The sequence below is a fragment of the Jatropha curcas genome, chromosome 5 (assembly GCF_041381405.1).
Source record: "Jatropha curcas cultivar XTBG-Jc1 chromosome 5, XTBG_Jcur_1.0, whole genome shotgun sequence".
Classification (NCBI taxonomy): Eukaryota; Viridiplantae; Streptophyta; class Magnoliopsida; order Malpighiales; family Euphorbiaceae; genus Jatropha; species Jatropha curcas.
Window position 1 is genome coordinate 18,317,964 of NC_143155.1, and position 72,089 is coordinate 18,390,052.

The following is a 72,089-nucleotide window of genomic DNA, read 5'->3' on the forward strand; positions in this document are numbered from 1 at the left end:
TTTTACAAGGAACTCCAAGTAATTTTAAGAATTTGGATGGTGTCCATAGGTGTCTTGCTCTAGTTTTGTTCATTGAATAATAATATTCTCCAAGAATTGGATCAAAGTAAGAAAAAGATAAAATTTTAAAGGAAAAAATAACAAAATTTTTAGGTCAAATGGAAAAGTAATATCAAAGAAGTAGAGTCCATCGTGGTATGGAGTGATGTAGCAGCAACACCAATGATTATTGCTCGTAATGAATCAATCCAATTTTCGTAAGTCTAAATATAGATCGAATTGGGAAGGGCTTTCTCGAGGATTTTCTCGTACATGATCTTTTGATAGAATTTGGAGAGCACCATAACCTGGAGTAATGCTTGGTTAAAAAAAAAAAAAAGAAAGGGAAGAGAATTTCTTGGTCGATAAGTGATACGGATCAAGGAAGCAAGGTGAGGGATCCTTTAGCTCTACCTGTTGGGCCAATCACAAGAGCTCGTGCAACTAAGCTACAATCAGCCTTGGATGCATTTGTTTAAGAATAAGTCACATTGGAGCTTCAAGATCATAACATTGCAAGATGTGGGATTGAACTTGAAGAAGCACCTAAGTTTATTTTGATGCTTGAGGCGTGTAAAGAGGCTGCCCATTGATGTATTGTAGATGTTTTATACTTAGGCAAATTTAGAAGAATGTTCTTTCATTGTAAGCCTAAGTATGGGGCGTGTAAGGCCTGTGGGCCCATCTATTCTATTTTGTTTAGTTTGTTTTATAGTGGGCCTAGTTATTTAATGTAAGGTTGGTTGAACTTATATTTCAAAGTTGAACCGGCCCTAGATTAGTTAATATTTAAGTTAGGCTGTTTTAATTAGTTAGCTTGGGCTTTGTATTTAATTAAGCCCATATGGGTTATATTGGGTTAGGCCTAGACTAGTCTGATTAAAGGCTAATTAGGTTTAGTTTTAGGAGTATTAATACTTGTTGTTGCTTAATTTGAAGGCAATCAAGCATAATTAATCAAAAACGTGATTTTATTCTTTCTTTCAAAGGAAGCCGAGTTCTTCATTGAATGAACGCAAATTAACTTTCATTAGTAATTAAGATTGTAAGTTCTACAAGATTAATTGCATTAAGAATTTCAGATTTGTTTTCAAGAGTACTTGAAGGTAAGTTTCTGTTTTCTTGTTTTAAATTCATTTCTTTCTCTCTTCAAGAGTACTTAGGGGTTTAGGGATTGACGGTTACTTCCATAATTGTATGTTCTTTGCTAGATTCTCCTTATTGATTATAAGAGTACTTGTTTGATTGGCTAGGACCTCATTAATAAGTCTCTTGAAAACAAAGTGAAGCTACATACATGGTGGCCTGGAGTAATGGGTCAGTTTCATCATTGATTTTTCTCTAAACCAACCATTTCTCCTTTCATTTGAAGCACGTATTTCAATTAGGCAATGCACGATAGGTGCAGACAATGACTGTACAATACTTAATAAACATATATTACAGTTCTTCTAGTCACAAACTAGATGGTCTCAAGATTCAGAGGTTTCACACTTTGCCATTCTTTGGTCACTATAGTGTTCCAATACCGATTGCACGTTGCTGACATATAAATTACATGATAGTTGCTTAATTTTGTCAAAAATCACAAATCACAAATCACAAAAGATACATGATATTCGATATAATAATTAACAATAATTGGCCTATTTTGAAATTGTATATATTCTAATGCTTTCACATTTTAAAACATACTCTTTCTATTGATCTTTTCCCATTCTTCTCCTTGATTTAGGTCAATCTCTATTCCAACAAACACATTTCTCAAATATCCTCTTAACCAAGATGACAGTAATTGCACATCACTTTTACATTTCTTTATGTTTTTTCATTATTTTTTCAGTCTTCTGAAATTTTTCATCTTTTAGTTGATGATGAAAAAATAGGGATAATGGATCGCTTTTCATATAGGAAAGAGAAAGTAATGGCTGGAGGAAAGAAAAATTAAGGAAGAGAGAATAGCACAGAACACATTTTCTGGGAAATAATAGACATGAGAGAGAAAAATTATAAGAGCAATTTCACACTTTTCCAGGCTTATGTAGCCTTAAAGACACAAAAAAAATAGCTACGTTGGCGCGACGCGTCAGCTTTCCAACAACTATCTCATTAGAAATTAAGTAAAAGGGAATTTCTCGTCACATAAATCGGAGTTAAGAAATTTTACTGTTATAAATTGAATTCGAGGGCTGTGATAGTGCATAATATAGTCGAGGAACCTTGGTGAAATTAAGTTGAATATAATCATTAATGGCTCAATTCATAAAATCGATGAATTAGACTCAAAACCATATTGGTTTTGCTTTTGAACCATTTAAGGAAGAAAATTGGGTTACACTGGTTAACCTATTAAACCGGTCAAACTACACAGATATGGTTGACCGGGACCATTTTATGATACCTTTAATTTTTTTTGTTATTTTGTAATTATTTTTAGATTATAATTAATTATTTAATTAATGTATATTATTAATATTTTTTATGACCTACTAATTGAACCATTGACCCAGCCAATTAAATAGTGGTTTGATTGGTCTTCTCACTTATGTGAGGAGTGAGAGGTTTCGAGTTCGAATTATCTCAATCACAGTTGAACAAAATTTGGATTATTTATTTTGCCTTTCCTCCTAGCTTTTTCTTGATTAGTTAAGCATATAGTTAGCAAGGGTACTCATATCATTTTAATTTGGAAAAATATTAACTTTGGTGTCTGAACTTTATGTTTTTTTCTATTTTAGTATATCGTTGGGAAATTTTATCAATCGAGTGCCTATATTTGTGTTAATTTGCAATCAAGTGGTTGAATGCTGAGTCAGCAAAGATAGACTTGTTTCTTAATAGCCAGTAGCTGACATGAAAATAACTAAGCGCACTTTATATAATCACATGATTTGCAGTGATTTCTTGCCATGATCCCTCTTTTTTTCATTTAATTACGACGTAAAAGAACCTTAAAGCCTCTGGACTTCAAATTTCTACTAAGTGATAGCTTCAACATACTCACCTGGTAAAGTCTGTGTATGTCCTTCCAGACTATGAATGCAAACAAAAACCAGAACAAACTAAATCCAAGCCAAACTAAACCAAAACAAGCACCATAACTAAGGCAAGATTTTTTTTTATTCGGTCCCAAATGGCAAAACAAGGAATAGATATTGCACATGAGTAATACTTGAATACCATATCACTAGCTTCTTCACCTACTCAGTGAGCAAGAAGGATCTTGGCTACATGTTTGGTGATTATTCAATGAAATTATATCATCATGAAATATAAATTGAGATCTTTCACTATATGCATCAAATTATATAAACACATAATTAAGTTCAAAGACATTTTGGAGTTGTTTAGAATTAACAACAGGGAGGAAAAAAAAATCCATTTTCTCTTTCAATTTCTATAATTTTCTAGAAAACCAAATAGCAAGGCTAGAATAAAGCGACAACGAAGGTACCTGTTTAGAATGACGAAACCTCCATTAGCCCTCTCATTTCTTGTTTACAATGAATAGAATATCCATCTTCTTCAACCTCTACAACCTCAATTCTTTCTTCTTCCTGTCCCAACATCTTTAAATTGAATCTCCAAACACCTTCGATCACCGGTATATCAATTCTCGCTAGCCTATTTCTTTAACACTATACTAGAATTAACTTCCAACCTTTTTTTCGACGAGACACCAAATGGAAAAAAAACACAAAGTTCAAGTATCAAAGTTATCATTTTCCCTTTTAATTTTAATAAGTATTTCTTCTTAAAAAATAATTTATCCTGAATCAAACCAAATAAGTCAAAGTCACATACTTCAACTTCCTCTGAAAAAAATTCCCCAAAAATTGAATTTCTTCTTAAAAAATAAATTATCCTGAATCAAACTAAGCAAAAAAATAAAAAATTCACTGGATTCTTTTTTATTTGTTTAATCTTATGTTTTTTAAAATATTATTAAATATATCTTACCGTTGAAAAATAAAAAGAATAAAAGATGGTTTTTTTTTTTTTTTTGAGTGGGTACTAGATTAAGGTTTCTCTCTTCCTCTTTTCTCTTTAGTTTATCGAACCCTTTTGTTTTGGGCTACCGTTGTTAATCAGGGGTAGCCTCCTACTTTTCTTTTATTCTCGCTCTTAATCTTTTATTTGTTTTTAATAAACTTGGTTCTATTTTCTTTTAATATATCTGTTTTTTTCTTTGTTTTTTTTTATTATTGTTTCTTTGTCTCCATATTTGGAGTTCTTTTATCCCTTCTTCTGTGAGGGGTTTAGTTTATTCTTTACGAAGGTTTGTTCTTAAAAGGTTTGATATTTGATTTTATTTTGTTGGAGAAATTGGATCTTGTTTTATTGATGGAGTCTAGTAGTGCGGCCGTTCCTCCATTGATGTTATTAATGCATAGTGGTTTGAACTCATCCATGCACATCATACGCAACAAGTTTTTGGAAAAGCAATCCAATTATAGAAGATCCAGAGAAATTATTTTGTCGTGCAAGTCAATTAAAGGATAACTGCTATTTTAAAGATTTATATCGGTCAAAGTTATTTTCAAGCGGAAAAATTCAATATCGTTTCTTTTAGTTTTGGTTTTATTATTCAAAAGAATATAAATAATTTTTTTTATTGTCGAAGGATCAACGAAAGTTCTATGTCTGGTCTAATTGAATAATTTTTATACTTGATTTTATTATTAATGAATTATATTTCTGAAAGATTTTTTTTTTTTTGTATAAATTGGGTTTAATTGAGTCCAATTAAAAATTTAGATATGGAATTGTTTTTTTATTTTTTTCTTTTAAAAAAAATAAATTAAACTAATTGGATTTTTTCCTTAAAAACCAAGTGGTATAAATTATATTTACAATTATTCAATTCAATGAAGACAAATGAACGTGGACGGAGCAGATAATAAAGTGGGAAGCCAAAGGCAATGGAGGAACGCAAGATATTTATTTGTTATAGATCCGTGTTTGGAATATGCGAGCTTCGCTACACAGCACGTGGCATGACACGAAAATCGATAAACCGTTAGTGTTCATTCCTTCAGTGCCATCAACAGCCATAGCTAACTACAGTTATAGCCAAGAGGCTTCTTCTTCTTGTTCATTCTTCCTGGCTCTCTTTCTCCTGTGTCTTGTACAGAAATGGATTCTCTGCGTGTATCGCACCTTTTGAATTCGTCTCCTAGAACCAATTTCTATAGAAAGCAATTGAAATTCCAACATTCTCTCCTCAATCCAAGGATTTCTTTTCCTCTTCGCAATCGATCAACTAGCTTTAACAGAATCATTTGCGGTGTTTCCTCTACTCAAACTAGGTATTTTGTTTATCTTCTTCTTTTTAGCTTGAGTTTGTATTATTCATTGAATAATTGGTTGCTGAGATTGAGTTCTGCAAGCAAGAAAAACTGCGTAAACAAATTGTGTTCTGATTGGTAATGCTGTCCTTTTGTTTGTCTGAATGCAATGCTAAATTTTATTTTTCTTGCTTAATCTGAATGGGGCAAGGAAATGTTGGGAAAGATTTACGAAACGATATGAATTATTAACATTGAGTTGTTTGATTGATAGAAAAAGCCATATGGTTGCACTTCTGGAAAATCCAATGGAATTTTGTTATTTTCATGGGATGAGATATTTGTCAATGTTATTTTTCTTGGCAATAAAATTGAGCCTTTGGCTGTCTACTTTTTCCCATTCAACATGAAAGCCGAATATTACTTGTTTTCTGCACAATATTTTGGGATTGAAAAATGACGAACCCATAATAATTTGAAACATTAAAAGATAAATAATGTTCCCATATTTTTTCCTTTAACATATGCAATAGTTTCCTGATTGATTTTAGCTTTTGGTAGTCAGGGAGTTTGGAGTTTTCTAAGTACAATATGTACAGAAAACAGCAAATTCTTGTGAAAGTAATGAGATGTGTGGATGTTTTATGGTTTGTTCAAGGTCTTTAATCTTTAGTAATTATCAGAAGTGGATAATGAAATTGGTTTTGTTGCAGGGAGGAAGAGAAGAAGATGAAAACAAACAAATCAAAGTCAGGGAGTGGAAAGGTGCGACTTAATTTTCGGCTAGATCACCAAGTTGAATTTGGAGACCATGTAGTAATTTTGGGGTCTACCAAAGAACTGGGTCTATGGAAGAAGAATTTGCCTATGACTTGGACAGAGTCCGGATGGGTGTGTGACTTGGTGTTAAAAGGAGGTGAGTCTATTGAGTTTAAGTTTGTTATTGCAAGGAAGGACAAGACTCTGGTGTGGGAAGGTGGGGATAACCGGACCTTGAAACTGCCAAAAGGAGGGCATTATGAGATTGTCTGTAAATGGAATGCAACTGCAGAGCATATAGACCTTCTGACTTTGGATTTGGAAGGAAATGACATGGAAGTGGGGGATATCAGTGAGAACAGATATGTCAGTGGTACCACTCCTTTGGATGTTGAGACTAGTCCTTTTGTTGGGCAATGGCAAGGGAAAGCTGCCTCATTCATGCGATCCAATGAGCACCATAACAGAGAAACTGAAAGAAAATGGGACACTTCAGGCCTTGAGGGGTTGGCTTTTGCACTAGTTGAAGGAGACCGGAATGCTAGGAACTGGTGGAGAAAGGTATTGCTGTTGAATATGCCATCTCACTTTTTAGGATTTTCAGGAATTTCCCAAGAGATGCGTTAAAAAACAAGGGAAATTGCTTCCCACATGATATATAGTATTCGTATGGTTCATTGTGACGTAGAAACTCAAATGCATGGGACTTTTGTTCCACATATTTGGTGCAACGTTTCTTTGCATCACAACACTTGCAGTAACTTCTGATTTTTTATTGGTCTTTCTTTGCTTAATTGTGTATATGCTTGTAGTTCACTACATATCTTAAGGATAGCTGCTGCATTTCTTGATGACATAATTGATACATTATAATAGCTTGAATTTGATTTGTTGAAACAACATGTTTGTCTTATGTTAATATGCCTTCCATGATGGGAACGCACAATTTTTAGCTAATAATAGGATAAGGAAATACAAGTTTTGCAGTTTTCTCACAAATATTAAGATTCTAACAGAAGAAACACAATGGTGACTAGTTTGGACCATAAGAAATGATTCCTGAGATAAAAGCCCTGGAGAATATTGGACTCAACCTTTTTTCTTTGTTGATTAATCTCAAAAATATCTCCAGGATTAAGGAATGCACAGCTATTTCATGCTCTTCTATGCTTTGGTTGATTGCAAAAAATGAAAGTCAACTGGAAATGATTTTCTGCCGTTTAAAGTGCACTTAAAAATTATTGGTTTTCTGATATGAAAATATCAGATATGTGAGTTATTTGTATATTTGATTTAACCTACTTGAGCGAAAGAGAAAACTACACAAAAATTGTGGTGTTTGGAGGTGATGATTTGGGATTAGTAATTAAGTATGTTACTTAATTTGTCATGAAAAATGAAATTTCATTTTGTTCTGTAAGAGGACTAAACTATTGATTTAGAGAAAAAAAAAAAAAAAGGAAAAATCAAGGACTAAAATTTGTGATTCTGAGAAATGGACCCAAGCATGTACTAACTAACTGTAGGCAGTTCTTTAGTTTTCCCTATGTATCAAGGTTACCTGGGTGCTCTTGACCTGGTGTTATGGATTTCATGAATATGTATGTGTGAAATGTTTATTCCAGTTTTAGGCCATAAATGTTGAAACAGCAATCCAAATAAACAATTTCAAGACTTCTCTGTTTTGCTATTAACTTTTTTTCCCTTTATTTGTTAAAGCTTGAACTTGTTCGTCAGCTATTGGTTGAAAATCTTCAAATTGCGGATCGTTTGGAAGCCCTCGTATATTCTGCAATTTATCTAAAGGTGTGTGTGTAAATTTTCTCTTTTTCTTACTGGCATTTTTGTTTCTTTTTGCATACCTCTTAGATTTTTCTCTTATGCAGTGGATAAACACAGGGCAAATTCCTTGCTTTGAAGATGGAGGTCATCACCGGCCCAACCGGCACGCTGAAATTTCCAGGCTTATATTTCGGGAGTTGGAACGAATTTCTTGTAGGAAAGATACTTCACCTAAGGTAGCCAATCATTTTGCTTGATATGATGAGGATGTCTCAAACTTAGATGGCGTTGTAAATTTGCTTGGATTTTATACAGATTTTATTTCTTCAGGCTAACATCAACAACTAAGTGACAATTGAAGTCTTGTGTTAGATTAAATGTTCTTTTTTTAAGGGAGTTTTTGGTCAAACTCCTAAATAGTTTGTCTACTTCTGAATACCAAGTCATTTAGTGATTGCACTATGCGTCTGTTGACTCTTGTGACTAAGTCTGGATTTAGACTGTACCTTCATACATTACATTTCTATCAATGATGGTAACAAATTGATTTTCCTACTAATCTGAACTAAGACTACAGTCTATGCTTTCTTTGCTAGCTTTGCAAATCCTACTAAATAGAATTTGAAACAGACCATTAGTGATGGAGATGAGGATCTTATGGTAGGCTTATCATTGTCTTGTGTTCTTCAGTCTATGGTGGTGTAATCATCTTAGTTTTTTTCTTATCTCAAACTACTAGAAATTGGACATCTAATTCTGAATGTAATTTCATCTTTGTTGTAAATGTTTTCTTTTGTTGTATTTAATTTAGTATATTATCTATTTGTCATATAGGTTTTTGCTTCTCTTTATTTACTGTCTTTTATACTTGATTTTTAGGAAATACTTGTCATCCGAAAAATCCATCCATGCTTACCATCTTTCAAGGCTGAATTTACAGCATCTGTTCCTCTAACACGAATTAGAGATATCGCCCACCGTGGTGATATCCCTCACGATCTCAAGGTCAAACATCATGGAACAGTTTGTAAGTTGACTTTGCTGTAATTGGTTAATCTGTGCTGATTAATTATACTTTGATTCCAGCAAGAAATCAAACATACTATACAAAACAAGCTTCACCGCAATGCTGGTCCAGAAGATTTAGTTGCTACAGAAGCAATGCTTGCAAGAATTACCAAGAACCCTGGAGAATATAGCGAAGCATTTGTGGAGCAATTCAAGATATTCCATCAGGAACTCAAAGATTTCTTCAATGCTGGAAGGTGCGATTTTAGTACCTCCTAAAACTTTGATCATCAATGTTTATCATCTAGTTGGCATTGTTTTTTCTCATTTACCTGCTTTGTTATTGTTTTGTGTGGTCTTCATGATTTGATTGTTTTCTCTTCTATGTTCTTCATATTGATTAGACCTGTTTGAGCAAGTGATTTTTACCTTTGGTCCACCTTGAAGGAGGCTTGATTATTACTTAAAAAAGTTTGCTTAGGCTAGAGATTTCCATGAGGCACAACTCAAATTTAACTTGTTCCAATTTCCTACCTTTTGGGCTGGTCTCAGGCCTCAGAAATAAAGGTCTGTGATTTGTGTCGTCTGCATTCTATACATTAGATATGAAGGAAAATGTTAGAATCCTTAAAAATCTTACCACTTTTATCCTTCCAACTACTGTACATTCATTTTGGATTTTCTTCTCTTGAATCCTTCCAAAATCTTAGCATAGTTCATAAATTCCCAGTCTTGTAATCCTCTATTAATAAGTTATCAATGAATCAAATTCCTGGAGTTGCCGCTTCTTGGATGTGAGCCATATACTTAAAATTATATTATATAAAAATTATAATAATATATCTTTTATGTTTCATTTCACCCATATTTTGCACAGTATTTTCCTACATTTGAATTTTTCTTTTCATTTTAAATTAAGCTTAATTTTAATTCTTTTCAATTATATTACAATGGCAATGCTAACAAAAGAATATTAAAAAATAAAAAAATGGGTGATCTAGTGCACAAAGCATCCCACACGTGTGGGTTCTTGGGAAGATTGATGTACGCAGTCTTCCTCCTACTTTTCTGTAGAGAGGTTGTTTCCATAGATAGCAAAAGAACATTGTTGTTACAAAATTTGTCTATTGATTTATGTGTCACGTACGACTACGAAATCAATTACTTCTCAATAAATGGTCTTTAGATATTAAGAGTGTAGGTTTGTTGTATATTTAGTCTAGAATAACTTAAATTGTGAAGAAGTCATTTTGCTGATCTTTTTTAAAAAAATTCGTGTAGCACCAGCCATACAGTCCAATGCTGTCCAATACTGTGTGACCATGACTGTAACTGATAGTCTGATACCATTATTTAAAACCTGGTTGAATCTAGCGTGACAGACATAACTTGCTTGACTTAGAAAGAAAGCTCTTAATTCACTTGTGAAGAATTTCCTTAAAGATGGATTGAAAATCTAAATTCCAAATTCTGTTGACTTTGAGAAGTTACTGCAATTTTAGGGTTTTTTTTTTTATCTTTTTTCATGAATGTAACTACTGATGGACTAGTTTTAAGTTTTATTATCACATCTATTTATGACTGTGCAGTCTTGCTGAACAACTTGAATCAGTTAGAGACTCCTTGGATGAAAGAGGTCTTTCAGCTCTTACATTGTTTTTGGAGTGCAAAAAGGTAAACCACTTCTTTTTAATTTTTGTTCACGTTTATGATGTATGAAAACTAAAATATGATAACCGACAACACTTCTACAATAAGCTAATTTTTATTGCTAGTATTAACACTATACTTGGAATTAGTCTCCATTTTCTTCTTCAATTGTTTGTTTTTTCTTTTAAATCTTAAACTTTTGCATTCACAGTTTGGCTACATGTGAGTGGTTTGTTCGTGCTTATTACATGTCATCCTGTAACTTCTTTTGGTGCTACTTTGTAAATTCTATTACGAGATAAATAGCCATTAGCCTTAATGTTGTGAAATACTATTTAAAAGTAAACATTATTTAATAATCTATACTATTACTTTTTCTCAATTTTGACTCTTAGAGTATTATTGCAACTAAGCTTTTGCATTAGTGTTGAATTGCTAAAAAAAGGGGACAAATTATGCACAACTGTAAGAATATTTAAAGTTTGGGGTAAATGTGCCTATAAGGCCGAAAATTTATTACATTAGATGATTTAAATTTGTTATCCATTTGAAATAATAATCATAAAAATAACAGATATGGAAAGAATCTTGAAGGATGTTTGGATTTTTTAGGTTATATGTTGACTTACGTAATCTAGAATATCTTTGTATAGCCTATTTAGGAGAAAATCTTGTTCTTTCCATCTTTGTATTTTCCTTTTTAGAGTTAGGCTCTTGTATAATTACGTAAATGTAATCACATTATTCAACACAGAAATGGAGAAAAGCTTTATCCTATACTTGTCGGTATAATTCAACAGTATAACATTGAGAGTATGATTATTATGGTATTTAACATGTTATTTGATTGCATTGATACAATAGGTAGCCCTAAATTAATTAATTTTCAATATTAAATGATAAAATGTTGAATATTAACTTGTCAAGTTATAATATATAAAATGGAATAATATGTACTTTAGTTATCAAGATCAAAGCTCAGGGGGCCAAAGGTGAAAGAAGGGGAAAATGAAAACTATGTTATACAAAATATTACAAAAGAGCTGTCATCCAACAGCTGCTTCTTCCCTTCGCCAATGTATCCATGTTCCTGATAAAGCTAGCTTTGGAGATGCTACCTCTTTAAACAAATTTTTTGGCACCTTACATTTATTTTGTGCTATTCTCTTTTAATTTTTTGAAAATATTATGATACATTTGCTGCCGAAATTATGTAAATTAAAAGAAAAAGGAAAGGGCAATAAATACCAACAGGCGAACAACTATTTTGCTCATTCTTTGTTTGAGGATTAGGATGCTTGTTTACCGTATTTACTTATTTATGAATTAATGATAAATCTTTTGTTTATTGTTATGGAAGTATTCCACTCATAGCGTTCCCTTTCTTTACCCTTTCACTTTGCCCCTTTTGTTGTTCTTTGATACAATTTAACTGCTAGTTTTATTTCAATTTCACCACATTGCTTAGTGGGATTTGTTCCAATCAACCTCATCCAATAATTAATATATATGTGCATTTCCAGAACTTGGACACTTCCAAAGAATCCAACAATGTTTTTGAACTGATGAAAACCATTCGATCTCTGGATGCTTTAAGAGATATAATTGTAAAAGGTCTTGAAAGCGGTCTAAGGAATGATGCTCCTGATGCTGCAATAGCTATGCGACAAAAGGTGAGGTTTTCACATGCTAATATTTATCATTGAGTTGTAGTTTGATGCTTCTGCTTCTGACAATCCTCTTTTCTCCTGTGATTGATTTCTATATTGCCTTATTTAATTTTTTCTGGGTTGTTGGTGGTCCTTGTTCACAGTGGCGTCTTTGTGAAATCGGCCTCGAGGATTATTCTTTTGTTCTTCTAAGCCGGTATGTCAAAGTTATGCTTGAATTATTAGTGAGACTATAATTTTATAATTTTTCCTCAAATGTAACTGGAACATTGTAACATATTAATTGTTTAAAAACTATCGGTTTGATGTATACTTGCAACTTGTTTTCCTAACAAGTCAGTACAAGAGCCCATTCTTCTTTACTTGAGCGCGCAGAAATTATATATTGTGCCTTCATAATATTAATGTATGAACAAATTTTGATAAAAAAAGTTTTAAAGCGTCATAAACTTTTGAATACAAGCAACTATATCTAAACTTATCTCGGTCATGTGTATTATATTTTACTCAGCTACAAAAATCATGGCATTGGTCACAAGAATAATAACGATCTGTGTTCAAATGGCCTAAAAGCCAAACAATGCTCTCTGGAATCTGTTCTTCTCTTTTGGCGTTAAGTTGGTTTATCACGACCTTTTTGTTTTATCTAATTTGTTTCCTATTATTTTTGGGATTCATTTGTGGTTTTAATGTTATTGGTCCAAACAGGTTGCTCAATGCACTTGAAAATGTGGGAGGAGCTAAGTGGCTTGCAGACAATGTGGAATTAAAGAACGTAAGCTCTTGGAATGACCCTCTTGGTGCCCTTATTGTTGGTGTTCGCCAGTTGGGTTTATCCGGCTGGAAGCCAGAAGAATGTTCAGCAACTGGATCTGAACTCCTTGCATGGCAAGAGAAAGGCCTCTTTGAAAAGGAAGGTATTCTTCCTGTCTTTTTTCCGCTATTAATTCTGGAAATATTTTAGATATTTAGTGAAATTGCTGTACTTCACTAATCTTGGTTTGCTCCATTGCTATAAAGGAAGTGAGGATGGCAAGAGAATTTGGGCGCTAAGGCTAAAAGCTACACTTGATAGAGCGAGAAGGCTAACAGAGGAATATTCTGAAACACTTCTTCAAATATTTCCACAAAAAGTGCAGGTATGACGATTTATTTTTGAGGTTTTTGCAGTGTTATCAGAATCTTACGATTCGATTCAATTTTCATACTAAATGATTCGAATCTTATGAATGAATCGGAATTGAGCATGAAATTTCAAATCTTACGGTTCGAGTTGATTCTCATGACTGACGATTCTCTTACCCAACAAAACAAGTGAAAAAGTCACTGCAGAGAAAAAAAAAAGCAAGAGAATGTAGTCATTTTAGAAGATGAAGATGATGAAGGGCTTGATTTTAGAAATGATAATGGATGAATATGGATTTGGATAGGAAATCTAATGGCTTGATAGTTTTACTTTGTTGTTGTTTTAAAATGTTAACTGCATTGTTGATATTTTGAACTTGGTAACCATAGAAGTAATTAGGTTCTCTTTCATTTTGTGTTTAATACATGATTTGCAATTAAATTTTTAGTATCTGTTGATAAAATTGATGGAAATATATCCATAAATGTATATGTATTTATTTTTAATTAATTTTGAAAAGTTATACTAAATTTTACGATTTGATTCGATTCATCATTTGATTCTTGATTTGACAACTATGGGTTTCTCTTTTGTATATCTTTTTTCAGGGTCAAAATTTTATCTGCTGTATGATATGCTTTGTTTTCTTGTCTTTCCTTACTTATTGGATTATGAACCATTTATGCTTATATTGTTTTCGTTCGCCATACTTGATGAATTGTTCTGATGCATAGTCTGACAAGCTAGTCTTTTGCAGTACTAAAAATATTATAGTGGTGTGATGCTGATAAACTTTGGTGCTATCATCTGCCAGAACCTATTTGAGTGATGTACAAGTACCATGGAAATATGATAAACCAATAATCTAACTCCAAATTGTATGAAAAATATATCTGGACTATTGCAGATGCTAGGAAAAGCACTGGGAATTCCTGAGAACAGTGTAAGGACTTATACAGAAGCTGAGATTCGTGCGGGGTATGTTGACATTTCTTATACCCACAATGAGTATGGTCTTCATGTTAACATTTCTGTATTTTATAATGGTACCTTCCGATATTGTGTTTTAGCATCCATTGATAATTTTACTGATTATAGAACATTATTCCTTTCTAACTGGAAACTGGAAAATCTTAGGATAATTTTTCAGGTTTCAAAACTTTGTACCTTGCTTTTGAAAGCAGTAAGAAGTACTCTTGGTTCCCAAGGTTGGGATGTTCTTGTTCCTGGAGCTGCTCAAGGAACATTGTTTCAGGTATCCTTGTTGATAAATCTTTTAATTAGAAGGACATCAAACTAACATAAGAACATCATGAATTTATCTGGATAGGCTAAATAGTCAAATTTCTTTCTTGTTTAAAAAGATAATTTTAATTGATATCCTTTATATGTTGCATCAACTAAAAGAATTGAAAAAGGAAAACAAAAATAAAGGATGTTGCAAAGTTATTATTGTTAACTTAAGAATAGGAAGTTACATTTAGATAATGCCACTGACACATTATGACGGTTTAATAAGTAATCATTTTATTTTCTCACTTTGGAGCCACATAATATATTGGATAATGGTAAAATTTTTTAATTGCACTCAGCTCTTATTTTATCCAATCAGCACTTCAATATCATTTCATTTTGTGCTGGTGAGAATGCATAAATCTACGCACTTTTTTATGCATTATATCCCAGAAAAAAGAAACGCCACATGTCAGGTATTACCTTCAGTTGCTTTGGCTTCAGGTTGAAAGTATTGTACCTGGATCATTACCATCAAGTATGAAAGGACCTGTTATCCTTGTGGTCAACAAAGCTGATGGCGATGAAGAGGTTCACATGTCTCTTTCACACGATATGTTCTTTTCTGAACCATTAGACCTTGTTAATGTGGCGGCAAAGCAGAAATGAAATTTCACGTTTAATTTATATTGCAGGTAACAGCTGCTGGTAGTAATATAGTGGGAGTTGTGCTTCTGCAGGAGCTGCCTCACTTGTCTCATCTTGGTGTTAGGGCCCGGCAAGTAAGTCCCTTTTCTAAGAGTAAAAGTCATTACATTTTCTCGCAATGACATTAATGAAGGTGAAATTCAATTGGTTTTCTGCAGGAGAAGGTTGTCTTTGTGACATGTGAAGATGATGATAAAGTCAATGATATACAAAGATTTACTGGAAAATATGTGAGGTTATTTTGCCAGCACAAGATCTAGAATCCCTTCTCTGTTTATTTTGAAATTCTGTTCCTTATTTATTCAAAATGCTGTTGTCTTTGACGAAATCATTTTCTTCTCATTATGCTTTTTAAGTTCCTTCATCTTTGATTCTTGGTAAAGTTTATACAAATAAGAATATGTTCCCATAAGAAATATAGAAAAATATATAAATAATATATATAAATAAATAAATAATAATATAGATAATAAGAAATTAAATTCTAAAAAAATTAGAATAGAAGAATAAACTAGAAAATTATCTATGATCAAAATAAAAAAATTACGTTCCATAATTTCATAATCCAATTTTTCAATTTCCATGATGCTCATTTTCTCTCTTCTTTGCGTCAGCTGGGATGTGAGTGTGGTGATGGTGGTTTTCCTATATTATTTGCAGGTTGGAAGCATCCTCGACTGCTGTAAATCTAACTTTGACTTCGCAAGATTGTGTTGATGGTGATTCTATTGTGAAAGATCTTCCAGTTAATACTACAGCTAAAGTCGACGCATCTGGATTTCACAAGCCTACTATCCAAACTTCTTACTCCAATCAGGTATGGTTTTTAGTGTATTTTTATTTGTATTATTTTTTTTTTTTTAATAATATACATCAGATGGCCGAGTCTTGTAGTTCATCAAAATTGACAAAAATTTTCTTCTCAAGGGTCTTTCTTCCGGAGGTGTCATATTGCTTGCAGATGCAGATGCACTTTCTTCAGGTGCAAAGGCTGCTGCTTGTGGTCGTTTGGCCTCTTTGGCAGCTGTATCAAATAAAGGTACACATCTTATTACATGAGACAGGAAAATTTGTGCATCACCATATATACCCGTGCAAGTAAACACTATCCCTGTTTCAAATGGTCTCATTCCGTACTCTGATCAGTTAACCATATTGCCTTCATGATTTGCAGTGTAAATTCTCTGTCGTGTTGTTGAAGTTTTGTCTGACGTTTCTGACTTTTTTCTTTAAGAATCTTAGAAATGCTTTACAGGCCATCGAGGAAAATTATCTTATAAGGTGGTATCAACAATTTTGAGTTGAATATTTCAATCTTGAAAAAATATAGTTTGAATCAAAAGAATATAAAGGTTTCATTAACGCTTTTTATACCAAAATTAGAGCCTTTGTTTGCAAGTTGCAACTTATATTCCCTGCTTCTGAAGAATTTCTACAACATTTTCAATAAGGTGACCTCTAAAGAAAAGAACATTAGGAATCGTCTCCAAAAACATTGTCCTCTGTAATGATATCTGAAACATTTCATGATTGCATGATTTAAATTCTTTTGGGCATGTACTATAGAAATTTCTGACTGTGTATCTGTTATTGACAAATACTGTTAGCAAGTGAAAGCCTTGCACACTTTCTGTACTTATTCTCTTATATATTGATATGTGTCTCCTGTTATTTTAAAGAACTCTGAGTCTTTCATCATGTTTAATCACACTTTCCTGTTTTGTTTAATGTCTAAACGTTCAAGTGCAGTTGAGTGTCATATGCTGTCATTTATTCAACCTTGTGGTCTATATACTTGATTTTGTAAAGAAATTGTGTCAATTTAGCTAAATTTATATCATTCCCAAAACAAAATTTGAAGTGATCTCATTTACCTATTGTCATTAGTGTGGAGTTTGGCATGTAAAACTAGCTTCACCTTCCCTTTACTATATTAATTATGGCTATGTTCTTTGATCCAGATTAAACCCTTTTCCAGGAAAACAAGTGTTGGGTGACCATTTTGGCCAACGGAAAAAATGAGTTATTTTGATTTTCCATTTCCAAGCAAAGCCAATTCCTAAACCATATAAATGACAAGTTAATGATAACTGAGTACAGGAAATAGCATAAAGGATTCTGAGGATTTGAAATTTTCCTTGGCTCCATGATTTCCTAATCTACTGAATTCTTGCATGTATAATGAATTGACTTTGACTCAGGTCTTCTTATGGATTGTTTTTCAAATGACAGTTTATAGTGACCAAGGTGTACCAGCCTCATTTCATGTCCCAAAGGGAGCAGTTATACCTTTTGGTTCCATGGAATTGGCACTAGAGCAAAGCAACTCCACTGAAAGATTCACGTCACTTCTGCAACAGATAGAAACAGCTAGAGTGGAAGGTGGTGAACTTGACAACTTGTGCTCTCAACTCCAGAAACTGATCTCTTCTTTGCAGCCCCCAAAAGATACAATCGATGGAATAAGCCGAATATTTCCAGGAAATGCACGATTAATTGTGCGTTCAAGTGCCAATGTTGAGGACTTGGCAGGAATGTCCGCTGCTGGACTTTATGATTCAATTCCTAATGTTAGTCCATCAAATCCAACTGTATTTGCAAATGCAGTGGGCCGGGTATGGGCTTCGCTGTACACTAGAAGAGCTGTTTTAAGTCGTCGTGCTGCTGGTGTTTCTCAGAAAGATGCCACAATGGCAGTTCTAGTACAAGAAATGCTTTCACCAGACCTGTCATTTGTGCTTCACACGCTCAGTCCAACTGACCATGACCATAATTTGGTCGAAGCAGAAATTGCCCCTGGGCTTGGTGAAACCCTAGCTTCAGGCACCAGGGGCACACCTTGGCGTCTTGCATCCGGAAAGTTTGATGGTCTCGTGCAAACGTTAGCATTTGCAAATTTCAGCGAGGAAATGCTTGTATCTGGAGCAGGTCCTGCTGATGGGGAAGTAATCCGATTAACAGTAGACTACAGCAAGAAGCCATTAACAGTTGATCCAATATTCCGTCGCCAGCTTGGTCAGAGGCTCTGTGCTGTTGGATTTTTCCTAGAGAGGAAGTTCGGGTGTCCACAGGACGTGGAAGGATGTTTGATCGGAAAAGACATCTATATTGTTCAGACACGCCCACAACCTCAATAGAAACCTACTGTTACATATAATAGTACCCTGAGACTGAAAAAACTTCAAATAATTGCACATGTGGGCGCTATCTGTCTTTGGCAACCCATGTGTTTAACCATTATAAATGCAGCATATTACTTTCATATGCTTAAGGATGCCATTGCTATGTTGATGGTGTCTTTTTTATGTGCTCTGTCGGTAACCCGAAGCCGTCGATGAAACAATAATCTATGCTAAGCTGAAAATGGTGTGGTATTCGCATATATTTTTCCATTAATTGGTCTAGCTAGCAACTTCTCACTTGTGAATTTTGTGTAGCGTTTCTAATCTAGGAATCAGATTGGACAGTCACAGAAACTTGTGCAGGCTATGTATTTTGCTGTTAATTCCAATGCTTTTAAATTGCAAGGACAACATTTTGGAGGCGAACAAACAGGTTGGTCAAATTGACCGATCCCTTGAACTGTGATTAGGCCCGGCCGATTCAATGAATTACCGGTTATGTTGCATGGAAATGGAAACGAAGAAATACGATAAAGATATGGGTGAATGGTATTTAAAATATATTTTATATGCGAAACAGTTTTTTATATGGAAAAACGAATATGTGGAAAGTTTTCAAAACTCGAAAATGCTCGTGACTAGAAATTTTTGTGTATCATATATTACCAGTTATGAATCACTGAAATATTTCAGCCCTTAATGGCTGGAATCGAAACCAGTTAGGACTTGCCAGTTAGGGATGACAAAATCAACTCGATCCGATGGCACCAAACCTTAAACCAGTCAAACTAGAATTTTAAGACTCTGAGTGGGTTTGGGTAGGTATAAGTAAAATCCTAAAATTTTATTTTGGATATAGGTGGCACCAAACCTTAAACCAGTCAAACTAGAATTTTAAGACTCTGAGTGGGTTTGGGTATGGGTTTGGGTAGGTATAAGTAAAATCCTAAAATTTTATTTTGGATATAGGTATTATTATTATAAACTCGAATCTGATTCCGTAATCCAAATTCAAATTACGTAGATTTAAAAGTTTACTATTATTTTTAAATTATAGTATGAAATTTTTAATAAATTGGATTATTTATTGTAAATTATCTATATTAATTATAATTTCTTTTAATTTAATGTAGTATGTGCAAAATGACTTCACCCTAGTTTTTATATATTAATTTGAATTGGTCAAATTTTTAAAATTTTAGATTTTAAAATTTAAAATTTAATTTCTAATATTTAATTTACACTTCAATTTTCAATAATGGAGGAAATTCATAATGATAATAGTGATTCAGAGTATTTATATAAAAATTTTTAAATTTACTGATTTAGTTATACGAGTTTTTTAGTTATATTATTAATTAATTTTTGTTACAATTACACTTAGAGAGTCTGCTACTATTATATTTAAATAAAGTATTATGATAAGAAGAATAACTTTGAAATTAAAATTTTAATTTATCATTATTCAACCATTTATTTATGTATTAATTTATTTTCATATTTTTTTACGTATTATATAACTACTTTAATTTTTTTAATTTATGAATCTAATTTTTAAAAAATACGAGTCAGTGAATAAATGAGTATCTTTAGATAATTGATATTAATAGATACCAATAGATACCTACGAATAATGAATATCAATAGACATAACCTAAATTCATTGAGTTTAGACATGAATATAACATTCCTTATCCGATAAGGTATGGGATAGTATATAGGGATTGCGGATGAAATTGAATTTGGGTATAGGTGTTACACTACCGAATCCTATCCATTGCCATCTCTATTGCCGGTTTTGTTGTAATTATAGCTGGTTCCATACTTTTTTAGCTTTTTCAATTTATTTATTTATTTTTTTTTTTTTTTTTGTCAAAATCATAAATCGGCTAGTTTCAATATCAAAAATTGGAACTAAGAATAGCCTGAAACACTTTTGGTTTGACACTGATCACCTGGGGCTGTTTCCATTGGTGATATTTACCATCTCAAAAATTTTATTTTTCACTTCACAATGTTTACATTAAAGTCTAGTCTGTTTGACCCTTGTTTTCACCGATGCACCGTAACATTCACATTCAATTGAAATCAATTTGGTATTTTTTAAATCATGAATACTTATAAATATATATGTATACACACAAATTTAATTTTATACATCATTAACTATTCAAGATACATAAATAATTATTAAAAAAAAATTGCAGTTTAAACAAAAGCTATGGTTGAATCACCTAAACTATAATTATTATTGTTATTATTATTTTGGGAATGTATGATGACATGGTTTGAAAATGGTAATAGGTGAGCTACCAACCTTTCATATTCGAATAGCTTCACCTATAAGCTAGGGAAAAGAGGTTCCATTAGGTGTTTGGTTGTAGCACTATCACCTTTCATAATTGATAATTAAATGTGTATATATATATATATATATATGCCTATCTATATAAATATAAATATTAAGTGGTCATCGATGGAGACTCGATAGTGGTCCAACCCCGCTATCGATTTATGTCAAGCCAAACCAAATAAAGAATCGATTTCTTTGCACAAATTAGACAGTTTGAAGGAATTCCACTACATGGGATTTGAAAATTCCCTTCTTTGTCTCATCGGAGACTGTGCATTTCTGGTGATGGACGTGTTGGGAAAAAATTACGCAAAATCCCAAATAAGTCAGAAAATAACACACAATTTGATAATGGAGTTCGGCCAATCTCGCCTACGTCTCCGGACTGCCACAGATCTTTTATAGGAGAAAAATAAATAAAGTGTTTACATACACTCACAACTCTCTTTCAAGAATACCCGAAAAATTAAGCTTAATTTTTCTTCTTGAAAAATCTCACTATTTTTCTCTCTCACAATTGCTCTCTCACAATTGCTCTCACTCTCTCTATCTGGTGTAAGTAAATGGAAATTCTATCCTCTATTTATAGGAGAGAAAAAATGCGTGAATGAGTGAAAGAGCTATGCAATTCAAATGCAAATTGGCCACCAATTCCAATTTGCACAAATTTAACATGTGCCACCGACCTTCATTATTTTCTTCCTGCCTTTGTTGATTAGTAGAATACAAATGCAAATTTGCCACATGTTTGTTTTATTTTCAACCTTTGCCGACATACTTTGACAATCTCCCACTTGAAGACTGATTTTAATCTGTCTTCACACATCGATCACGTGGCAGTCTTCTCTGGTCTATTATTCTAGCAGGCCAACTGAAGTTGAGCACAACTTCAGTTTGTCAATGGTCACCACTTTTGTTAACATATCAGCTGGATTCTTGTTTCCTTGAATCTTCTCTAATTTTAGCACATCATTCTCAAGCAGAGACCTGATGAAATGATATCGAAGACCAATGTGTTTTGTTCTAGAATGGAATGCTGAATTCTTTGCCAAATGTATCGCACTCTGACTATCACTGTACAAAACATTCTTTTCCTGCTTGAATCCCAACTCTGTTAACAAACCTTGAAGCCATATCATCTCTTTGCTGGCTTCTGTCACTGCGACATATTCAGCTTCTGTGGTGGATAGAGCTACAATCTTCTGTACTTGTGACATCCAACAAACAGCTGTAGTACCAACAGTGAAAATATAACCTATGGTGCTTCTTCGGTGATCAATGTCGCCTCCATAGTCTGCATCTACATAACCTTGTACTTTTAGTTCTCCTTTACCAAAGTACAAACACTTCTCAGTAGTGCCTCGTAGATACCTCAAAATCCACTTCACCGCTTCCCAATGAGCTTTCCCTGGATTTGACATATACCTGCTAACAACTCCCACTGCATGGCCAATATCTAGTCTCGTACAGACCATCGCATACATCAAACTTCCTATGGCTGAAGCATAAGGAATTTTGGCCATGTCTTTTCTCTCTTCTTCCGTCTGAGGGGACTGGTCCTTGGATAGGAGAAAATGGCTAGCCAAGGGTGTGCTGACCGGCTTAGCTTCGTTCATATTGAATCTTTGCAATACACGATTGATGTAATCCGCATGAGATAACTGCAACACCTATTTTTGCTTATCTCTCGTGATTTGCATTCCAAGAATCTTTTTCGCTAGACCCAAGTCCTTCATGTCAAATTCTTTTGACAATTGCTTCTTCAAGTTTCTGATATCATCCATATTTGAACCTGCTACTAACATATCATCAACATAAAGCAGTAAAATGATATAACTGGACCTGTATCTTTTGAAGAAGCAACAGTGGTCGGCGTTGCACTTCTGGAAGCCTTCATTGTGCATGAAACTGTCGAACTTTTTATACCACTGTCTTGGAGCTTGTTTCAGTCCATACAAGCTCTTCTTGAGTTTGCACACCATATTCTCTTTTCCTTTTTCTGAGAATCCTTCTGGCTGGTACATGTATATCTCCTTATCCAAGTCTCCGTGAAGAAACGCCGTCTTTACGTCCAACTGCTCAAGGTAGAGCCCTTCACTAGCAACAATACTCAACACAGACCTGATTGTGACATCCCAGGTTTGGGGCACAACACCTTAGGCGAATCCCACATCGGCTACGCACAAGGTGGAAGTCCTATACATAAAGGGTGGCAACCTTGAACTAGTGTGACGCGTTTTGGGCTGGCAGAGCGGAGGTTTCCCTGGCCCAGAAACAAAACCGTGAGGGTTCAGGCCAGGTTTGGCACCCAAAGCGATCAATATCACACTAGGGCTGGGATGTTACAATTTGGTATCAGAGCCAAGCCTTGTCCCTCTGGCCGGTGGTAGGGCAAACCTCAGCGAGGACGCTGAGTCCCTAAGGGGGGGTGTATGTGACATCCCAGGTTTGGGGCACAACACCTTAGGCGAATCCCACATCGGCTACGCACAAGGTGGAAGTCCTATACATAAAGGGTGGCAACCTTGAACTAGTGTGACGCGTTTTGGGCTGGCAGAGCGGAGGTTTCCCTAGCCCAGAAACAAAACCGTGAGGGTTCAGGCCAGGTTTGGCACCCAAAGCGGACAATATCACACTAGGGCTGGGCTGTTACACCGTAACTCTTTTCTTTCATGTCAAAACTTACAATCAAATCGTAAGTGAAAGAGTTCGGGCTCGAGGTGGCTGGCCAATACAGGATTTCCCCTACTTGTTTTGCCGCCCTAATGGTGTCTTCAAAAAGGAAGTTCAGAGCATAGGAGAAGGCAGGAAAGACCTGGTTAATAACTTCCCATTCACGGGATTCTAAGGAGAACATATACGAAGCATTCGTACAACTCCCAACAAAGATCTTGTACTGGGGGTCGTTCCCTGAGAAACCAAGAACACAGTCTTTCAGGTCACTAACAGGCACTTGAATTTCTTCAGAATTCCAATCATCAGCGTCCTGTCAAAGTATGTCGGCAAAGGTTGAAAATAAAACAAACATGTGGCAAATTTGCATTTGTATTCTACTAATCAACAAAGGCAGGAAGAAAATAATGAAGGTCTGTGGCACATGTTAAATTTGTGCAAATTGGAATTGGTGGCCAATTTGCATTTGAATTGCATAGCTCTTTCTCTCATTCACGCATTTTTTCTCTCCTATAAATAGAGGATAGAATTTCCATTTACTTACACCAGATAGAGAGAGTGAGAGCAATTGTGAGAGAGAAAAATAGTGAGATTTTTCAAGAAGAAAAATTAAGCTTAATTTTTCGGGTATTCTTGAAAGAGAGTTGTGAGTGTATGTAAACACTTTATTTATTTTTCTCCTATAAAAGATCTGTGGCAGTCCGGAGACGTAGGCGAGATTGGCTAAACTCCGTTATCAAATTGTGTGTTATTTTCTGACTTATTTGGGATTTTGCGTAATTTTTTTCCCAACAACTGGTATCAGAGCCGAAGGTTTCGGCAGGTCCAGCCGGTTAGATAGCGGTACCGGATTCGTGGATATATTTCAAAAATAAATATACCACGACGATGAAAAAATTACGACGAGTCTATCGGTGTTGTCTGCTCGGAAAGTCATTGCAGAATCGACTTAGTGGTGAATAGTAAAACAGTATCTCAAAGTTGGTGGTGAATAGTAATGTTGGCGTTACTGTTGCTGAACCCGTGACTATTCAGCCCAGCACTATTCACGTGTACGATTACTATTCACGTATAGTACTATTTACATGTACTATTACTATTTATATATAGTACTATTCATGTGTACTGTTACTATTTACGTATAGTACTATTCACGTGTACGGTTACTATTCACGTATACTAATAATCAAGGCGGAGTTAGACTCGAGTGGGAGCAATGGCTGCAGATGAAGGAAAGTGGAAAATTGAAAAATTCGATGGTGCAGATTTTGGCTTTTGGAAAATGCAGATAGAGGATTATCTGTATCAGAAAGGTCTTTTCCAACCTCTCTCCGGAATAAAGCCAGAGGCTATGAAGGAAGAAGATTGGAATCTTCTAGACAGACAAGCACTCGGGGTTATTCGTTTAACCCTCTCCCGCAATGTTGCCTTCAACATAGTAAAAGAAAAGACCACGGCGGGTCTTATGGCGGATCTTTCCAATATGTACGAAAAGCCATCGGCCGCAAATAAAGTTCACTTGATGAGGCGGTTATTCAATCTACGAATGACGGAAAACGCATTGGTGGCCTAACATCTCAATGAACTCAATACAGTGACAACCCAATTGAGTTTAGTTGAAATTGAATTTGATGAAGAGGTACGAGCATTAATACTTTTGTCTTCCCTACCAGAAAGTTGGAATGCTACTGTCACAGCTGTGAGTAGCTCGTCCGGAAGCAAGAAGTTAAAATTTGATGATGTTCGTGACCTAGTTCTCAGTGAAGAGATCCAACGGAGAGAGTCAAGTGAACCTTCAACTTCTTCAGTCTTGCATACAGAATCAAGAGGAAGAAATTCAACCAGAGGAAATGGACGCGGTAGATCAAACTACCGAGGCAAATCAAAGGACAGGAGGTCCAAATCCAGGAATCCCAGCAATTTCAATAACACGAAGTCCATTGAATGTTGGAATTGTGGAAAAACTGGGCACTATAAAAATCAGTGCAAGAATGCATCTAAGAACCAGGAGGGGAAGTTAGAAGCAAATGTTGCCTCCACCTCAGGAGAAGATGATGCACTTATATGCTCTTTGGAGAGCAAGCAGGAGTCTTGGGTTTTAGACTCCGGAGCGTCATTCCATGCAACTTCACAAAAAGAACTCCTTGAAAGGTATACCCCCGGAAACTTTGGAAAAGTATACCTTGGTAATGACCAACCATGTAATATTGTTGGTAAAGGAGTTGTGAAGATTAGGTTGAACGGGTCTACATGGGAATTGAAGGATGTCAGACATATTCCTGACTTGAGAAAGAACTTAATCTCAGTAGGCCAGTTGGCCAGCGAAGGCTACACAACAACCTTCCACGGTGATAAGTGGAAGATTACAAAGGGTGCAATGATGGTTGCTCATGGAAGTAAGAGTGGTACTCTTTACAGCACAGGAGGAGCAAGCTATTCCATTGCTGTTGCAGCAAACAGTGAAACTCCCAATTTATGGCATCAGAGGCTTGGCCATATGAGTATGAAAGGAATGAAGATTCTACACTCACAGGGAAAACTACTAGGTCTTCAGTCAATTGAAATTGACATGTGTGAAGACTGCATATTTGGAAAGCAGAAAAGAGTCAGCTTTCAGACAAATAGAAGAACCCCAAAGAAGGAGAAACTTGACCTTGTACACTCCGATGTGTGGGGACCAACTACTGTCTCATCCATTGGTGGGAAACACTACTTTGTGACTTTTATTGATGATCACTCTCGGAAAGTTTGGGTTTACTTTCTAAAATATAAGTCAGAAGTATTTGATGCTTTCAAAATTTGGAAAGCTATGGTTGAAAATGAGACAGGACTGAAAATAAAAAAGCTTAGAACTGACAATGGTGGTGAATATGAAGACACCAGATTCAAGAAGTTCTGCTATGAGCATGGAATCAAGATGGAGAGAACCATGCCAGGAACGCCTCAACACAATGGTGTAGCTGAGCGCATGAATCGAACGTTGACAGAAAGAGCCAGAAGCTTACGTGTACAATCAGGCTTACCAAAGCAGTTCTGGGCAGAAGCAGTCAACACAGCAGCTTACTTGATCAACCGAGGTCCATCGGTACCATTGGAGCACAAAATACCAGAAGAGGTATGGAGTGGAAAAGAAGTAAAACTCTCACACTTAAGAGTTTTCGGTTGTGTAGCATATGTGCATATAAGTGATCATGGCAGGAATAAGCTTGATCCCAAATCTAAGAAATGCATTTTCATCGGCTATGGCGGAGATGAGTTTGGATACCGCCTCTGGGATGAAGAAAACAAGAAAGTGATCCGCAGCAGAGATGTAGTCTTTAATGAAAGAATGATGTACAAGAACAGACATGACACAATTGCCAGCGACTCAGAGCAGAGTGGGCCAGTGTTTGTAGAGGTCGACGACATCTCAGAAAGTCTGCCGAATGAGTTAGTTAAAGATCCTCAATCAGAGGAATCGATTGACACACCACAAACTTCTCCTCCACAAGCGTTAAGAAGGTCTGAACGTCCTCCAAAGCCTAACAGAAAATATATGAATTATTTGTTATTAACAGATGGAGGAGAACCTGAATGCTTTGAGGAAGCATGTCAAACAGCAGATGCCAGTAAGTGGGAGCTTGCCATGAAAGACGAAATGAAGTCTTTAATCTCCAATCAAACATGGGAACTAGCTGAGTTACCCGTAGGAAAGAAGGCACTTCACAATAAATGGGTTTATCGAGTGAAAGAGGAACATGATGGTTCTAAGAGATACAAAGCTCGACTGGTAGTCAAAGGGTTCCAGCAGAAGGAAGGAGTTGACTACACTGACATATTTGCACCAGTTGTAAAACTCAATACTATCAGTGTAACACCCCTTTCCGGTCCATCCGTAAACCCGAATGAACCGGACCGAGACGTTACAAACTGGTTGACTGTATGGCCTGACATGCTGAAATCATAATGTATATTGAATATAATAGCATGCTGATACTGTTTACAAAAATAATGTAATTTATATTTACAAAACATGATACTAATGTCAAAATGAAATGGGCCCAACTGAGTGCCCTGTACATGCCATAAAAAGGGTAGACAAAGATACATATTAAAATGAGTAGCTACCCTGAAGACTGAGTCTTCTACAGATGAACTGCAGCAGTTGTAAGCTGACTCTCTACTGTCCAATCTCAAAACCTGCGAGTTAAACATGTAACTCGCTGAGCAAAGAAAGGTCAGTGGATATCTCAACATATAAAGAAACAAATAAACACATACATGTATAGAAAGAACCATGTAAACACATATGGCACACATAAGCACACACATCATGATACTTTCATGATACCTTGATTATCTTTTATACTGTTTATAATATTGTATAATTCATGAAATGTTATGTCAAGATATCTGTATGGCTCCATAAGGTTATAGTGAAACCGAAGTGATAAGAAAAACTGTATGAAACTGGATGAATACTGTATGCTTGGCTGCTATGGCCCATATATAATCATATCCACTCAACGGCCTGTAGCCGGAGTATCAAACTGTATGAGGTGCAGATCTGCTATCCTATGTCGCGACATAGCCTTATCTACATGGTTTCTACCTAACCTCAATGGAGCATAATGTTGGTATGTCAATAATATCACACAACATCATATTAATAGTTCATAACTTCATAATTCATAATGTTTATTTGATCTCACATCATTTGCATGCTTGAATGTTGTTTTGATACATGTTCAAATGTTGTATTTGATGTTAAAATGATTGGAGGCATATAAGTGAAGCAAAGGAATACAATTGTATTGAAAAAGAAGTCCAAAAGTGCATGAAAACACAAGTCGCGAGCGCGTACTTCAAAGTCGCGAGCGCGTAGAATGCAAAATGAGAGACAGTGAGTTATCGGGCACAAGTCGCGAGCGCGTACTTGAAAGTCGCGAGCGCGAGAAGTGCCAAATGAGAGACAGTGAGTTCTCAGGCTAAATTCGGGAGCGCGCGATGAAGGTCGCGAACGCTTACAGGCTAAGGGCCAAGTACGCGAGCGCGCACTTCAAAGTCCCGAGCGCGAGATGTGCCAAATGAGAGTCAGAGAGTTTGCGAGCACAAGTCGCGAGCGCGCACTTGAAAGTCGCGAGCGCGAGATGTGCCAAATGAGAGTCAGAGAGTTTCAGGTGAAAGTCGCGAGCGCGTAGTTCAAATTCGCGAGCGCGAGAAGGCAACGCGAACTCGTCATGCAATTCGCGCGCGCGCTTCCAGCCTGCACTATCTGTACTCTTTTAGTCATATCTCTCAATATACAACTCCAATTTGAATGATTCAAAAACCCATGTAAAGCTAACACATAGAGGAACAAATAACTCTTCTATGACACTTTCTAATTCCATCACTAAATGGGGTCAAAATCAAGATGAAGTTACTGGTGAAATTTCCAGCAAAACCTGTTTCAACATAAACTCACTCTTTACTTCATTTATTCAATACTTCCCCTGTTTTCCCCTGTTTTCTCACCATTACCAGTCCTCCCACTCAACATGAAGCAATATTGTCTCAATAGCAACACACCACACAATTCTCATGCAAAGAAAATGAAAAATAACAAGAGATATCAAACCTTTACTCCAAAAGCTTGAGCTCCTCTTTAGCTTCTTTTCTCTACACTCTTAGAACTCCCTTCACCTATAAATAAGAATTCTTATGAATTCTAAAATAATAACACCAAATGATTCAATTATGAACTTCAAGAAGGTTTACTTACTTGGATAAAAGAGAAGTTGAAGTTAAGGCTTGACTACCATTAAAATTGAAAGTAAGGTGGAAGAGGAAAGGAAGAAGATGAAGATAAAGATGAAAATGGGAAAGTGAAATGGTTATTACGGGTAAGCCATCAAAAATCAAGGGATTTGTGTGTAAAAGTTCTAAATGATACCTCACTTGTAAACAGGCTACAACTTAATACCCAAGCTCAATCTTTTAATGCAAATCAATGCTCACCTATATGCTTGATCTTTTCTCTCAATCAAGTAACTCCACTTAATAACCCATTCTACCCCAACCGGGTTTGGTTCAACTCGACTCAACTCGACTACTCAACTCTATGCTAAGACTCGACTCGGTAGGATGTCACATACGGTTGTGAACCCCTTCCCCAAATGTCATAAGCATGTGATGCATATGATGAATGAGAAGAAATACACGTGATGTGTGTGAGTCGCCACCTTGTTTAATTATTTTAGGGTAAACTAGGAAAAAACCCTAAGTGACTCCATTTTTAATTAACCTAGTTACTAGATTAATTATCCCAATGATTAAGGCACAATCTACGAACCCGAGATGGATCCCGAGACTATGTCATGCCGATAAACTAACCGATGAATGAATGCTTTGCAAGGTAAATGATGGATTAATAAAATGTTTGAGTGATTTTGACTTGCCACCCGGGGTGAAATCCCGAACGTGCCTACGTACTTCCGTTTGAATGGAAGATCAAAGTCAACGTAGTTCGATAGGCCTTTTTAAAAGGGCTTTGAAGGTGTATGCTTAATGCATGAGTGTGTATGCTTTGTGCATGAGTGTGTATGCTTTGTGCATGAGTGTGTGTATGCTTTGTGCATAAGTGTGTATGCTTTGTGCATAAGTGTGTATGCTTTGTGCATGAGTGTTTAGGCATTTCGCCAAAGATTGATTGATTTTTAGGCATGTTGCCAAAAATGTTGATTTTAATGGCTTTTAGCCAAAATGATTTGATTTAGGCAATTGTTGCCAAAATGTGCGATTTAGGAGATTGTCGCCAAAATGGTTGATTTTAAGGCCTTTGGCCAAAATGTGTTGTTTTAGGCAATTGTTGCCAAAAACGTGCGATTTAGGCGATTGTCGCCAAAATGGTTGATTTTAAGGCCTTTGGCCAAAATGTGTTGTTTTAGGCAATTGTTGCCAAAAACGTGCGATTTAGGCGATTGTCGCCAAAATGGTTGATTTTAAGGCCTTTGGCCAAAATGTGTTGTTTTAGGCAATTAGTTTGCCAAAAATGTGCGATTTAGGCGATTGTCGCCAAAATGGTTGATTTTAAGGCCTTTGGCCAAAATGTATTGTTTTAGGCAATTAGTTTGCCAAAATGTGCGATTTAGGCTTTAATGCCACGATTATCAATTAATCGGGCGTTCGAGCTTAATCACAATTTATTGTCGAAACGTGATTGATTAAGGCTTTTAGCCACAATTATTGATTAATTGGACTTAAGCCGGATTTGTTCGAAATAAGGCAATTGAACCGTAGTTATTAATTAACTAGGCTCTTTTAGCCAATATTGTCGGATTTAAACTTTAATACCACGATTATTGATTAACCGGGCATTTAAGCTTAATCAAATTAATTAAGGCAGTTTATTTACCAAAAATAATGACGTGGATGCATTTATGCAATTGTAGAATTATTAAGAGTAGAAGAGAAATATGCATGAAGTGCTAAAATTAAATAGGCAGAGTTTTGTTTACACACCTGATTTAATCGACGACCGCTTCTTAACTCCAGATTTAGCTCCTCGCTTAGGAAATATTAATTAATTTTAATTTGTTTAATTTTAATGTCCAAATATCACAATAAAAATGCAATAAAAATTAAATTAAATGCAAAAAGCGGTAAAGAAAACGCAAGGAGCGTGAGAGGGAGAAGGATTCATCCGTCAACACAGACAGGGGTGTCAAAATTGGACTGAAAATGGTCTATTTATAGGCCATTTTCGGGTCCAAGGCGGCAGGTGCCGCCTGGCTCGGCGGCAGGTGCCGCCCAGTCTGTGGGGCGGCAGGTGCCGCCCAGTTGGTGGGGCGGCAAGTGCCGCCCATGCTGGGCGGCTGCTGCCGCCCAGGCGGTGGGGCGGCAGGTGCCGCCCATGCTGGGCAGCAGCTGCCGCCGTGTCCGGCGGCCGGAGCCGCCGTAGCTGGTGGTGGCCACCATGTCTCGCTCCGGGAGCTTTTTCGGGAGTTTCGGACCTCCGAAAAACATTCCGGGACCTGTTCCGCGATCCTCGCGATATTCCGGACGTTTTAAGTACCATATTGGCATACTTCCAGTAAATGTCCAAAATGGCCTTCGGTCCGGCCGGACTGTTTGCAGTCCGGCATTGACACTGTTACTGTAGCAAGGTCAAAATTTGAGTATTCATAGTTGCCCCCCACTGGTTATCATAAAAATGATTTATGAGAGCCAGTGGCCGTCTGAAGGAGCAAATTTTGAAGGCGAAACTCGGACCTTGGGCCAAATTGGGATTGTGGGGCCTTAGGCTGAGTTGTGAATTTTCGGACCCTAGGTCGAGTTTTGAATTTCGGGCCTTAGGCCGAATTGTGAATTTTCAGGCCTCTGCGGCCGAATGTGATTTTTCGGGCCTCTGTGGCCTGAATGTGATTTTTCGGGCCTCTGTGGCTTGGATTGTGATTTTTCGGGCCTCTGGGGCCTGATTGTGATTTTTCGGGCCTCTGGGGCCTGAAATGTGAATTTTCGGGCCACTTTGGCCTGATTGTGATTTTTCGGGCCTCTGGGGCCTCAATTGTGATTTTTCGGGCCTCTGGGGCCTGATTGTGATTCTTCGGGCCACTTTGGCCTGAATGTGATTCTTCGGGCCTCTGTGGCCTGAATGTGAATTTTCGGGCCTTTGGGACCTGAATGTGAATCTTCGGGCCACTTTGGCCTGAATGTGATTTTTCGGGCCTCTGCGGCCTGAATGTGATTTTTCGGGCCTCTGCGGCCTGAATGTGATTTTTCGGGCCTCTGTGGCCTGAATGTGATTTTTCGGGCCTCTATGGCCTGAATGTGATTTTTCGGGCCTCTGTGGCCTGGATTGTGATTCTTCGGGCCTCTAGGGCCTGATTGTGATTGTTGGGCCTCTGCGGCCGAATGTGATTTTTATTTTATTATTATTATTTTTTTTTATTTTTATGAAATGATCAAATGCATGGAATTATATTTGCAACTTAAAGATGTTTTAGCCTCTTTGAGGAGTTAAAAAGAAATTTTGCCTCTTAGAGGACTTGAAAAGATGTTTTGCCTCTTAGAGGGCTCGAAAAGAGATTTGTTTTATTTTTGTGTTTTTTTTTTCTTTGAGAACCAAGGGTCCACCTAAAGTCGAAATGATCAAATGGCTTGGTTTTGGATGAAGAATGGTTGGCTATTGGTTAGGGTTTCACCCTAGGTTTTATGTAAAAAGAGGTCGACGATAGTTGGGTTTCATCCTGGGTTGTGTATGTTAACACTTGCCCCTGAATCCGACCTGGAGGATTTCGCCCCCTGTTTGATGCCTTTATTACCTGAAATAGAATTTCTTCTTAATGAAAGACTAGAAATTCCGTGATTACTTTTGTGATGGGAGAATGGTGAAGGTTCTTATCACTTCTTGCCCCCAGAATGGTGCTGACCATGGAATACTTCAAAACATTGGTGTTGTACTTGTCCAATCAATTAAGGAATCAAAGAGAACAAAGTCACTTATATGACTCGAGGAAACAGACAATGTTGATGACATCGCTCGTCTGAAAGGATCGAAGAAACGATGGTCCGAGTGGAGACGAGGTATTAAAGAATTACCTCTCAACGATTATGTTTGACATTTTTAGGGTTGTTTTGGAAACCCCGGGGATTGACATTTTCCTCTTTTTTTTTTTTTTTTTTTTTTCTAGGAATGACTCAAAGAGTGACGCTTTCAAAATGAACTTTTGAGAATGACTCAATTTTTTGTTACTCCTTGTGGAATGACCACTGGTGATGGAGACTTGATTTTAGAGACTCGATTTAGAGACTCAAATTTTTCTTGTAGTGAATTTTGACTCGAAGGAACTTAGTGTTCATCCTACAAAAATGGACTCTCTAAAAGAATTCATGAAAGCACTTTTTGTTTTTTTTTTGTTTTTTTTTTTTTACCTAGTAGCCACCCTTTCGGGTTTTCGACTCTAGCAGGCTCTTTGCCCTAACTTTTGCCTAGACCGCCCTTTCGGGTTTTCAGCTTAGCGGGCTCAATTCTTGCCTGAAGCCGCCCTTTCGGGTTTTCAACTCCAGCTTTTATTTTTTTTTCTTCGCTCTTTTTTTTTTATATATATATATTTTTATATATATATTTTTTATATTGGCAAAGAGAAAATGCTTTTTATGATGCAAACTTATGTTTGTGACCGCGCCTTTGTGGCTGCCTACGTATCTCCAAGAACTCTTCGGGGGATGGGGCGAATCAGGTCTTTCGTAGTTCCTTCTGGGATGCGAACTTCGTGCTCGGCTGGTGCGGAATTCATCTCCGACTTGATGTTAGTGCGAAATTCCTTTCCGTCTTGGTGCGGAATTTATTTCCGACTTGGTGCGGAATGACTTGCTGTTGGGGCAAAATTCAATTCCGACTTAATGCTGATTGTGGAATTCATTTCCGATTTGATTTCTTCAGGATTCCTTCCCGGCTTGATGTCTTTGCGGGAGTCCTTCCCGGCTGGATGTTGATGCAGAATTCATTTCTGTTTTGATTTCTTCGCAGGATTCCTTCCCGGCTTGATGTCTTCGCGGGATTCCTTCCCGGCTTGATGTCTTTGCAGGATTCCCTTCCCGACTTGATGTTGATGCAGAGTTCATTTCTGACTTGATTTCTTCACGGGATTCCTTCCCGGCTTGATGATGTTGAATCAACTTATTGACTCGAGCTCGTATGGTAGTGATGACCCTAGGCGAATCTGATTTTGTTGTTGTAGTGGTTTTACCACTGGTTGACTGAAATATGACTTGTATTCATCACAAAGAGTTTTGAATACCCACATTGTGGTGGTAACTTGAGTGGCTTGAGTGTCGAAGAAGCTTTTATGCTTTTGTGGCTTCGCCATGTTTGAATTCTTGAGGTTAATTTGATTCCTTTTCTTGAACTTTATCTTCCTCTGAATTTGAAACTTATTTCCTCAATGGTTCTCCTCTCCATAAGGAATTTTGAGGAGACTCTTCCTTTTCCTTGTTTTGAGAAATGGTCCTTGTTTATTAAGGACACTTGTATTTGTGCCATGCTTGGCGCTTGATTTTCAAGGTGTTTGTTGTCATCCAATTTGTGGAAATGACTACTTTTAACTTGCTTTTTCAAAATGTGAGCAGCCGCTTGGTCTTTGTCCTTATGGCTGAAATGATTTGTCCTCTACCCTTGATGGGCTTGAATTTGTCGGAGAGTTTGTAGTTGACCCGTTCTTGACAACTTGATTTCCTGTAGCTTTGATTTCTTTCTTTTGTGCAGAAGTTCCTTTTGACCCATTTTTTTCTTTTTGCTTTGTTTGCTTCCTTTTGACCAGGGGTTCCTTTTGTCCCGTTTTTCCTTTTGCTTACTTAGAAGCAGCCTCTCCATAAAGAATTTCGAGGCAACTTGATTCTGAGATGACTTGAGTAGTGTATGGATAGCATTGCGACTTCGTGCAGACCCAACCCAATTCCAAGCATAACTTCTTTATTCTGTTGCTTTTAAGCTCAAAATTCAGACACCTCTCTATCGGAGCATCTTCCATCCTTGGGTTTTCGGAGAAACCATTCTGGCCCTAACCCCTTCAATCGGCTTTGTCTCGGTACTGTTTGAAGTCTTGCGTACCCTTTGCTGGATCCTTTCCATGATTACCCTTCAAAACTTCCCCTTTGATGGTGCTTCTTAAGATGCCCCCAGCTTTGATTGATGCAGAGCAAATGAATGGATGAATGCATTTTTCTTTGCCAATTTTTATTATCTTTTTTTTTATCATCATTTTTTTTCATTATTTTTTTGATTTTTTTTTTTGTGCTTTCACAGGAAAAGATAGAGAGAGAGTATAAACATGATTGGAACGTAAACTGATCCCTTTTTATTGATAAGACAAAATTTGTGTACAAAAGACACTTAGATTTACAAATTTGAATTGAATGAAAACTTGAATGGAAATGAAAATGAAAAGAAAAAAGAAACTAGGCCCTAAAAGATAGACTCTAGGTGGACTATGATGGACTAGGATCGGATTGACTGTAGTGACTTTGTTCTTCTTGATGCTTCAATCAATCAGACATGTTGTTGTTGGTCTTGAACAATTCTTTTGTTCTTTTGGAGGTTTGATCTCAACCTTCTCAGACACAAACTTCATTCATTTCTAAGAAAAGTTCGAAAGGATCGAACGATTCTTGTTCAGCAATTTTTTTTTGCATTAATCCCATGGTTAGGCAAGGGATTGGTTGTTATTCAGCTTGCTCTTGGGGATGATAGACCCATTGTCAACCAGGTCTTGTAGACGGTTTTTCAAAGTCCAGCATGATTCGGTCTTATGCCCATGTCCTTGATGGTACTCACAGTATTCATTGGCTTAGAAATTCCGGGGCAGGGGGTTTGGTAATGGCCTTGCTTCTAAGGGCTTCAGTAAATTTGCTTTCATTGCTTCTCGGAATACCAAAAGGATTGGCATGCCGAGATCAGTATATTGCCTCCTTGGCTGATTGTTTCCCAAATTCCCAACACGTAAAGGATTCGTGGGGATTATACTGGCTATTTCATTTGTCTCACTAGACCCAGCATGATTCTGCTTCTTGTATGAGTCTTCTTTGAGCCGACCCAACTGGATTAAGTCTTCCACCTTAGTTGCAGTCGCAATGAGCGATTGGAACGTAGGCAAGTACTGTGTTTGAAGCTGTGACTGGTAGACAGGCAGTAAATTCTTGATTATTATGTCAACTTGTTCCTGTTCAGAGGGTCGGTTGATCATTTGAGCAGCTTTGGCTCTCCACCTCGAAAGGAACGAGGAGAAGGGCTCATTGTTCTTTTGTTTAGTGGTTTCCAGCTCCCTCCGGGTAACATCCACTTCGATATTATAATGATACTGCGTGTTGAAAGCATTGCATATGTCCTCCCAATTCTTCATTTTGGAATGATCCAAGCTTACAAACCATCTTAATGCAGCACCAGTCAAAGATTGCTGAAACAACTGAGCAAGGAGCTCGCTGTTCAGGCCAAAGGGGTTGAGGGCACCCACATACATTTTCAGGTGCGTTTTGGGACAAGTGGTTCCGTCAAACTTATCCATGTTGGGCATCTTGAATTTTGTAGGTAATCTTGCTTTGGGGAACAAGGACAAGGAGTCCATGTCCACCACTTCTTTGTGTGTTTTAAGGGCAGTAACAGATCTTTCTAACAATTCCAGTTTTTCTCTCATTTTCTGAGCTTCCAACTCAGAAGCAGTTTTGGAGGGCATTTCTTCCAAGTTAGGGATAGGGTTTGAGGATGCAGATGTAGCACCAGGTCCTTGATTGGAGGCAGCATTACCATTTCCCCCAACTGGAGCCCCATTTCCATTACTACCGCCTAGTTCAGCTAATAGGGCAATTCTTTGGGCAGCCAATGCCTCATTCATTCTAGCCTCTATTCTGGCTTCCAGTTGTTCAATGAGGTTTTGGATGTCGGTGAGTGATGCCATTGGTGCGGTTGGTGAAATTGGTCTTGTGGGTGAGAGCTCAGTTGGCGTTTCGGGTGCAGGTGGTCTTTGGAGGGGTGCCTGTGAAAGGACATAGTCAAAATGATTAGACTATCCTATATAAGGTGTTTTCATAGGGGATGTGAGATAGTGTGAGGTAGGGTAGTGTAAGGGTAAGGTATTTGGACTTGACCCTTGTGATGTGGGTTGGTATGACCAAACAATGTAGGGTAGTGTTGGTAGGCTAGGACACCTAGGATAAGACCCAATGGGATGTGATATGTAAGGTAGAGTGCTTAGGGTTGGACACCTCGACTTTTCGAAAGGCCCTAAGTTCTCAAAAAAATTTTTTTTTTTGGGCCTTAGGGGCCAAAATGTGAATTTTTGGACTAAAATGTAATTTTTCAGGTCTCAGGGACCAAAAATGTGATTTTTCAGGTCTCAGGGACCAAAAATATGATTTTTCAAGTCTCAAGGACCAAAAATGTGAATTTTCAGGTCTCAGGGACCAAAATATGAATTTTCAGGTCTCAGGGACCAAAATGTGAATTTTCAGGTCTCAGGGACCAAAATATGAATTTTCAGCTTTGAAATGGAAAAAAATTTTTTTTTTTTTTTTGCGTGAAGTATGGGATGAATGCGTGAATGCGCACAGCATCACAACATAATTCATTTTTAATGGAATGATTCAGCATCATCGGGTGCATACAGTCCTAAAGGATAGGTTCTATAGACTATGACACAAATAGAGAATCGGCTCATTAAGGGACCCTTGAACCTTGAGTATGGATATACCTAACCACATGTGAAACAAGGAGTTTCGCGTGGGTCCAACGGTACGCATACCCATGTGCCACCCCCAAAAGGATTAGGGATGGTTTGCGGTAACAGGGAGGACGCTTTGGCTGTCCGTCGACATAATCAAAGAGACCTGCCGATCAGCGCTACTTGCTATCCAGACTCAGAAATTTGAACAGAAAGAGAAGAAATTCATTTGAAGTTCATTTTTTTTTATGCAGTGGAGAAAAGGATTCTCAATCGTGCAAATAAATCAACAAGTTTTAATGTCTTAATCACATTAATTAAGTCCGGATTTCCATATCAAGTATTCTTAAGGAAAGAACACTTGATTCATATCTGCAAAACAAAGCATTGTAAAATAATACCCTAAAGAAGGGCGGGTTAGTTTACACAACAATCGTAGTCCGCTTTATGCAAAATGATTACATAAATCCCCAGCAGAGTCGCCAAACTGTGAACCCCTTCCCCAAATGTCATAAGCATGTGATGCATATGATGAATGAGAAGAAATACACGTGATGTGTGTGAGTCGCCACCTTGTTTAATTATTTTAGGGTAAACTAGGAAAAAACCCTAAGTGACTCCATTTTTAATTAACCTAGTTACTAGATTAATTATCCCAATGATTAAGGCACAATCTACGAACCCGAGATGGATCCCGAGACTATGTCATGCCGATAAACTAACCGATGAATGAATGCTTTGCAAGGTAAATGATGGATTAATAAAATGTTTGAGTGATTTTGACTTGCCACCCGGGGTGAAATCCCGAACGTGCCTACGTACTTCCGTTTGAATGGAAGATCAAAGTCAACGTAGTTCGATAGGCCTTTTTAAAAGGGCTTTGAAGGTGTATGCTTAATGCATGAGTGTGTATGCTTTGTGCATGTAACACCCCTTCCCAGTCCACCCGTTAACCCGAATGAACCGAGCCGAGACGCTACAATCTGGTTGAACTTATATCCTGTCATGCTGATATCATACTGTATGCAAAATATGAATATAAACACTCCCAATTACACTCTAAACTTCCAACATCTCCAAAGAATCATCATAACACAATAACCCTTTATATATATCTTTTCATAATTGTATAAATCCTCAAAAGCATTTAATATCTAGCAATTAATTTCATTCAGAATCTATATCAAGTTTTCATGACCTAATCATACCAACTATAGTAAACTATTTCATCTTCAATCATTTCATAAATATTATTCTTATCTCCAACTACTTACACCAAAATAATTACATGTTTCACTTATATTTACAATCACATAAGCTCTAACAATATAATAATTATACATGCCATAAATCTTAATACATGCCATAATTCTTAATACATGCCATAATTCTTAATTATACAACTCTCAATCTACTATGACCAATTTAAGCACTTCTGCTTTGATAGTACTCCTCAAGTCTTCAAGTAGCAACCACGATCTTCAACCTGCGCATGATGAAAATCGACGCGCTGAGTATAAAACTCAGTGGTGCTCATAATTCACATACTAAACAAAGTGCGATGGCAACTAACTTAAAATACCAATTTCATAAACCATTGATACTCATAGAATCAGCAAATTTCAACATAAATGTCTCTTTATAGCAACGAATAAACTTCTAATTCATAAACATCAATAATTGAGTTCTAATTTCTCATAAAGCATTTACATGAACCTTAAATCACGCATTATGATTCTATCATGATCTTGTGTTGTATGAATGAAATCAATAAACATGTAAGAATACATAACAGTATTGTCTTACTTGCTATTCATTATGCTGTATGACTTATGCACTTTTAGTCACATCATATAAGTTATGATTAATACCAACTCATGATTGTATGGCTCCTTAAGAATTAAATAAAGAAACTTGTAAGCATATATAACATTATACTTTCATGATCTTACCTGATGTTTTTTATGCTGTATGAACTCTGCAACTTTGATTAAACTCAGTGAATATCACAATGAATGAAGAACATATAAGCACATACATATGTGGAAATAAATACACATTTACTCACATATGGAATGTAAGCACACATATCATGATACTTTCATGTTTAACTTGATGATCTTTCTTGCTGTTTAGTATACTTTATGATTATGCAATTTGTAGTCAATATAACTGTATAGCTCCATAAGGTTATAGTGAAACCGAAGTGATAAGAAAAACTGTATAAAACTGTATGAAACTGTATGCTTGGCTGCTATGGCCTGTATAATCATATCCACTCAACGGCCTGTAGCCGGAGGAACAAACTGTATAGGGCGCAGATCTGCTATTCTATGTCGCGACATAGCCTTATCTACATGGTTTCTACCCAACCTCAATGGAGCTTCATATTAGCATATCAACAATGTAACACAATAGCACATAAATGGTTTTACAACTTCATAGTTCATCCTATTGATTTGAGTTCACATCATATAAATGCTTACATGTTGTTTTAATCCATGTTCTTATGTTGTATTTTTGTTTTACAATGATTGGATGCATGCATGATGAGCAAAGGAAGTTAATTGCATAGGAAATGAAGACAAAAAGAATGTCAAAGCATCAGTCGCGAGCACGACATGCCAAGTCGCGAGCGCGAGTTACACTGAAGAGGTAAGTCGCGAGAGCATCTTCAGACCTCGCGAGCACGAGATGTACCATTTGAGAGTCAGAGAGGTTTTTGGCTTAAGTCGCGACCGCGCAACACAAGTCGCGAGCGCGAGATGAAGTCGCGAGTGCGTCTTCAGACCTCGCGAGCGCGAGATGTACCATTTGAGAGTCAGAGAGGTTTCTGGCTCAAGTCGCGACCGCGCATGTGGAATTCGCGAGCGCGACACTCTGCCCAGCCTGCGCGGCGCGCGCTACGTGATTCCAGACTGTACAGTCTGTATTCTTTTGGCCATAACTCTCAATATACAACTCCAAATTGAATGATTCAAAAGCCCACGTAAAGATAACACATAGAGGAACAAATAACTCTTCTATGACAATTTCTAGTTCCATCATTAAATGGGGTAAAAATCAAGATGAAGTTACTGGTCACATTTCCAGCAAGCCCTGTTTCAACATAAACTCAATATTTACTTCATTTATTCAATACCTCCCCTGTTTTCTCACCATTTCTAGTCCTCCCACTCAACATGAAGCAATATTATCTCATTAACAACACACCACACAATTTCTCATGCAAAGAAAATGGTAAATATACAGAGATATCACACCTTCACTTAACAAGCTTGGAATCTTCTTCTTAGCTTCCTTTTTCTTCTACCTTGAGCTCACCTCTCCTATACATGAGAATTCTTATGAATCATCTAAAAATATCACCAAATGATTCAAGTATGAAATTCAAGAAGGTTTACTTACTTGGATAGAATAGAAGTTGAATTAATGTTTAACTCCCATGAAAATCTTCACCACCATTAAACGTGATGGAGAAAGGAAAGTTTAAGAGGAAAGTAGAGGAAGAAGATGAAGATAAGGATGAAGAAATGAAAATGAAATGGAATCCACGGGTAGTCTCTAGAATGTCATTGATTTTTATATGAAAATTACCAAATGGTACTTCAAGTGTCAAAATGGTACAACTTAATACCTCAACTTTATACTTTAGTGAAATCAAGTCCTAATCCTTCTACTTTGATCTTTTTGTTTCCTTCAAGTAAGTCCACTTCTTTTCCTTATTTCAATTACATCCCATTCTAGCCCACTCTAGAATCTAATGGATCGAACCGGGTTTTGGATCAGCCCGACTCGACTTTAAGCAACGACTCGATTCAATAGAAAAATGGGACGTTACAGTGCATGAGTGTGTATGCTTTGTGCATGAGTGTGTGTATGCTTTGTGCATAAGTGTGTATGCTTTGTGCATGAGTGTTTAGGCATTTCGCCAAAGATTGATTGATTTTTAGGCATGTTGCCAAAAATGTTGATTTTAATGGCTTTTAGCCAAAATGATTTGATTTAGGCAATTGTTGCCAAAATGTGCGATTTAGGCAATTGTCGCCAAAATGGTTGATTTTAAGGCCTTTGGCCAAAATGTGTTGTTTTAGGCAATTGTTGCCAAAAACGTGCGATTTAGGCGATTGTCGCCAAAATGGTTGATTTTAAGGCCTTTGGCCAAAATGTGTTGTTTTAGGCAATTAGTTTGCCAAAAATGTGCGATTTAGGCGATTGTCGCCAAAATGGTTGATTTTAAGGCCTTTGGCCAAAATGTGTTGTTTTAGGCAATTAGTTTGCCAAAATGTGCGATTTAGGCTTTAATGCCACGATTATCAATTAATCGGGCGTTCGAGCTTAATCACAATTTATTGTCGAAACGTGATTGATTAAGGCTTTTAGCCACAATTATTGATTAATTGGACTTAAGCCGAATTTGTTCGAAATAAGGCAATTGAACCGTAGTTATTAATTAACTAGGCTCTTTTAGCCAATATTGTCGGATTTAAACTTTAATACTACGATTATTGATTAACCGGGCATTTAAGCTTAATCAAATTAATTAAGGCAGTTTATTTACCAAAAATAATGACGTGGATGCATTTATGCAATTGTAGAATTATTAAGAGTAGAAGAGAAATATGCATGAAGTGCTAAAATTAAATAGGCAGAGTTTTGTTTACATACCTGATTTAATCGACGACCGCTTCTTAACTCCAGATTAAGCTCCTCGCTTAGGAAATATTAATTAATTTTAATTTGTTTAATTTTAATGTCCAAATATCACAATAAAAATGCAATAAAAATTAAATTAAATGCAACAAGCGGTAAAGAAAACGCAAGGAGCGTGAGAGGGAAAAGGATTCGTCCGTCAACACAGACAGGGGTGTCAAAATTGGACTGAAAATGGTCTATTTATAGGCCATTTTCGGGTCCAGGGCGGCAGCTGCCGCCCAAGAGGCTGGGCGGCAGGTGCCGCCCAGTCGGTGGGGCGGCAGGTTCCGGCCATGCAGGGCGGCAGCTGCCGCCGTGTCCGGCGGCCGGCGCCGCCGTAGCTGGTGGTGGCCACCATGTCTCGCTCCGGGAGCTTTTTCGGGAGTTTCGGACCTCCGAAAAACATTCCGGGACCTGTTCCGCGATCCTCGCGATATTCCGGACGTTTTAAGTACCATACTGGCATACTTCCAGTAAATGTCCAAAATGACCTTTGGTCCGGCCGGACTGTTTGCAGTCCGGCATTGACACTGTGTGGTTACTGTAGCAAGGTCAAAATTTGAGTATTCACAACGGTGTGGTTATTCCAACACTTAAAAGCCAAATGTATTACAAATCTTCGTAGCATTGATCATAAATTGGCAGTAACTTTTTCTGGGTCAAAATTATTTTGGCAGCCGTATTCAACATATTCAGTGTTTCTCCTTGCACCTGAAAGTAGAGAATGGCAGCATTTCTTCAATTTTCCACCTGCAACGTTTAGCCATTTGGACTATGACTATTTTCGACCTATTATGTTTTGTGAGAACTCAATCATTTTAGAACCATGCAAACAAGATTTATACTTAATGGCTTTATCACTACATAAGCTAATGAAATGTGCAGGAGTTTGGAACATCGGAGATGGTGAGATAAAGAAATGGAAATGCATTCTTCCATATATTCCTAGACAAAAGCCAAAAAGAGAGAATGGAAATACACTTGGCAATAAAATGTAAAGTGGTCATTATTTTTTTTTTTTGTAAATTTGACAATATTGATTGCTGTTTCAATTGTAGTGGTTACTCAAACATTCGTTTTTAATCTCTAAATTTTGTGATCTGTAACGAATAGACAAAAATTGTGAAGTTACTATGCACCTGAAAGTAGAGAATGGCAACATTTCTTCAATTTTCCACCTGCAACGTTTAGCCATTTGGACTGTGACTATTTTAACCTATTATGTTTTGTGAGAACTCAATCATTTTAGAAGCATGCAAACAAGATTTATACTTAATGGCTTTATCACAAGATAAGCTAATGAAATGTGCAGGAGTTTGGAACATCGGAGATGGTGAGATAAAGAAATGGAAATGCGTTCTGCCATATATTCCTAGACAAAAGCCAAAAAGAGAGAATGGAAATACACTTGGCAATAAAATGTAAAGTGGTCATTATTTTTTTGTAGATTTCATAATATTGATTGCTGTTTCAATTGTACTGGTTACTTAAACATTTGTTTTTAACCTCTAAATTTTGTGATCTGTAACGAATAGACAAAAATTGTGAAGTTTCTATTCACCTGAAAGTAGAGAATGGCAACATTTCTTCAATTTTCCACATGCATCGTTTAGCCATTTGGACTGTGACTATTTTCGACCTATTACGTTTTGTGAGAACTCAATCATTTTAGAAGCATGCAAACAAGATTTATACTTAATGGCTTTATCACTAGATAAGCTAATGAAATGTGCAGGAGTTTGGAACATCGGAGATGGTGAGATAAAGAAATGGAAATGCGTTCTGCCATAGATTCCTAGACAAAAGCCAAAAAGAGAGAATGGAAATACACTTGGCAATAAAATGTAAAGTGGTCATTATTTTTTTGTAAATTTGATAATATTGATTGCTGTTTCAATTGCACTAGTTACTCAAACATTTGTTTTTAACCTCTAAATTTTATGATCTGTAACGAATAGACAAAAATTGTGAAGTTTCTATTCACCTGAAAGTAGAGAATGGCAACATTTCTTCAATTTTCCACATGCATCGTTTAGCCATTTGGACTGTGACTATCTTCGACCTATTACGTTTTGTGAGAACTCAATCATTTTAGAAGCATGCAAACAAGATTTATACTTAATGGCTTTATCACTAGATAAGCTAATGAAATGTGCAGGAGTTTGGAACATCGGAGATGGTGAGATAAAGAAATGGAAATGCGTTCTGCCATAGATTCCTAGACAAAAGCCAAAAAGAGAGAATGGAAATACACTTGGCAATAAAATGTAAAGTGGTCATTATTTTTTTGTAAATTTGATAATATTGATTGCTGTTTCAATTGCACTAGTTACTCAAACATTTGTTTTTAACCTCTAAATTTTATGATCTGTAACGAATAGACAAAAATTGTGAAGTTTCTATTCACCTGAAAGTAGAAAATGGCAACATTTCTTCAATTTTCCACATGCATCGTTTAGCCATTTGGACTGTGACTATCTTCGACCTATTACGTTTTGTGAGAACTCAATCATTTTAGAAGCATGCAAACAAGATTTATACTTAATGGCTTTATCACTAGATAAGCTAATGAAATGTGCAGGAGTTTGGAACATCGGAGATGGTGAGATAAAGAAATGGAAATGCATTCTGCCATAGATTCCTAGACAAAAGCCAAAAAGAGAGAATGGAAATACACTTGGCAATAAAATGTAATGTGGTCATTATTTTTTTTGTAAATTTGCAATATTGATTGTTGTTTCAATTGTAGTGGTTACTTAAACATTCGTTTTTACTCTCTAAATTTTGTGATCTGTAACGAATAGACAAAAATTGTGAAGTTTCTATGCACCTGAAAGTAGAGAATGGCAACATGTCTTCAATTTTCCACATGCATCATTTAGCCATTTGGACTATGACTATTTTCGACCTATTATGTTTTGTTAGAACTCAATCATTTTAGAAGCATGCAAACAAGATTTATACTTAATGGCTTTATCACTACATAAGCTAATGAAATGTGCAGGAGTTTGGAACATCGGAGATGGTGAGATAAAGAAATGGAAATGCGTTCTGCCATATATTCCTAGACAAAAGCCAAAAAGAGAGAATGGAAATACACTTGGCAATAAAATGTAAAGTGGTCATTATTTTTTTGTAAATTTCATAATATTGATTGCTGTTTCAATTGTACTAGTTACTCAAACATTTGTTTTTAACCTCTAAATTTTGTGATCTGTAACGAATAGACAAAAATTGTGAAGTTTCTAATTACCTGAAAGTAGAGAATGGCAACATTTCTTCAATTTTCCACATGCATCATTTAGCCACTTGGACTGTGACTATTTTCGACCTATTACGTTTTCTGAGAACTCAATCGTTTTAGAAGCATGCAAACAAGATTTATACTTAATGGCTTTATCACTAGATAAGCTAATGAAATGTGCAGGAGTTTGGAACATCGGAGATGGTGAGATAAAGAAATGGAAATGTGTTCTGCCATAGATTCCTAGACAAAAGCCAAAAAGAGAGAATGGAAATACACTCGGCAATAAAATGTAAAGTGGTCATTGTTTTTTTTTTGTAAATTTGACAATATTGATTGTTGTTTCAATTGTAGTGGTTACTCAAACATTTGTTTTTAATCTCTAAATTTTGTGATCTGTAACGAATAGACAAAAATTGTGAAGTTTCTATGCACCTGAAAGTAGAGAATGGCAACATGTCTTAAATTTTCCACATGCATCGTTTAGCCATTTGGACTGTGACTATTTTCGACCTATTATGTTTTGTTAGAACTCAATCCTTTTAGAAGCATGCAAACAAGATTTATACTTAATGGCTTTATCACTACATAAGCTAATGAAATGTGCAGGAGTTTGGAACATCGGAGATGGTGAGATAAAGAAATGGAAATGCGTTCTGCCATATATTCCTAGACAAAAGCCAAAAAGAGAGAATGGAAATACACTTGGCAATAAAATGTAAAGTGGTCATTATTTTTTTGTAAATTTCATAATATTGATTGCTGTTTCAATTGTACTGGTGAAATACCCCGAATTTTTATTTTCAAAACTTTGAAAATTTTATTAAATCAAAAATCTGAATTTTTGATAGTATGGGTTGGTAAGATCGAGCAATTCTAACTTGAGCCCAAAGTTTGACGAGTTGGGCCCAGGCCCAAATAAAATGTCGAAAAAAATTTGTAATCGTAAACAGTTAAAATAAATTGAACCAGACCCGAAAATCAGTTTAATCTGTCGAGAACCACACGAATAATCCGAAAATCGAGTGAAAAACTTAAAAATCGAACGAAATGAGACCAAATCACTAAATCGGACTAAACCGGTTTGAATCGAACCGGAATGGCCTAGAATTTGCTAGAAACCGCCTTCTCTCTTTTCTTTTTTTTTTTTCTTTTTCTCTTCTTCTTCTTCAGCGCGCGACAGCTCCCTATCCGCCCTCTCCTTCCGTCTCCGGCCACTGCTCGACCAGAGCGAGGTGGCGATCGGTTTGTCTAGCATCGGTGAACGTGATTCCAACGTCCCTTCTCGCAGATCGGACCTGCAGTGGCGCATATGGAGCTGTTCCTTCGACAGCCTCTCCTCCTTCAAGGTCCGGCGATTCTCGCCGTTTCCGGCAGCCTCAACGTGAAGCGAGGGTACCGTTCACTTCCTCTCCTCAACGCGATCACTTCTCCTCCATCGATCACAGGAACGGAGCTCAGATGACGAAATCGCCACGAAGGAGATAGCCAAGCTCCTGTCAAGCCCGATCCACCTAGGTAGAGGTTTCATCTCACTCAACGGACATCGAAAATGGAACCAGCAACGAAATTGGAGTCGGGTAGTAGTAATCCTGCAAATTTCTGGGCATCCGCGACTTTCCGGCCACCGTGCACGGCGGCGGTCCGGTGACCGGCCGGCGATTCTCCGGCAGGGTCCCGAGAGACAGAATGTTCCTCTCTTCACGCTGATCACGGAATCGTCGCCCGATTCTAAATCGATACGCTCTAAGACTCAATTCTCGATTTTTGTATAAATTCTAAATTAACTAATTAAGGAAATTAATTGAGTAATTAAGTAAATTAAATTGAATTTTAATAAGTTATGTGCAAACCAATGGATATATTTGGGGTATTAAATAGAAAATTTTGAATTCCATGAGCTAGCAACAGTTAATTAGTTGGTTCTTTGAATTATAATATTTGGGATGGGTATTTGAAGTTGTAAATGAAGTTCTTATAGGGTAGTGAGTTAGCTAGTGTGTAAAATATGAAAATTTTAATCATAAAGTCTAGACTTTTAGATTTGGCAGCAATTATTTCAATTTATTTATTTCTGGAAAATTGTAGCCTAGTATAGTACATTGAAGTTATAAATTTGATTTCGATAGGAATAGTTAGTTAATGTTTAATCCATGATTCTAACATAGAAGACTTTGATTTCTGCAAGTTGGCATCAATCATTTGAGTTTTTGTGTTGTATTAGAAGGTCGGATATATATGTATACGTATAAACAAGTAATGTATAATGGATAGACGATTTAAATGGTTTGTTAACTATGACGTTGCTATTGAAGGAGGATGGGAATTAAGTTAATTGATTGCCCGACGGATGGGCTGTGTGTATTGATTGATAAATATATAATAATACTGTGTTATCTAAACAGGTGGATAGTTCAATTTTTAGGGGAGGTGTTGCCGAAATTTCGATAGAACTTAGACTAGTTTTAATTAACAATATAATTAATAAGTTTATTTAGATGAATTCTATAACTTAATACATAGTAAATAAAGTGCTCTAATTATTTTACTATCATCATTATTTATTTAATTATTCAATTACTTATTTATTTTCATTATTATTGTTTATTATTATTATTATTATTATTTATTCTATCATTGTTGTTTATTGGTAATATTATTTATTTATTTGCTTTTGAGTATGAATGTCTAATTGTGCATTGCATTACGATGTTCAACTGATCAATATATTTGCATCTAATTGTAATGTTTGATTAATTGTGTTGTGATAATGCTATGCTTTGTTTGTGTGGAGTTGGGATGAAGTGGGTCACCATGGGTTTGTGAGGACGGTTGGACCGTCGGCCGGGTAAATGGGAGATCGGCGCCCCCGTGTGTACCTACCGTTGTGATTTGTATGATATGGAAAACCAAAGGTTGGCTTCTTTATTGGGCGCACCTGATAATCTAGATTTGATCGCAGCCCGCAGGGTGGCCTCCTGTTGTGAGCGCCTAATGATCTAAATTTGATGGAGACGACCGGGTTGCCTCCTGTTGGTATGGAAAAGAAAAGAGAGAATGGAAAAATAATGAGAGAGCTGGTCAAGTGAGGATTAGACCGGTCGGCCAGTATGGGGGATCGGCTCCCTGGTGCACACGTTATGAGAGGATGGGCCATGTGGGAGGACGGCTCATCGGGGGTTTCGGTGGCGCCACAGACCAATTTCCACGTGATGTGATTATATGAAGATGTTAATGATTGTGAGTGCTGGTGATTTGCCATTTGTGTGACTGGCTGCATGAGCATATAACTAGTCGGATGACTAGATTGATATGTTTACACATTTGTGTGACTGCGTGTATTGTGCAATAATTATTACTCCTTAGAAAACTCACATGTTTTGTTTGATGTTTTTAGGAAGTTTTTCTTAAATCCGATTTAGGCTATGTTCCTTCGGCGCAGGGCAATAAAGAAATTTTTCCTAGTTCTACAATTACTTTACTATGTAATTATGTGTATACAAAGTCATGTATACCAAAGAGTTAGTGACTCCGCAGTTGTAGGATTTACATATATTTAGTCGTGTATTAACATAGACAAAATAATTCTGTAAGCCCATATTAGAATGTGATGTATTGTAAATTGGGCCTGAACTATGGTATGCTGTAGAAGATAAACTTGGGCCGAGAAATAATAAAATATTGAGGTTTATTTTTCATAATCATATGGGCTGAATGTTGAAATTTATATCGAGATATTAGATTCTAGTGTTTCAGGCTTACTATGGGCTTCGGAGGCCTTAAGCCCACCCAGGTCCTAGTGGCGGTCCGGTCCATGGAAATGGGTCGTGACAACTGGTTACTCAAACATTTGTTTTTAACCTCTAAATTTTGTGATCTGTAACGAATAGACAAAAATTGTGAAGTTTCTATGCACCTAAAAGTAGAGAATGGCAACATTTCTTCAATTTTCCACATGCATCGTTTAGCTATTTGGACTGTGACTATTTTCGACCTATTATGTTTTGTGAGAACTCAATCATTTTAGAAGCATGCAAATAAGATTTATACTTAATGGCTTTATCACAAGATAAGCTAATGAAATGTGCAGGAGTTTGGAACATCGGAGATGGTGAGATAAAGAAATGGAAATGCGTTCTGCCATATATTCCTAAACAAAAGCCAAAAAGAGAGAATGGAAATACACCTGGCAATAAAATGTAAAGTGGTCATTATTTTTTTATAAATTTGATAATATTGATTGCTGTTTCAATTGTACTGGTTACTCAAACATTTGTTTTTAACCTCTAAATTTTGTGATCTGTAACGCATAGACAAAAATTGTGAAGTTTCTATGCACCTGAAAGTAGAGAATGGCAACATTTCTTCAACTTTCCACATGCATTGTTTAGCCATTTGGACGGTGACTATTTTTGATCTATTATGTTTTGTGAGAACTCAATCATTTTAGAAGCATGCAAACAAGATTTATACTTAATGGATTTATCACAAGATAAGCCAATGAAATGTGCAGGAGTTTGGAACATCCGAGATGGTGAGATAAAGAAATGGAAATGCGTTCTGCCATATATTCCTAGACAAAAGCCAAAAAGAGAGAATGGAAATACACTTGGCAATAAAATGTAAAGTGGTCATTATTTTTTTGTAAATTTGATAATATTGATTGCTGTTTCAATTGTACTGGTTACTCATACATTTGTTTTTAACCTTTAAATTTTGTGATCTGTAACGAATAGACAAAAATTGTAAAGTTTCTAATCACCTGAAAGTAGAGAATGGCAACATTTCTTCAATTTTTCACATGCATCGTTTAGCCATTTGGACGGTGACTATTTTCAACCTATTATGTTTTGTGAGAACTCAATCATTTTAGAAGCATGCAAACAAGATTTATACTTAATGGCTTTATCACTGCATAAGCTAATGAAATGTGCAGGAGTTTGGAACATCGGAGATGGTGAGATAAAGAAATGGAAATGCGTTCTGCCAAATATTCCTAGACAAAAGCCAAAAAGAGAGAATGGAAATACACTTGGCAATAAAATGTAAAGTGGTCATTATTTTTTTTTAAATTTGATAATATTGATTGCTGTTTCAACTGTACTGGTTACTCAAACATTTGTTTTTAACCTCTAAACTTTGTGATTTGTAACGAATAGACAAAAATTGTGAAGTTTCTAATGCATTTTGGTACAGTGTTGTTTGAAATTGATACGTTAATTCTTTCCTTCATTTGGCTGTGGCGCCTTGTCGTGGCCATGCTTTTAAATTTAATTAGAAAATGATTAAGCCTTTAAGTAAAATTAGTGATTCTTGAAATAAAAAAATTGTTATTTAATTTGTTTCAAGTATTGTATCCTGACTAGAGGTATCCCCGCTTTGCGCAGATGTACAAAGCGCGAAATGTACATCAACTGTTTTTATTAGAGAGTAAAAATAACTGCTTTTGTTACCAAACTTTTGGAACTTCTTTATCTATCTATCAATAAAGCAGAAAATAACTAATTTAGCAATCCACTGAGCTTTCCCACATGACATAGAAATTAAACTTCACATTGAATTGAAGAATGACTATAAGCATTTTTTTTATATAATTAATATTTTTCATTTAGTAAACATTAAGTTTTTTTTATTAAAAAACACAGTTAAATATTAATTAATCCTTGTTTGTATTTAATAAATATTAATTTTTATTGAAGAATGAAATTGCAAACTGACGCTTTGATAGAGTTGTAATTAATAACTAAACAATGGAGTTACAAACTGATGAAATTTAATGGAAATATAATGAATTTCATTATAATTAATTTTTTTTCATTTAGTAAACATTAAGTTTTTTTATTAAATAATGGAATTACAAATTAATGCAATTTGAATTATAATTAATAAACATTAACTAAATAAAGAAGTTACAACAATATAGTTAACTAATAGAATTAGAATATAATTTCAATTTATTAGAATTTATTGCATTAATTAAATTTTCTTATACCCATTTAGTTAGAAAAACTAATAAGCATTTCAATTGCATATATGAGAATTTCAAAAGAAAAAAAAACATTAGTTGAACTAATTATAACAATTTATTGTGCTAATAAATGTTTTAATTTACTACTTAAAAATTTCATAAAGTTACAAATTAATGCAATTTAATGGAATTATAATTAATAAATATTAACTAAATCATGAAGTTACAACAATATAATCTATGTACATCTATCTATCTATATCTATATAAATATATAAAAGCCAAGATACAAAATCTTATCTGTCACAATTCTAGAATATTAACATACTTATGTGGCAAAATGTTAGCCTATACATTGAGATGGAAATACTTTTTATATTTTTGAAAATTACTTTTAATATAATTAATAGAGAACTTAATTAATACCATTAATAATATTTTCAGTTTTTAAATAATTAATTAAATTAATAATGTCATTAATATTTTTTCATTTTTTTAAAATAGTTAATAATATCATTAATATTTATTTTCTTTATTTTCTTATTCCACTATTACAGAATTTGTATAAATATATATTTCAATATATATGAAACCTTAAAGAAAATCAAATCATACTTTCAACAAAAGGAAATTAACTCTATAAGACTATTTTCATGATATTTTATTGATATGAGCTTAATCAATGTGGTGACGGCGATGGAATTACTAAGTGTATTCAATTTTCGATGATCAACTAAGGTATAATTTTGGTGATTTATAATAAATTATGCCACAACTATTAGTGTATTTGATCCATATAAAAGTATTTTATTTATTATTACTATAATTAGGTGTTTATTTTTGTTCAACGTAATGTCACCTAAATTATAAAATTTATTTTTACAGTGCTATTTTTAATGAAATTAAAATTAAAATTCACTTTCTAATGTCATTAATCTATGAAATAGAGAAATATTTAATGACAAAATTGATGTTTATGTTTTATTTTGTGAATGGAGATGATAATATTCCTCGACCTATTTCAAATCAGGCAAAGTTCGAACAAAATTTTTTTTATAAAGTTTTTAAAATTTATTGGATTTATGCCTAGATTTTAGATTCTTTATTCAAAATAAATTCAATAATTGATATTTAAAAAGATTATTTTAAAATCTATTAGAATACTTATAAAAATTAGAAATTTTAAACTTAATTATAGACTTGATTTATGTATACATATGTCAATATATTGATCTTTTTGCAAGAATCTATAAACAAATTTATTTTTTATTTTATTTTTTTGTACATTAGTAAGTATAATACTGGATATTTGGATTCTTAAAAATAATTATTAAAAAAATAAAAATATCATTTTTGTTTTTAAATATTATACATCCACATGCGAAGCCCAGGAAGACGAGTAATTAAATAATAGAATTACATATAATTTCAATTTATTAAAATTTATTGCATTATACCTAAATCTTCTTATACCTCATTTAATTATATAAATGCATTTCAATTGAATATATGAGAATTAAAAAAAAAAAAAAAAAAAAAGAAATGTCAGCTACTAACTATAAAAATTATTATGCTAATAAATATTTCAATTTATTACTTGAAAATTTCAAAAGTAGCGTATGATTTCACTTTTAATCATTTAATCAAAATTTATAAATAAATTATTTAAATTAAAGCAACATAAATATGTATTATAATATTTTTTTTAAAGAAAATACTCATTTAAATTGATTTAAAAAATAAAATTATACAATACACTCGCATGAATGTATGACTAGTTTGTCTGATTTTGAATGGCTTGATCTTTACATCACATTAGTTGACTTTGATCATTGCACACGTATCACGATTGTATTGGAATTAATTATATTCTCAAACATACCTCACATAACTGAATGCTAAAAGTTTGTATGCTCTCTGTTTTTTTTTTTTTTTTTTAATTAAAAGAAGTAAAAGTTGGTATTCAATTGGCACTGGTCCCTAATATAATATAATTTAAAACTTTTTCCCCTTACTTTTGAAAAATTACGGTGACTTCTTCAACTTTTGCATCAAAATCATTATTAGATCCTTTGTCCAATTAACATTTTTTGAACAAAAAATGCGTACTTTTTGAATGCAAGAATCCAATAGTGAATTTAAAGCATAATAATATAAAATTCATAGGAATTATACTATCCTCTACCTCTTTCTTTTCGTTCAATTCTATCTACAATCTCATTCACCTTTAGTGATCTGCATAGGTTATTATTGGTGATTCTTCACCGATATTAACCATCTCTCTATTTTTATTTACTTTACTTTTCTTGTTTTTCCTTCTTTTCATTGTTTTCGTAGTTTTCTCTGCCATTCAGAGCTCTATAGGTTCATCCATTTTTGTCCAAGGTAGATTTATGGATCTACTCTTGTTTTGTATAGATCTATGCATGGGGTACCCACTAGAGGAGTTCTTGTTCATGTATCTTCATACCGAGTTCAAGTATCTTACTCCAAGAGGCCATGAAGGTGTTATAACACCATGGAAGACCGGTGATTTGGAAAAATTTCTTCCCCCTCCCTCTATCAACAAATTGCTCAGACAACTGCTGGCTAATTCAAATCTATAGTTCAAGAGTTACTCCCAAGATCTAATCTCTAAATCCAACAATGATGGTGGTGGTAGATAGAATGATGTCTATGAGCTTTTTTCTTTCATTGTTGTTCTTGTATGAGTTTGAGATTTCATTAATGGTTTTCGTCTGTTCTGGATTTTGTATTTTAAACTTGATTTGATCGGATTTATGGTTAAAAAAAAATAGTGAATTTAAAGTAAAAGTGAGGAACGTCATAATAAGTTCTCGTAAGTAAGGAATGAAAATATTAATTAGGATATAATTTAGAAATCATGTGCATTTATAATAAGAAATAATATAAAAAGTGAAGAAAGTAAAATATTTACGCATGTCGGGTTCATATTTAGATATTAGACATCCAGCCAACAATTGATTATCATTTGAAAAAACTTCCACTCATTTGTTGATATATTCTTTCTTGTTTTAGTAAAAACAAACAAAAAGAAAAAACATTCATATTTTCATTTACGCCAATCAGGAATGGATCAACCTTATAGCTTGGGAACCACTCTCAAGTTTTCCAAATTTAATTCTCTTCCCCTAAATTTTGTATATACTTTCAAAAATATTCATATTAACCTTCAAAATTTTTTAAAATTTAAAAATTTGCCATGAATTTTTTATATATTTTTGAAAATATATCCATATTAGCCTCCATTAATTTTGCTGTCAATCTTTTGTGTTTTTATTTTTATTTTTGTCAATACTTAAAGTCTAGTTTCGTTCTGACCCAATTGTTATTATTAAATTTTTTAAATGTATACAGCTTATATAAATAAATATTTTCCATAAAAGAGTAATAAATAAGTAAATATTAAAAAAAAAAAAATCTTTTTAAGATCACAAATAGAGAAGAAGAGGAGAGAGCAGCAATAATTGGAGAAGATGAAAAAGTTGTTTTTGTTAGCTAACTTTATTTCACCTGCCCCAGCTTTAGCAATTTGTCTCTTAACATTCATCATTTCCATTGCCTTTCAAGTAATTAATTATAATTTTTATGTCATTTGTCAAAATCCAACAATTAACCCATTTTTAATCCCATCTCAACCTCCACTCTCTACCTTCCAGATTTCTATTCAGATAGTTTTCTGTTCTGCTAAATCCATTTTCTTTTCCCGAAAGAAAAGGAAATGTCTGCTGCTGTAAAGAGTTTCTCATCATCCAAACAAGCAGTTGGCCTCAACAATAATGGAATTGAAATTGAAGAGCTAAAGAACAGAATCAATAACATTGAGGTCACTAGTGATAAAGAAGATGATGAGGAAGAGGTTTCTAAAGATGAATTGGACCTTGGCCCTCAACTTTCTCTCAAAGAGCAGCTTGAAAAAGACAAGGCATGCCTCTCTCTCTCTCTCTTTTTTTTCTCTCTATATGATCTGCTTTATAGTATGCTTAATTATAAATTATGCTTCAATTTTAATTTTTTTTGAGAAGAATTGTAATTTTTAAAAAATTTTAAAATAGATTATAATTTAATAAAATTATAAAAATTAAAAGAGATTATATTAAATTGTTAGATCTACAAGTTGATATAAAATTATAAATAAATTAAAATTGAAGTATTATTGTTTTTAATATTTAATTTTTGACATTAAGGTTTTGTAGCATTTTTGTAACTGTAAAATACTTAATTATTCATTGTCATGTTTACTGTAGGACGATGAAAGCTTAATGAGATGGAAGGAACGGCTTCTCGGAAGTGTTGACATATCTGCTGTTGGAGGTGTCTTTTCTTTTTCATTTTCAAAGAAGTAGATATGTGTGATTTTATCGCATTGCTAACTCTCGATTCAATTCACAGCTTAACTTTATAATTTTAACTTTATGTCACTCTAAATTTTGTGCATAATCTGTTGTGCACTTGAACTTATAAATTTTGATAACGTTACTTACTTTTCACGTTAACATTAATAATTTTTAAACTTTTTAGTTTTTATATGCAAAATATTTATTTGGTATATAGTTAGCATAGTTTTTGAAACAATAGCTTTCATAATTTTCAATTTTTTAATAAGGGTGTAATTGATCTAATTTTACAAATTAAAATATTTATAATTTTATAAATTAAAAAGTTTAATAGGTATAATTTTATAAATTGAAGCATTTGATAGGTCAAAACAAAAATAAAGGATGCCTTAAAGTTAAAGTAATAAAAATTTAGGGGTGCAATTATATATTCAGCGAATTAGTAACCTATATAATCTAATCTATATATAACTTGAAAGCCACATAAAAAGACAAAGTGTTTTGTCCAATAAAATTAGATGTTTTGGTAGCTGTTAGTTGTTCTATTAGCATTTAACAGTTAGTTATTTTAGTATCATTTAGTTGTTAACTGTTTTAGTAAATGTCACTTTAACTTCTAAAAATTAGTTCAAATGCTATGTTACCGAACGTTATAAAGCGTTTAGCATTTTGATCAGTCAAAAAGTTAAAAAGTACTTAAAAAACTGTTACCGAACACGGTTAAAATCCATTAATTATTATTAGAATTCAGTTCAATTCAAGGCTTTTCTCTTGAAAAGGTAGTAATAAAATTTTTTAAAAAAATTTAAAATATTCTTACATTTTTTTTTTTTTGGGTTTGTGTTAGAAAGCAAAGAACCACAAGTAAAGATACTAAACCTATCATTGTCAAGCCCCGGGCGAGAAGATGTTATATTGCCAATTCCATTCTCTACAGACTCCATTGACAATGCAAAGAAAAGTATTTTCACTCTCAAGGAAGGAAGCAAATATCATCTCAAGCTCTCTTTTATCGTCTCCAACAACATAGTGTCAGGCCTCAACTATTCAAACACTGTTTGGAAGACTGGCATCAAAGGTAACAACAAAAAATTAATAAATAATCCTTATTTAATAATTTTAAATTAATAAATGAGCTCAGAAATATGGATGTTTGGTGAACTGAGTTTTCCTTTCTAAACTAATTTTAAATTAAGCATAATTAATAAGATTAGACTCTAATCTTGCAGTGGACCATACAAAAGTGATGTTGGGAACTTTCAGTCCAAAGCAAGAGCCTTATACCTATGAATTTGAAGAGGAAACTACCCCTTCTGGCATTTTTGCTAGAGGCTCCTACTCTGCTAGAACTAAGGTGAGGTTAATAGAAAATAATTAGTATATAATTAAAAATAAAGATTTGATTGGTTCAATTAATCATTGATTCAATGGCTCAACCATAAATCTTTGATGATCAAATTATATATTTTAATAATTAGATAATATAGTTAAATATATATGTTTACACTATAAACATTTTTTTTTTTTTGATTTAGTATAGTATATATATTTACAGTATAAAAGGTTTATTGGTTAATTAGTATATAATTTTGTTTTCAGATTGTAGATGATGATGGGAAATGCTATTTGGATGTGAGCTACTATTTCCAAATCCAAAAGAAGTGGCCTTCACACGCTTGAAAATTTATTATTTTCTTTTGCGCTGCCTTCTCAACCAAACCTATGCGTGCCAACCTTTTATTTCTTTTTATTTTTTCTCTTAAATTTTCTACTCACTTAAACATTCTGATCTTTCTTTCATTTAATATTATTCAAGTTTTAATTTTTTTTTTATTTGTGCATTATATATATGTGCGTCCAATGATTTGTACATTGACAAGTATCTCTTAATTTTCTATTATCTTTTTTCTTTTTTTGAATTTCTATAATCTTTTTTTGAATTTCTTAAATATTAATTTGACAAACAAACATGCATGTTGCTCACCCAATCAATTAAGATTAAAAAATTCAATAAAATTTCTAAATCTCATTCTCATATCTCTCTCTTTCATACAAATCTACAGCAAAGCCAAGAGGACACTGCTCTACATTGGCTTTGGTATTGCATGCATGCCATGGCTATATATGTGGTTGAGCTCCAATTTTTGCTCTTTTCTTATACCTAAGGTTAATCCATGTTCAATGTTGAAGAAGACGCACAAAAAAAATTGAGTTTGTTAGAGATAAATTGAGGACGAGGAATCGACAAATCATTATGAAGTAACTCAAAATAGACTTTTGTTAAGGTTTTTATTTCATTGCAGGTCGTTTCGTTATTTAGGCTCTATTCGGCAATAATATTTTGAGTAGCTTTTAGAGTTTTGATGGGTCAAAACGTTAAATGCTATTTAAAAAATCGTTCGATAACATAGCGTTTGAACTAGTTTTTAGAAGTTATAATAGCATTTTGTGAAAAGTTAACTCATGTGACGTTTAACTTTTAACGTTTTATGAAAAATTACTCAAACAACTAATAGGTAAACGCAACTAAAACAGCTATCAAAACAGCTAATCAGACCCTTAGATATTAAGAAGATGAACGTGGTGGTGGAAGAAAAAAAGTTATTTATTTATTTATTTTTCTTTGTTTAGTTGGTGCATGTAAAACATGCCCACCATTCTAAGTCAAAATTAGACCAAATTGATGATAAAATAAAGAGCAAATTATTAGGGTCACGTTTGGTTCAGCGATTCGTATCAATTATGGTTGCTGGTTACTAATGGCTAGATAATTGATGGCTGATAGCGGTCAGTTGATTACTGTTCGTGTTTGGTAAAATGTTAGTAGCGGCTTACCAAACGCCTCCTAAATCCCCTAATATTTAACTGAAATTATTACTTCATCCCTACTACTAAAAATTATTGTAAAGTCTCTGAGGTTTGATCTTGTTAAACTACTTAGTTCTTCGGTTCAAGATTCCAATTTTGCCACTAAGTAACGAACTAAATAGTTACAATATATTAAATGTAAAAGACCAAATAGTTATAGGTATTAAATTACAAAATTAGTACTTTTTGGATAAAAGGGTTAAGTAGTTTAACAAACCAAACCTTAAAGACTTTGCAATAATTTTTCCATGGATGAATTAGTAATTTTAGTTAAACCTTTAGAGACTTTATAATAATTTGCCCTAAAATAAAAATGTGTACTAAATTAATTAAAAAGCTCATTTTTTTTTAGTTGTATATTAAAACTTAACTTCAGAGAGTAAATTTGTCACGACCCGATTCCATGGGCCGGACCGGCACTAGGGCCCAGGTAAGCTTAAGGCCCCCGAGGCCCGTAGTAAGCCTAAACACTAGAATCTATTATCTTGGTATAAATTTCAACATTCAGCCCATATGATTATGAAAAATAAACCTCAATATTTTATTATTTCTCAGCCCAAGTTTATCTTCTACAACATTCCATAGTTCGGGCCCAATTTACAATACATTACATTTCTAATATGGGCTCATAGAATTACTTCATCTATGTTAATACACGACTAAATATATGTAAATTCTACAACTGCGGAGTCACTAACTCTTTGGTATACATAGCTTTGTATACACATAACTACATAGTAAAAAAAATTGTGGAACTAGGAAAAATTCCTCTATTGCCCTGCGCCGAAGGAACATAGCCTAAATCGGATTTAAGAAAAACTTACTTCCTGAAAAATTAAACAACACATGTGAGTTTTCTAAGGAGTAATAATTATTGCACAACACACGCAGTCACACAAATGTGTAAACATATCAATCTAGTCATCCGACTAGTTGTATGCTCACGCAGCCAGTCACACAAATGGCACATCACCAGCACTCACAATCATTAACATCTTCATATAATCACATCACGTGGAAATTGGTCTGTGGCGTCACCGAAAACCCCGATGAGCCGTCCTCCCACATGGCCCATCCTCTCATAACGTGTGCACCAGGGAGCCGATCACCCATACTGGCCGACCGGTCTAATCCTCACTTGACCAGCCCTCTCATTGTTTTTCCATTCTCTCTTTTCTTTTCCATACCAACAGGAGGCAACCCGGTCGTCTCCATCAAATCTAGATCATCAGGCGCTCACAACAGGAGGCCACCCTGCGGGCTGCGATCAAATCTAGATTATCAGGTGCGCCCAATAAAGAAGCCAACCTGTGGTTTTCCATATCATACAAATCACAACGGTAGGTACACACGGGGGCGCCGATCTCCCATTTACCCGGCCGACGGTCCAACCGTCCTCACAAACCCATGGTGACCCACTTCATCCCAACTCCACACAAACAAAGCATAGCATTATCACAACACAATTAATCAAACATTGCAATTAGATGCAAACATATTGATCAGTTGAACATCGTAATGCAATACACAATTAGACATTCATACTCAAATGCAAATAAATAAATAATATTAACAATAAACAACAATGATAGAATAAATAATAATAATAATATACAATAATAATGAAAATAAATAAGTAATTGAATAATTAAATAAATAATGATGATAGTAAAATAATTAGAGCACTTTATTTACTATGTATTAAGTTATGGAATTAATCTAAATAAACTTATTAATTATATTGTTAATTAAAACTAGTCTAAGTTCTATCGAAATTTCGGCAGCACCTCCCCTAAAAATTGGACTATCTACCTGCTCAAATATCACAATATTATATATATTTATCAATCAATGCACACAGCCCATCCGTCGGGCAATCAATCAATCAATTTAAAATCCCATCCTCCTTCCAAAACAACAATATCAACACTCAACCATTAATTTACAACAATCATGTTCCAATGATAATAGCAATCATTCTTTACTTCATATAATTATAACTAGTTACCAAACAAATGAAAGCTTTAATACATATATAATCGAATAAAACTTATATCATTAAGTTAATTTCAATTACTTTCATTTGATAGTTTCGTAGTGTCTAACTAATATAGTACTCTTTATCAAGCTTTCATTTCTTCATTCTTGCTTAAAGATAACAACCACATATTTATACCTTTATTAAATTTAAATTAGCTACTAAGAACAAATGCTTCAATTAAACTAAAATTTAACGAATACCTCTACTAAGAAATCCAATTTACAACCAAAAAAAATACCAACTGACTAATTCTTAACAAGAATTAGATCTACTACTTCAAATATTCCATATCAAGCAATAATCTATATAAATGATTGAAAATAGCTGCTGCCACTACCAAAAGTTTCTCCATTCTCATCAAATCTAGTCATTAGAACCTCTACATCCACAACAAGTTATGAAGAGCACATTTATTCCAACAATATAGACTTGGTTCAAGCAAAAATCCATGATTTTCTCTAACTAGATGCTGCCATTATATCAAAGAAACCTTGAGCTATTGATTAAACTCATACATCATATGCTGCTTAACCCATTTCCCACCAAGAACTTAATTTATAACTTCGTTTGCATTATACCGCAATAATTGTTCAAGCTAATTAGTTAAAATGGCATTCTGCCATTTCAAGTTTCTCAATTCTTTCGCCATTTCAGCTTATAGTTCAATTGAAATGATAAAGAAAATCAAGCATGGCTAACTGGCTACTATCAATCAAACGAATGCTCGACTTTTCATGATAATTTATAATAGAAGAAATAACCTAACCATTTCTATATGGGAATTCAGTTTATAAATCAACCTAAAATAGTAAAATCAAAGCTTCTAATTATTTACACTGACATAATAGTTAATTTAGGGATTTAAACTCTATCCAACTTGATTTATGCATGAAATTCTAGACCCTTGCTCAAAGAATTCACTAAATGTATTAAAGAAGGGTGAAATTCGACTTACCCAGCTGAAAAACGCACTGAAAGACTGAGATTTTCCGATTAAAGTGACCGGAAGTGAACTTCAAAGTCAAAACCCACTGCTGCCAGCGACAGCTTGACTGGAGGAGACAACAATGGAGGATCAGCGGCGATCGCAAGCCATGATCGAGCATCTACTAGCTTGCTGCGCTAGCCGGAAAGGGAAGAGAGCGAGGTATAGGAACTTCGCTGTCGACAAGACGAAGCTGGAGTCGACCGAAGAGAGCTGCAGTCGCCGAAAGATCGAGGAGTGAGTTGCGACGCGATTTCCCGATCGAGTCTCCTGCGGTTGCTGCGTTAGCCATAAACGAAAAGAGAAAGAGAGGAAGAGAGGCCGGTGCTGCGGTGAGGCGGCGGCGTGGCAAGGATGCACGGCGAGGAGGCGCTGGTTCTGGTGGTCGGAAAAAAAACGAGAGAGGAGAGGCAGCGAGGTCGCGCCGAAGAAGAAGAAGAGAAAGAAAAAAAAAAAAAGAAAGAAGAAAGGCGGTTTCTAGTAAATTCTAGGCCATTCCGGTTCGATTCAAACCGGTTTGGTCTGTTTTAGTGATTTGGTCTCATTTTGTTTGATTTTCAAGTTTTTCACTCGGTTTTTGGATTATTCGTGTGGTCCTCGACAAATTAAACTGATTTTCAGGCCTGGTTCAATTTATTTTAACCGTTTAGTTCGGTTCCATAATATTTTCTCTATTTACTCGATAATAATAATAAACATATTAAGAGTAACAATATTTGATTTTTAGGATAATTAATTTATATATATTCATAATAGGTTAAATTTCGGGGTTTCGTATTATTTCTCAAAAATTTTAACTGTTTACGATTCAAAATTTCTTTTCGACATTTTATTTGGGCTTGGGCCCAACTCGTGAAACTTTTGGGCTCAAATTAGAATTGTTCACTGTTTACGGCCCATACCGTCAAAAATTCAGATTTTTGATTTAATAAAATTCTAAAGTTTTGAAAATAAAATTACGGATTGTTTCAATCTCCCCCCCTTAAGGCAATTCGTCCTCGAATTGAAATTTAACAGGGGGTAATAAGAACAGAGGAATAGGTGATTCTAAAGTCATAAGAGATACTCCAAATACTAAAAAGTCGGCTCAAGAGTGAATAATATAGACCGAGTAAAGGGAATAGTTAGGGTGTTCTGATTGTACTTCTACCGTCAATCATTCTACTTCGTGCCACCTAGCTGAAACTTACAAGAACCTTAAGTTTATTACCCAAATCTCCAATTACTAGCTTCAGACAGCTACTGAAATCTTTAGAAAATCTTTCTTTGAATAAAATCTGACAATAAAACCAGGTTTAACAGGAAAATACATATCATATATCATAGATTTTTCTCAAAATTATGTAACTTCATTTGAAAATTTAAATTTTATTAGACATTCCTTTGTGAAAGCCAAACATATAATTTTACAAAAAGCGAAACAATTGCAATTTGATTTATTTATAGTAATAAGAATTATCTCATTTAATTTACATATAAACTCTTATTGATCAAAAATTCAAAACTTATTACTTTAATTCAAAACTTTAAGAAAAATCGTCCGCGACTTCCGTTGTCTATTATATCATAGGGTGCTTCGAAATAACTGTCTTTGTTTCTCATCTATACAAATTCGTTTGTCCCTATAATAGCTTTACCATAGACTAGTTCATCTGTTGTATAGCTCCTAGGTCACTGTAGCCCCTAGCTATCTCACTCCTATAAAAATTTTCACTCCTTCCACTTAATCACCAGCGTCCCTTTCTAGTACTTATTCCTTAAGTTGTCTTAATACTTACCACTAAAATCGACTTTCATAATAACATCTTTTAATAGTTCAAATTTCAGTTAATAACCCAAATCTCATTTGATAACCTCCCATTGTGCTTATGTTGCCTATTAATCCATTCTAGATATATTAGAGTATTCTTATTAATTGTTTCGTCTATTAATGATCGTTAATCGTGATCTATCTAATCACCAACATTTCAATCTAAAACTTATTACTTACTCTAAATATACGCTTTTATCTAATACACTTCAATACTAATGTCTTTTATAAAAATTTCTTAAGTCCTGACCTGATGCTATCTTAACACTCAAATATCACATCAAATCAATCTCATTTGCTTCTTATCGCCTAATGCATATATACTAATAACTTCTCACTTCTCACATCAAATCAATCTCATGGACTAGAATTTTCTAAACTATAGCCTTAAACATTTATTAAAAGGTCTTAATTAGCCATACGTCTACCTATCACTAACTTGAGTCAACTTTATATTTAACTTACCTATCTCATTTGTCCTTAATCAATCAATATCCTCTTATTCAAGTCGAGTAAGATATTTATAAATTACTCTCATTTGTCTACCACTTGCTCCTAACATATATTACACTTTGCTATATATACCATTTCTATACCCTTAAACCATTCAAGTCCATTCCTAATGTTATCCCTTCCATTTATTTTGCAACCTAGCTTCTAAACTAAAGTTGTCTCCTCAAACTTTTCCAACGTTTGTGTCCTTAATTCAACTACTAATTGTCTACTTACTTATTATTAACATCACCATTTCTCATTACTACCTTTTATCTTGTTCTTCTCAAAACATTCTTTTTAAGTTCTAACCACACTCATAATCAACTCACCTTGTTATTTCATCTAACTAGCCCCGTGATATAAATAGACAACTTACGAAAATAACATAATTAATCAATTTCAGATTATTTGTCATAACACGATTTGAATTCAAAATTTAAAATGGGGTTCTAAATTTAAATATCAAATATCAAGTAAATAAAACAATTATAAAGATTATCTTTAAATGAATTCTAAAGAAATTCAGTAGCCGAGCTGAATACTAAACTAGCAATTCCTAATCACCCAAAGTTCACCAATCCGCTATACAAATGAAAAACCTATTTATTTTCCACACTATCCTATTTACTGTAGGAATAGAGCTCACATGAAAAGTAGTGTACTGGGTGATCAGGCCAATCCACTACCAACAAGTATTACTCTATTTCCTAGCCTAAGGGTTGATACCAATTCTAGTCCCTATAGGTATTGCGACGGGTTCATCCTATTGTTCACTACTTTCACTCAAATCCTCAATTACTTCTTTCTATGGACCATTGGTTTACACAACAGGTATGGATTTTTCCTTCATAGGGTTAAGTGCGTCCACCCTCCCTAAGAAGGAAATTCCCAAGCTTCTTTCCTTATGTTGGTTACGGCCGATCCCAACATAAAGAAATTTCCTATACTCCGCAGTTGTGTCCTAAAACCCTAACCTAAGCTCTGATACCAACTTTGTCACGACCCGATTCCATGGGCCGGATCGGCACTAGGGCCCAGGTAAGCTTAAGGCCCCCGAGGCCCGTAGTAAGCCTAAACACTAGAATCTATTATCTTGGTATAAATTTCAACATTCAGCCCATATGATTATGAAAAATAAACCTCAATATTTTATTATTTCTCAGCCCAAGTTTATCTTCTACAACATTCCATAGTTCGGGCCCAATTTACAATACATTACATTTCTAATATGGGCTCATAGAATTACTTCATCTATGTTAATACACGACTAAATATATGTAAATTCTACAACTGCGGAGTCACTAACTCTTTGGTATACATAGCTTTGTATACACATAACTACATAGTAAAAAAAATTGTGGAACTAGGAAAAATTCCTCTATTGCCCTGCGCCGAAGGAACATAGCCTAAATCGGATTTAAGAAAAACTTACTTCCTGAAAAATTAAACAACACATGTGAGTTTTCTAAGGAGTAATAATTATTGCACAACACACGCAGTCACACAAATGTGTAAACATATCAATCTAGTCATCCGACTAGTTGTATGCTCACGCAGCCAGTCACACAAATGGCACATCACCAGCACTCACAATCATTAACATCTTCATATAATCACATCACGTGGAAATTGGTCTGTGGCGTCACCGAAAACCCCGATGAGCCGTCCTCCCACATGGCCCATCCTCTCATAACGTGTGCACCAGGGAGCCGATCCCCCATACTGGCCGACCGGTCTAATCCTCACTTGACCAGCCCTCTCATTGTTTTTCCATTCTCTCTTTTCTTTTCCATACCAACAGGAGGCAACCCGGTCGTCTCCATCAAATCTAGATCATCAGGCGCTCACAACAGGAGGCCACCCTGCGGGCTGCGATCAAATCTAGATTATCAGGTGCGCCCAATAAAGAAGCCAACCTGTGGTTTTCCATATCATACAAATCACAACGGTAGGTACACACGGGGGCGCCGATCTCCCATTTACCCGGCCGACGGTCCAACCGTCCTCACAAACCCATGGTGACCCACTTCATCCCAACTCCACACAAACAAAGCATAGCATTATCACAACACAATTAATCAAACATTGCAATTAGATGCAAACATATTGATCAGTTGAACATCGTAATGCAATACACAATTAGACATTCATACTCAAATGCAAATAAATAAATAATATTAACAATAAACAACAATGATAGAATAAATAATAATAATAATATACAATAATAATGAAAATAAATAAGTAATTGAATAATTAAATAAATAATGATGATAGTAAAATAATTAGAGCACTTTATTTACTATGTATTAAGTTATGGAATTAATCTAAATAAACTTATTAATTATATTGTTAATTAAAACTAGTCTAAGTTCTATCGAAATTTCGGCAGCACCTCCCATAAAAATTGGACTATCTACCTGCTCAAATATCACAATATTATATATATTTATCAATCAATGCACACAGCCCATCCGTCGGGCAATCAATCAATCAATTTAAAATCCCATCCTCCTTCCAAAACAACAATATCAACACTCAACCATTAATTTACAACAATCATGTTCCAATGATAATAGCAATCATTCTTTACTTCATATAATTATAACTAGTTACCAAACAAATGAAAGCTTTAATACATATATAATCGAATAAAACTTATATCATTAAGTTAATTTCAATTACTTTCATTTGATAGTTTCGTAGTGTCTAACTAATATAGTACTCTTTATCAAGCTTTCATTTCTTCATTCTTGCTTAAAGATAACAACCACATATTTATACCTTTATTAAATTTAAATTAGCTACTAAGAACAAATGCTTCAATTAAACTAAAATTTAACGAATACCTCTACTAAGAAATCCAATTTACAACCAAAAAAAATACCAACTGACTAATTCTTAACAAGAATTAGATCTACTACTTCAAATATTCCATATCAAGCAATAATCTATATAAATGATTGAAAATAGCTGCTGCCACTACCAAAAGTTTCTCCATTCTCATCAAATCTAGTCATTAGAACCTCTACATCCACAACAAGTTATGAAGAGCACATTTATTCCAACAATATAGACTTGGTTCAAGCAAAAATCCATGATTTTCTCTAACTAGATGCTGCCATTATATCAAAGAAACCTTGAGCTATTGATTAAACTCATACATCATATGCTGCTTAACCCATTTCCCACCAAGAACTTAATTTATAACTTCGTTTGCATTATACCGCAATAATTGTTCAAGCTAATTAGTTAAAATGGCATTCTGCCATTTCAAGTTTCTCAATTCTTTCGCCATTTCAGCTTATAGTTCAATTGAAATGATAAAGAAAATCAAGCATGGCTAACTGGCTACTATCAATCAAACGAATGCTCGACTTTTCATGATAATTTATAATAGAAGAAATAACCTAACCATTTCTATATGGGAATTCAGTTTATAAATCAACCTAAAATAGTAAAATCAAAGCTTCTAATTATTTACACTGACATAATAGTTAATTTAGGGATTTAAACTCTATCCAACTTGATTTATGCATGAAATTCTAGACCCTTGCTCAAAGAATTCACTAAATGTATTAAAGAAGGGTGAAATTCGACTTACCCAGCTGAAAAACGCACTGAAAGACTGAGATTTTCCGATTAAAGTGACCGGAAGTGAACTTCAAAGTCAAAACCCACTGCTGCCAGCGACAGCTTGACTGGAGGAGACAACAATGGAGGATCAGCGGCGATCGCAAGCCATGATCGAGCATCTACTAGCTTGCTGCGCTAGCCGGAAAGGGAAGAGAGCGAGGTATAGGAACTTCGCTGTCGACGAGACGAAGCTGGAGTCGACCGAAGAGAGCTGCAGTCGCCGAAAGATCGAGGAGTGAGTTGCGACGCGATTTCCCGATCGAGTCTCCTGCGGTTGCTGCGTTAGCCATAAACGAAAAGAGAAAGAGAGGAAGAGAGGCCGGTGCTGCGGTGAGGCGGCGGCGTGGCAAGGATGCGCGGCGAGGAGGCGCTGGTTCTGGTGGTCGGAAAAAAAACGAGAGAGGAGAGGCAGCGAGGTCGCGCCGAAGAAGAAGAAGAGAAAGAAAAAAAAAAAAAGAAAGAAGAAAGGCGGTTTCTAGTAAATTCTAGGCCATTCCGGTTCGATTCAAACCGGTTTGGTCTGTTTTAGTGATTTGGTCTCATTTTGTTTGATTTTCAAGTTTTTCACTCGGTTTTTGGATTATTCGTGTGGTCCTCGACAAATTAAACTGATTTTCAGGCCTGGTTCAATTTATTTTAACCGTTTAGTTCGGTTCCATAATATTTTCTCTATTTACTCGATAATAATAATAAACATATTAAGAGTAACAATATTTGATTTTTAGGATAATTAATTTATATATATTCATAATAGGTTAAATTTCGGGGTTTCGTATTATTTTTCAAAAATTTTAACTGTTTACGATTCAAAATTTCTTTTCGACATTTTATTTGGGCTTGGGCCCAACTCGTGAAACTTTTGGGCTCAAATTAGAATTGTTCACTGTTTACGGCCCATACCGTCAAAAATTCAGATTTTTGATTTAATAAAATTCTAAAGTTTTGAAAATAAAATTACGGGTTGTTTCAATTGAACTTTCATCTTTAATTTAATACATGTATATATGTTGACTTCACAAAAGATCAATAAATTTATTTGAATAAAAGCTCAATTATGCCTTTGAATTACTCTTAAATTATGTTTGGAAATCAATGATTTTGGGAGAGGAAAGAAAATAGGAGTACAAAATATCTTGAAATTCTCACTTTCCCTTGTTTGCAGCAAGTGAGAAATTTTGAGAGAGGAAAATTCTCAACATTTTCCTCTTGGGTCCACTATTTCTTAATCGCTCAAAATTAGAGAGAAAGTGATGAAAATAGAGGGAAATTTTCACTATTTCTAAAAGAGCATAAAAAATTTTTAATTTATAAAAATAGTATTTTCCTTCCTTCCTTGTATTTTCCTTCTCTGCAAAAACATAGGATAGAAAAAAAATAAGGACGAAAAATGAACAGTAACGATTCTCTCTTGTTTTCCTCCTCTATTTTCCTTCCTCTCTAATTTTAATTCCTTCACATTCCAAACATAGCAATAATGTCCAATTAGCACTAAATTAAACTTTTGATTAATAAGGGTTGAGATTTTATTTACGATCAATTGGGATTTTTTTTTTTTAACTTGAAAGATGCATATATATATATATATATATAAGACTTTTTTTAAAAAAAAAATGACAAGTGTATCGCACTTATTATCCCTAGAGGATAAAGAGTAAATCATCCATTACCCTTACCATTGACTGCTTCCATTCACTTTCATTTGATCTTTTTGATCCAAACTTTACAGGATTTGTAATTTTACTATATTTTGATTTTTTTTTTTTTTTTGTCAATTTTATTCCAATTTTGACATTTTGGAGCAATAGCACTCTCAGTTGCAATTGCAAATAAAAAATTATTTTCATCACTTTTAAATCATTATATGATTCCGACAAAAATTTCAAAAAAATTTTATTAGTCTAAACAATAATAATCCACGATTAAATTTTAATTTTTGAAATAAATTTACTAATTAATGATTTAATAGTAATATAAATTTTCATGACTTACCGAAAAATTCCCAATCATAGCATAACAAATAAATTAATAAAATATATTTTTTAATCACGTATTTAATTTTATATTCTTTATATTTTAAGGGTGAAAAAAAATCCTAATTATAGTAATTTTTTAGATTGAGAATATTGTCAAATTATTATTCATTTAATTATAATAAGTAAATAACTTTTAATTGCACATATCTAAAATACAATATTTCTAAATCTATAGACATGTCACCCACTATTTATGAATATAATTTGATATTCAAAGGAAATTTAAAATTTTATTTTTATTATTAATTTTTTTTAAATGGAAATAATTTTTATTTATAACTTTATCCTTAATAATTGAGGATACCATTATTATAAAAGGTCAAAATTGAGATAAATTGATAAAACAAAACCAAAATACGTGCAAAGTTCAGATATTTTCATACACTGGGCCTTGTAGTACTGGCCCAACATTTTGGTCTCATACACAGAAATAGTCTGGGCTTGGAGCTTGCCCACGCACTCTAATGTTTAAACTTGATAGAAACATATGGCTATAATAGATAATTTTGGATATTTTTGGCAACTACACTAGGCAGCATGGCCGGTTTAAAATTTTTAAAATATTGAATCTAAATCGGTTTTGATCTGATTTCATTTTTGACCAATTTTAGTGTGGTTCCGATGAACGGACAGTTCTAATCACGGTTTCCGGCGATATATGTTTTTTTTTTTTAAATCGGTTCTAATGTTACATCTTTTTTTCGAAAATATTAATATGAGTTTATAAAATATTGGTGAATTTTATTTTAAATAAATTTTAGAATGCTCATGTCACGACCTGTTTCCGTGGGCCGGACCGGCATTAGGGCCTAGGTAAGCTTAAGGCCCCCGAGGCACGTAGTAAGCCTAAATTATTCAATCTGTCTACATGATTCTCCTAATTTCAACAAAACAGTAAGCCCATATGACTTAAAATATAAGTTTTATAAAATTTTCAAACATCTGGCCCAATATCAAATAATACATAAAATTTAACCAAGGCCTTTTCACAATAACTCATAATCACAATAAGGGCTTACTAGTTTACCTACAGTTAATTACACAATAATTAATTTATAGCGTAGTGCTAACAATAAGGCCCAATTTAAATACACAACCCTATAACTGCGGAGTTCAATAATAATCTGATAATAGAGTAATTTATACATCCAAAATTTAATAACAGAAATATAAAGTTTACATTTACAACTCTGCGGAGAAGATTGCAGAGCTTCAGTCGAATCAGCTGCTTCCTAGTACCTGGGAGGTTTGTTGGGGGGGGGTGAGTTTTGCAACTCAGTGAATAATAATAAATAATACACACCACATACAGTCAAGCAAAATGCACCCTAGTATACTGAATGAACACACAACAGTCAATCATATGACATTACATCAGCACCCACAAACAATATCACCTTCAAATAATCACATCACGTGGAAATTAGTCAGTGGAGTCACCGAAACCCCCGATGAGCCGTCCTCCCACATGGCTCATCCTCTCACATGTGCACCAGGGAGCCGATCCCCCATACTGGCCGACCAGTCTAATCCTCACTTGACCAGCCCTCTCATTGTTTTTCCATTCTCTCTATTCTTTTCCATATCAACAGGAGGTAACCCGGTCGTCTCCATCAAATCTAGATCATCAGGCGCTCACAACAGGAGGCCACCCTGCGGGCTGCGATCAAATCTAGATTATCAGGTGCGCCCAATAAAGAAACCAACCTGTGGTTTTCCATATCACACAGATCATAGCAGTAGGTGCACACGGGGGCGCCGATCTCCCATTTACCCTGCCAAATTTCATATCATATTCAGGATCCATATCACATATGCCATTCTCACAAACCCATGGTAACCCACTTCATCCCAATTCCACACAAACAAATCACAGTATAGTTACAGCACAAATAATCAGACATTTCATTCATCATAATACACCAATTCCATCCAAATGCACAATATATAAATATAATTATAGTGATCGTAACATAATATATATGATAAAATACTTATAATATATTGTAAATATATAAATAAAAATATAAGGTTTATAAATAAATGTTATGCAAATGCAGTGTTGATATGCATTATTTACACAGTGATAGAGAGCGAAGTTCTAGCTTTGATTCTGTTCTGGAGGAGCACTAGATGGACTCGGGCGATCTAAGCAAAGTAAGAATGACACAAAGAAATAATTCTATCAGACAAAATATTTCTTACCACTCTAAGAATTTTATTTTATATTCTAGCTTTTCTACGTAATTTACTCTCGAGATTTAATTTATTTATTTTTTTTATTATTTTTTTTATAATAATTTATATTTCTACCAAACACTATTTTATTTATTTCCTTTTGACTTGTATTTTATTTCCTACCGAAATTTAT

At 34.7% G+C, this 72,089-nt stretch overlaps 2 protein-coding genes and 1 long non-coding RNA gene across 5 annotated transcripts in view; 2 read left to right on the top strand and 1 right to left on the bottom strand.

The window, feature by feature from the left end:
• The first annotated feature begins 4,964 nt into the window (after positions 1–4,964).
• On the top strand, positions 4,965–18,645 carry LOC105639087 (chloroplastidic phosphoglucan, water dikinase (ATGWD3)). 2 transcript variants are annotated; one of them, XM_089721577.1, is made up of 19 exons: positions 4,965–5,348; positions 6,041–6,647; positions 7,806–7,892; positions 7,973–8,104; positions 8,748–8,873; positions 8,955–9,133; positions 10,466–10,550; positions 12,050–12,199; positions 12,340–12,392; positions 12,905–13,113; positions 13,217–13,335; positions 14,230–14,300; positions 14,460–14,577; positions 15,045–15,146; positions 15,251–15,337; positions 15,422–15,498; positions 15,924–16,080; positions 16,191–16,302; positions 17,496–18,645. In XM_089721577.1, exons 1-19 carry the CDS (start codon positions 5,176–5,178, stop codon positions 18,398–18,400), a joined length of 3,549 nt encoding a protein of 1,182 aa, XP_089577703.1. In that variant the 5' UTR covers positions 4,965–5,175; the 3' UTR covers positions 18,401–18,645. The 2 variants fall into 2 exon arrangements, with proteins under 2 accessions (XP_089577703.1, XP_089577705.1); XM_089721579.1 differs by having other exon boundaries at positions 4,966–5,348; positions 15,060–15,146.
• A 36,360-nt stretch (positions 18,646–55,005) lies between these two features.
• On the top strand, positions 55,006–57,769 carry LOC105639159 (rho GDP-dissociation inhibitor 1). Its single transcript, XM_012223132.4, has 5 exons — positions 55,006–55,438; positions 55,761–55,827; positions 56,698–56,928; positions 57,080–57,204; positions 57,450–57,769. The coding sequence occupies exons 1-5, from the start codon at positions 55,235–55,237 to the stop codon at positions 57,528–57,530; spliced, it is 708 nt and encodes a 235-aa protein (XP_012078522.1). The 5' UTR covers positions 55,006–55,234; the 3' UTR covers positions 57,531–57,769.
• Positions 57,770–70,688: 12,919 nt separating this feature from the next.
• Positions 70,689–72,089, bottom strand: part of LOC149496319 (uncharacterized) — a 2,610-nt gene continuing 1,209 nt past the window's right edge. The window contains exon 2 of one of the 2 annotated variants that reach the window (XR_016320762.1): positions 70,689–70,957. This is a non-coding gene — a long non-coding RNA (uncharacterized LOC149496319). Of the gene's footprint in view, positions 71,494–72,089 lie in introns of both variants that reach the window. The other variant, XR_016320761.1, reaches the window with a different exon arrangement.

Excerpts from the sequence above, each read along its gene's own strand:
- LOC105639087 (XM_089721577.1), top strand. The coding sequence starts at position 5,176 with ATGGATTCTCTGCGTGTATCGCACCTTTTGAATTCGTCTCCTAGAACC. Across the intron at positions 12,200-12,339 it reads CAATAGCTATGCGACAAAAG|TGGCGTCTTTGTGAAATCGG; the intron begins GTGAGGTTTTCA and ends CCTTGTTCACAG. Across the intron at positions 13,336-14,229 it reads TATTTCCACAAAAAGTGCAG|ATGCTAGGAAAAGCACTGGG; the intron begins GTATGACGATTT and ends GGACTATTGCAG.
- LOC105639159 (XM_012223132.4), top strand. The coding sequence starts at position 55,235 with ATGTCTGCTGCTGTAAAGAGTTTCTCATCATCCAAACAAGCAGTTGGC. Across the intron at positions 56,929-57,079 it reads TTGGAAGACTGGCATCAAAG|TGGACCATACAAAAGTGATG; the intron begins GTAACAACAAAA and ends CTAATCTTGCAG. Across the intron at positions 57,205-57,449 it reads CCTACTCTGCTAGAACTAAG|ATTGTAGATGATGATGGGAA; the intron begins GTGAGGTTAATA and ends TTTTGTTTTCAG.